Raw genomic sequence first — 72,089 nt, 5'->3', positions numbered from 1 at the left:
ACCACAAGCCAGTGCAACAACAGCCAACGCAACTCCATGTGAACTTACTACAATACCTTCAGAACCTATCTCTTGTTGGAACTATTGGAAATGAAACACAAGGGCATTATTGGAAAGACTCAACTTGAACGTGCAACACCCAAAAGCTAAGAGGCTAGGGATCTGAAACACAAAACAAAAAAGAAAGGAAAATAGAGAATGAGGAAGTTATGGATGAGTGGGACGTGGGACGTGGGAGAGCAAGGCAACAGTTGGCCTCAAGTTGGGAGTGGACTCACGCATGCGGGAGTGGAAAGGAGAGCAGATCGTGGTCTACTCAGAGACCAGCCAACCAGAAAATAGGATAAAAAGCCGCATGGAGTATAAAAAAGGGGGATTTTCTGTTTGGAGATTTATTCTTGTTTTTGCATATTTTTTCCTGGACTTTTATATAGGAAGCATTGTTTCTTAGTTGTAGTGGTTTTGGAAATTTTCTTTGGCAGCTTTGTTTTGCAGCTAGGAACCCTTCTATGAGTTTGAGTTTACTTGTTTTAATTTCTATTTTCTGAGAGAATGATGTTAGGCTAAGTTTTCATCTTGAGCTACAAGATATGGATTCTCTTGCTCTAAACTACTGATTAGAGTGATTCGGATACGATAAAAAAATCCATTTTATACTTTTGCAAGTCGATTTTGTTGAGACAAGTCAAAACCAGAAATTCTTATTCTTGTTCTACTGTTGACAGAAGGCACAGAAGAAACTTAGTAATATTTTCAAGGTTTTTCATGGTTGGTATTCATAATAAATTTATTTGCATTCTATAGATACTTAGGACTGGAAATCTGGTTTTAAATCTTCATTTTCCGATTGTTAATGCTTAGACTGGATTGGCAATTGAGTTATAGAGTTCGACCACTTAATCAGAGTTCGGAAAATGAGGAAACATTCTTGTAGCCCAAGTGTTTGACATTTTGTATCACTGGTTTTGATATTTCTGTAATCTCTACATTTCCTGCACCCATTTTACTAATACTCATATTTCTCATTTCTTTTAAATTTGACAAGCTATCAGAAAACCAATTCCACTTTATTCTTAAACTTTCTTTTATCCAAAAATAATTTTATAAAAAGATCATAACCATCCTTTCCTCAATACCCTCCACACCAATACATAAGCATTTATTCTCTTTTCTCTCCTTAGCTATGTAAAACCCCCTTTCTCTAACACGTTCATTGCACAAAATGCCTCTCATTATATGTTTACTCAGCATGAATATTGTTGTCCCTGTGGAAATGATCTTGGAACTCCTCCATGTACTACTTTGATAGATTCTGCATTTGAAAGACAGATTGAGAAAGCCATCAAGTTTTTGGCGATGTTGCCGGGGATAACTGGTGTTTATCAAAGCATTCTCATACTGCTAAGAAGACGTTTGTAGTGCTATGATCCTCTTCACAGATTGGGTGACAAATTTTTTTTTTTTTAATTTTTTTTTCTGTTTGTCTTACGTTTTCCTTTATTTTCTGCTCTTGTTTGTATGACTGATTAGACCATAGACCAAACTTCTCGGTTGGTTAGGACAGAATCACTAGCATCTTTTACCTCATCATCACTTTCTCTTGAATAATCGTCTAACACTAATAGCACCATGGCTGAAAATGAGAATCATGATAGGAAAGTAATAAATCAGAACAGGACACTTAGAGACTACTTACAACTCGTCAGAACTAGCACCCCATCATGCATGATCCAACATTTGAATGCAAATACCTTTAATTTAAAACCTGGAATGATTCCATTAATTCCACATTTTCATGGCATGGAATCCGAGAACTCTTACCTTCATATCAAATAATTTGAAGAGGTTTGTTCTACATTCATGGACCGGACATGCACTGAGGAGGTTATTAGACTAAAGTATTTTCCATTTTCCTTAAAAGATAAGGCTAAAACGTGGCTGAATTCATTAAGACCTAAAACAATAGGCACATGATAGAAAATGCAAACTGAATTTTTGAAGAAATCATTTCCAATACATAGGACAAATGCACTTAAAAGACAAATCATGATCTTTACCCAAAAAGATCCCGAAACTTTTTATCAAAGCTAGGAAAGGTTCAATGATCTTTTAAATGTTTATCCTCATCATGGTTATGAAAATTGGCGAGTGATAAGTTTTTTTTTTTATGAAAGTTTGACACCTAAAATGCGCCAATTTGTACAAACCATGTGTAATGGAGAATTTTTCGACAAAGAGCTTGAGGAAGCATTCGAATATTTTAATTACCTTGCTGAAAATGCTCAATCTTGGGACACAGCTGATGTGCATGATAGGTCTAGGTAAGTTGAGTCTGGTCATGAAAAATATATTTTAAATGAAGATGATGATTTGCGTACTAAATTAACCTTGTTGTTTAGAAAAATGGAAGCCATGGAATTGAAAAAAGTAAAAGAAATGAATGTTGTCCCTAAAAATTCTGATAAGTGTGGCATATATGAGGATCATGGGCATTCAACTAATGAATGTCCCACGATCCCCGCATTCAAATAAGTATTGTTGGACCAATTTAATGCTGTAAACATGATACATAAACTATATCCTGGTCCTTACTCTAATTCTTACAATCCAAGATGAAGAAACCACCCAAATGTTGGGTGGAGGAGTGACCAGCATGTAGCTCCAGCAACCTTGACTTCGGGACCCTCTCAACTCACAATTCAAGCACCTCCAATGCAAAAGGACTTGAGGAGACGATGCAGCAGCTGTCAAACACCTTGCAGCAGTTTATGCAAGGTCAAGCAACAATCAACAATCAAAACTCTCAAGCAATAAATGACATTCGGAGCACACTTACAAAGATGACTACGACTTGGAGATCCCAAGAAAAAGGAAAATTTCCTATACAACCTCAACCCAATCCACAAAGTTAGCCACTTCAAGTAGTAGTTGAGAGTTCAAATGCAAGGCAAGTGAAAGCAGTCACTACTTTGAGAAATGGTAGGATGGTGAACATTACAGCTCAAGGTTTAGACAAGGCTGGTAAGAGCACTCTCATTAGATTAGCTAAAGTTAAAGTACATTTTTTATGAATGTAAGATGAATTTAGCATTTAACTATTACATTCACATAAATTTCTACATTGAAATAGCCATTTTTTCATTATATGACAATAAAATAATATAAGATGAATTTAAGTTTGACTATTCACATCAAATCTCCACATTGGATTATCTATTTATTCATTATATAGTAATGAGTAATTAATAATTTTAAAATTTTTTTAATTTTTTTAATTATGAATTTATTTTATTTTATCATATTTTACTATTCATAATATTATATATTAATTAGTAATTGTATTCTAATTATATTTTTTCAATTGTCATTTAAAATGGAGAGAGAAATAATTAATATTAAAATGAGAGAGAAAGAAATAATATAAAAATGATTTGATGAATGAATAGTATGTTCCAAATTTGGAAATTAGTTTAGACTTTACTGTAGCTAATTCAATGTGAGCAATTTTATGACCTAATAGTTAAATTCTCATTGGATTTAGCTTTTAGCTAATCCAATGAGAATGCCCTAAGGTCTCTAAAACTATATAAAATGAGGCTGAAAAGAGTGAGGTTGAAAAAACTGAAATTGAAAATGAACTGAAAAGATTTCATGTCTTGTACCTGCTCATTTTCCTCAAGATTGGCTCCCCTGCACAAAGACAAACACCAATCTGAAATTTTAGAAATATTCAAACAAGTTAGGATTAATATCCCTTTGTTGGATGTTATTCAACAAATTTCCACATATGCTAAGTTTCTAAAATATTTATGTACTGTTAAAAGGAAATTAAATGTGCAAAAGAAAGCCTTTCTTATTGAGCAGGTCAGTACCATAATTCAGAACAATACCCCACCAAAATATAAAGACCTCGGTTCACCAACAATTGCTTGTGTTATAGGAAGCTCAAAAACTGGCCAAGCATTGTTAAATCAAGGTTCAAGTGTGAATTTACTGCCTTATAATGTATATGAGCAGCTTGGTTTAGGTGAATTAAAACCAACTCCTATCATTTTACAACTAGTGGACAGATCAATTAAAATGTCAAGAGAGGTTGTTGAGGATGTCTTAGTTCAAGTGGATAAATTTTTTTACCCCGTAGATTTTGTTGTGTTGGATGTTCACTGGACAACAAATTCTTCTTTTCAAGTACTTGTGATTCTTGGGAGACCTTTTCTTGCTACTTTAAATTAATAAACAGTAGGGGTGGTGTTTTAAAGCGGATTTTTGGGAATATGACCCTTGAACTAAACATTTTTAATATTTGTAGGCAACCTCAAGACTTGGAAGATGTACAAGAAGAAAATTTGTTGGAAAGCATCCTTGAGGAAAAGGCTTATTTGGCATATCAGCCCACTGACTTGCTATTTGAGTTAGAAAATATTTGTGATCTCATCATAGAGACGCCTCAATTGATGCTTCTCTTGTTTTTAATGCAAAAAATAAATTTGAGGCTAAATGGAGGCCTAAAATTGAGCAGCTCCCACCATTAATTGCAAGTTTGAAACTTTCAACAAATGAAATCCCAATACTAGAGCTGAAGCCATTGCCGAATGACCAGAAGTATGCATTTCTGGGTCCTGACAGCACCTTCATGTAGTGATTTCAGCCCAGCTCACTCATAACCAAAAAGGGAAACTAATGGTGGTCTTAAGGCAGCACAAAGGTGCTATTGTATGGACAATCACGAATATAAAAGGTATAAATCATCTTGTGTACACTCATAGGATTTATTTAGAAGAAAATACTAAAGTCTCTAGGGAGATGCAAATGAGACTAAATCCTACCATGAAAGAGATAGTAAAAACAGAGGTTTCGAAACTACTTGACATGGGAATTATCTACCCTATTACGAACAGCAAGTAGGTAAGTCTCATTCATGTAATTCAAAAAAATATGGGCTTACTATTGTGAAAAATGAGAAAAATGAACTAATTCCTATTAGGATTTCTACTAAGAAAGATCATTTTCCTTTGTCCTTTCTTGATCAAGTGTTAGAAAAAGTTACTGGCCATGATTTTTATTGCTTTCTTGATGGATTTTCTGGTTTCTAAATAGAAATAACACCTGAAGATCAGGAGAAAACAACTTGTACCTGCTCGTTTGGCACTTTTGCATTTAGAAGAATGTCTTTCGGACTATGTAATGTTCCAGCTACTTTCCAAAGATGTATGCTTAGTATTTTCAGCAACATGATTGAAAACAGTTTGGAAGTATTCATGGATGATTTTTCAATATTTGGTAGTTCTTTTGATGAATGTTTGACTAACTTACAAGTTATTTTAGCTAGGTGTAAATAGAAGCATTTGCTTCTCAATTGGGAAAAGTGTCATTTCATGGTTCAACAATGCATAGTTCTTGATCACATAGTTTCATCCCGAGGTATTGAGGTTGATAAAGTTAAGATTGAGTTTATCTCCAAGTTTCCTATACCCAAAATAGTAAAGGAAATCATATCATTTCTTGGGCATGTTGGGTTCTATAGGAGGTTCATTCAGAATTTTAGTTCTATCTCTAAGCCCTTGTGTGAGTTACTTATGCATGATGTTGCTTTTGAATGGACCTCTTCTTGTCAAAATGCTTTTGATAAGTTGAAAATTTTGCTCACTACAGCCCCTATCATGCAGCCCCCTATTTGGTCTATTCCTTTTGAGATAATATGTGATACTAGCGATGTAGCCATGGGAGCTGTTCTTGGACAGCGTAGAAATAAGTTCCCACATGTCATTTCTTATGCAAGTTGAACTCTAAATGGAGCCCAAAGAAATTATTCTACCACAGAAAAGGAACTGTTTGCTGTAGTTTTTGCATTAGACAAGTTCGAACTTATATTCTTGGTTCTCCTATGGTTATTTTCACTAACCATATAACTTTAAAATATTTATTGTCCAAGAAGGATGCTAAACCACGATTGATTCGATGGATTCTTCTTCTCCAAGAATTTGACCTTATCATCAAGGACAAAAAGGGTGCTGAAAACGTAGTTGCCGACCACTTGTCTTGACTTACATTTGCTAAAAATAAGCACATTGTCTCTATCCTTGACTCTTTTCCTAATGAACAATTAATGTCAGTTGAAAATTTATCTTGGTTTGCTGACATAGTTAATTTTTTGGTGACAGGATGATCCTTATTTGTTTAAATATTGTTTTGACCAAATCATAAAGAAATGTGTGCCTGATCATGAAATACAAGTTGTTCTTTCTTTTTGTCATACTAAGGCTTGTGGGGGACATTTTTCTGCACATAAAACTGTTGCAAAAATGTTACAAAGTGGGTTTTATTGGCAGCATATGTTTAGGGATGCGTGTAATTTTTACAAAACTTGTGAGTCATGTCAAAAATTAGGCACAGTCACTAAGAGAAACATGAAGCATTTACAACCCATTTTGGTCATTGAGATTTTTTATTGTTGGGGATTGATTTTATGGGATCATTTTCATCTTCTTTTGATTATTTGTATATCCTAGTGACTGTTGATTATGTTTCTAAGTGGGTTGAAGCCATCCCATGTAAAACAAATAACCATAAGGTAGTGCTTAAGTTCTTGAAAGAAAATATTTTTGCTAGATTTGGCATGCCTAGAGCTATCATTAGTGATAATGGAACCCATTTTTGCAACGAACCCCTTGTTGCCCTCATGAAAAAGTATGGTATACACCATAAGGTTTCCACTCCATATCACCCTCAAACAAATGGGAAAGCTGAATTAGCTAATAAGGAGCTTAAGCACATCTTAGAAAAAAAAATCAACCCCAACAGAAAAGATTGGTCTTTAAGGCTAACTGATGCACTTTGGGCTTATAGGACAGCTTTTAAAACCTCTCTTAACATGTCCCCTTATCGCTTGGTAAATGGAAAAGCATGTTATCTTCCCGTTGAGCTTGAACAAAAGGCATATTGGGCTGTTAAACAATTCAATTTTTCCATTGAATATGTTGGTTCTATGAGAAAGTTTCAGATTTCAGAATTGGATGAATTTAGGCGAGATGCATATGACAATTCTAAATTGTCAAAGGAGCACATGAAGGTCATACATGACAAGCACATCCAGAGAAAGAATTTTGAGCCCAATGAACAAGTCTTACTTTACAATTTTCGCCTCCATCTATTTACAGGCAAATTAAGATCGAGGTGGAGTGGTCCTTATTTAGTAAAGGTTGTGTTTCCATATGGAACTGTTAAGATTACTAATCCTCAAAATGGAAATACTTTCAAAGTCAATGGCCAACGACTTAAATATTTTTTGGCAAAACTTTCACATGAGGATACTTCCATATCTTTGGAAGATCCTACTTATTCTCATGATGCCTAGTTCATTTATGTTTTGCTTTAATTTTTTCTTTTCTTTTTCTGTTTTTGTTTATTTCACTTCTATGTTTTTTTCTTTTCTTTGTTTTCTTCTTTTCTTTTTCTTCAATCTATCTTTTCAGGTTCAACACTGTTTATTTCTTTTTCTTTTTTTTTTTCTGGTTTCATTTTTACTTTCATGATCCCTTCAGCCATCTCAGGTATTTTCCTTTGGTCCTATTTTCTTTCATGCCTTGTTTTATTCATGAGTTGCAGTGAGGACACTGCCCATTTTTAGTTGGGGGTAAGGAGAGTCTTCTACTACTTAGTCTCTCAGGATTTATAATTGTGGGATCTGAATTTTTTTTCTTTTTGCTGCCAAGTTACCGTTTTCACACTTCTCTACTTAAGATCAGATAGTTGCAGTCTTGGGCTACACTAATTCCCACTGGTATAGGTTTAAGTTCAACACAGGACCTTATGATAGTCTTAGCAACTCAAACTTAGGCAATATATTTCAAAGCTGTTGATTGATGACCTTAATAGACACAAGCATATACTTTTGTTGTTTGTTTGATGACAATCAATGGTTTCATCCAAGCAATAAACAAGAACTACAACGAACCATATCTTAATGGCCTAGGAAAAGTGAAAGAAATACTCCAAAAAAAAGGGGGCGGTAAAAATATTTGAGAAAAGGGACAGGCCAGAGATCAAGGAAAACAATTGGTGCAAGTGCATTGGAAAAGGTTGACTATCACCAGGATTCTTTAAAAAAAAAAAAAAAGGGTCTTCCAAAATGTGATAGCGTGAAAGCTGCCAATGTAATGGTTTTGAATTTGAGTAAAGACCTTTTGGTTTTTTCTTGAAAAAGTTGCTAGGCTGAAACTATTGTGAGAAATCTTGAAACCAACAAATGGCAATCAATCTATTCACACACTTGATGCACTCAAAGATCTGCGGCTTAAATACATTTCCCTTGTTTGAGTTCTTGAGAATTCTATAAACCTTTGTGTTGAGTTATAACATGACCTGACTGCACTCTAATGCTCAAGACCTCAATATAATTTGATCTTTTGTATAGACTTTTGAGTTAAGTGGCTCACTCTTGGATCCATCATTTTTTTATCGCATTACTTGCTAGAGACTATCAAGAAGCTAGTTGGGGGGTGTGATAAAGTGTAAAAAAACTACATGATTAAGCTGCTAAAGTGAATGGATTGTTTAACCAAAAAATAAATTAAGCACTTAACTATGTAGTAGTTTTCAGTACTTGACTCAATGTTAAATCCTGATGTTTTGCACTTAAAAGGATTTATGCAACTTTTATGCCCCATCAGAATTAATATCTCAATTTTACCCCTTCCATTGTGAACACTAATCCCATTTCATGTAGGGCATTTTTGGAAAAGGCCCACCAATTGGACTGGCAACCACAAGCAAGTGCAGCAGCAGCCAACGCAACTCCATGTGAACTTACTGTAATACCTTCAGAACCTATCTCTTGTTGGCACTATTGGAAAAGAAACACAAGGGCATTATTGGAAAGACTCAACTTGAACGTCCAGCTCCCAAAAGCTAAGAGGCTAGGGATTTGAAACACAAAACAAAAAAGAAAGGAAAAGAGAGAATGAGGAAATTACGGATGAGTGGGACATGGTAGAGCAAGGCTGCAGCTGGCCTCAAGTTGGGAGTGGACTCACGCACGCGGGAGTGGAAAGGAGAGCAGATCGTGGTCTACTCAGAGACCAGCCAACCAGAAAAGAGAATAAAAAGCCGCATGGAGTATAAAAAAGGGGGATTTTCTGTTTGGAGATTTATTCTTGTTTTTGCATATTTTTTCCCGGACTTTTGTATAGGAAGCATTGTTTCTTAGTTGTAGTGGTTCTGGAAATTTTCTTTGGCAGCTTTGTTTTGCAGCTAGGAACCCTTTTATGACTTTGAGTTTACTTCTTTTAATTTCTATTTTTTGAGAGAATGATGTTAGGCTAAGTTTTCATCTTGAGCTACAAGATATGGATTCTCTTGCTCTAAACTACTGATTAGAGTGATTCGGATACGATAAAAAAAATCCATTTCATAGTTTTGCAAGTCGATTTTGTTGAGACAAGTCAAAACCAGAAATTCTTATTCTTGTTCTACTGTTGACAGAAGGCACAGCAGAAACTTGGTAATATTTTCAAGGTTTTTCATGGTTGTTATTCATAGTAAATTTATTTGCATTCTATAAATACTTAGGACTAGAAATCTGGTTTTAAGTCTTCATTTTCCGATTGTTAATGCTTAGACTGGATTGACAATTGAGTTATAGAGTTCGACCACTTAATCAGAGTTTGGAAAATGAGGAAACATTCTTGTAGCCCAAGTGTTTGACATTTTGTATCACTGGTTTTGATATTTCTGCAATCTCTACATTTCCTGCACCCATTTTACTAATACTCATATTTCTCATTTCTTTTAAATTTGAAAAGTTATCAGAAAACCAATTCCACTTTATTCTTAAACTTTGTTTCATCCAAAAATCATTTTATAAAAAGATCATAACCATAATTTCCTCAATACCCTCCACACCAGTACATAAGCATTTATTCTTCTCTCTCCCCTTAGCTATGTTAAAACCCTTTTCTCTAACACGTTCATTGCACAAAATGCCTCTCATTATATGTTTGCTTAGCATGAATACTTTTGTTCCTATGGACATGACCTTGGAACTCCTCCATGTACTACTTTGATAGCTTCTGCACTTGGAAGACAGATTTAGAAAGCCATCAATGGTCATGCATGTATATGACATTTTGGCAAGTATAAATCATGGTTTATAGTATAACATTAAAGTTATCTCTCTAAAGAACTTTAAAAGTAAGTGAAACCAAAAACTAACAATAAAAAATATAAGCATGAAAAAATATGAAATTGTGCAAAAATGGAAATTTAAGAGAATTCTAATTATTATATAGCACTAACACCTTCCCAAATTTCACAAAGAACACTGCGTACCCAAAGTCACATTTTCTTTTTGAAATTCACCATTTAGTTAAGTTATGCATCATGGTTTACCCTAGGGACCATCCGCACACTCTAGATTCCTCCATCATACCATTGGTAACGACTGTACGTGTGACTTCGTAACTAGCTATGCCCAGCTCTGCGCCCGCCAGCAGAGAAGCAACAGAGTCAGCCCAAGAGTGTTACCTTCTCGCCCGAGCCTGTTGTCATCCGAAGACAACCCAAGGGACGTCACTAAGTTTTTCGCGCTCCCTTGTGACCAGAGGAGAGCCATCAACATAATGCCACATCTCGGCTTGGGCTCGTGATACACACACCTACAAAATTATTCTTAACACCAAAACTACCAATTTTATCAGATTTCAACATAAACACAATCAAAGTACAATTACTAAAATTTTAATAACATGTAACAGATATAATGCAAATATGCAAGAGATAATTAGTGATTTACATGACACAATATCAACTATTGATTAAAACAAAAAAAATAAAGTTTCACAGCAAGCCAATACTTATCATTACAACAACTACAATTTAATCCCAACGCTTCACAAGGCCCTTGGCCACAGATTCACAAAAGTATCCAATTACAATTTGTTCCCAACGCTTCACACCCATGGTCTCAGCTCTACATTTTCCAACCAAACTACACAACACAGATTCACAAATCTTCCAACAAAGAATATTTTAAAGCTTAGTTCGAGGACCACTTATAGCACGGAGGTAGAATGTCTCGATGCTCAAGGCATCTCGAGCTCTACTACTGGTTGTGGTCACTCCCGTCAGCGGGTGGTGTGGTGGTCCTAAGGGTGGCGGTGTGGGTGTCTAGAGCTGAGAGAGATGGAGAGACAAGTGTGTGTGTGTGTGTGTGTGTGTGTGTGTGTGTGTGTGTGTGTGTGTTTGTGTTAAAGACAAAGACACAAAGGCAAAGGAGGGATGGAGAGTGCAAAGACAGAGGGACAAAGAGTGACAGAGACACTGACAGATGGCACAAGAGGGTTGGAGGGTGGCGGAGACAGAGGGACAAGGAGTGGCAGAGATAGAGGTTGAGAGAGGGAGGAGCCCGCCTTGGTTGACATTGGATGGTGCGGCACAGCGGTCTATTGGCAGCTGCTAGGGCTTTTCAACCCACAAGCTTCGAGCTTTAGGACCGAAAGAGAGAGTGTGATACAAAGGGCAATGGTGGTTGTTTGTGGTGCAGTCATGATCGAGGGAAATGTGAGAGAAATCAGGAGAATCGAAGGGAGAAACCGAGAGGGTGGGGGTGGGAGCTTCTGCACAGTGGAGAGGTTGTCAGTGGCAGGGGGTTGCGACGGTGCACGACATCACGATGTGAGGCTACACGACCGATGGTGACGCTGGAAGATCACGGTGCATGCCTACAGCCAAGAGAGGAGAGAAACAGAGATGGGGGAAGAGGCGTTCGTTGCAAGTTTTTTTTTTTTTGGGGGGGAGAGGTGGTTTTGTAGTGGTGCCAGGATCTAGAGGACGACAACGTGCGGAGAATAAGCCAATGATGGAGGGCGACGACACAATCACTCCCTCTGTTGGGAATCAAGATATAGCGGGAGAGATGAGAGGCGTTGAGATGAAAGAAGACAAGGGAGAGAGAGAGAGAGAGAGAGAGAGAGGGAACAGGGAAGGCAAGGGGTGGTCAGACGGTGGCAGAGGAAGCGGGGTAGTTTTGACGCGTAACGTCCAGGTGGTGGCGGCCTAGGGATGGAGTGCGGGAGAATAAGGAAGGAGGAGAGAGAAAGAGAGAGAGAGAGAGAAGAAGAAGAAGAAGAAGAAGAAAAAGTTAGGATTTTAACCTTCAAGTGCTCAAAACGACATTGTATAGGGTATGGGGTTGGGCTTTTTGTTCTTGTTTGGTCTGGGCTTATACACAAGCCGAGGCTTCAACACACACCCAATAAAACATCAACAAAAGGGATTGAGCTTCATATATTTTTGTAATTATATGATGGGCCGCCAAGGTATGTAGTACTTATGAATGCATCTTCAAAACTCCGATAGGGTACCATCTTCTTTTTCTTTTTCTTTTTCTTTTTCTTTTTAAATCTTCAAAACTTCGATACAATTCATGATGGTGGCTACTTCACCCTTACTTGGTGTCTCAACTTCGCGATTTGTAGCCATGCATGCAGTTTAGTGGGGATATATACTTGCGATGATGTAATTGTATTTATCCCTCAATGCAGTCTAGAATACAATGATGAAGTTTAGTGGGCTCTATGGTTCGCGATTGTTGTTAGATGGTCAGTCATGCATCGATTTCTCAATCCTCACCTGATGGTATCATGGCAGCCGGCCGGTTGTGTCTTGGCGCCGCTTTTGTACTAGGTGGCTAGCGAGTTCGTGCATCTCATCATGTGGTTGAATGCAGCTTGGTGGCCAACTTTTGGGGCTGGATAGCCTGGATTTTCTATTTGATATGGTGGCTCACTCGATGGTGATGAGGTGGCTGGTTGTAATCAAGCTCTATGTGCTTGGAGGAGTACATGCGCGCTTCCCATGATAGAAATAACAACAAGAGATATTGTATACATATAGGTAATTGAAGGTTAGGATTAAGGCCATCATGTAGAATTTTCCGTTAATACAAAAGATTTGAGACTTTGTGTTATTTTTTAAGATTATTTTTGTGCTTGTTGGTGTTTGCAGGCCGACACCAGCCATGTTGTTAATATTTTTCCTAGCTAGAGATTATCAGTGTGATATTAATTTAGTATCATGTGTCCGCGGGACCGTTTGTGATGTATGTTGACCTGGAGGATGTTATCGGGGATTGCATTTGTGTTTATAATTTTTGGAAAAATGCTCGCAGTAATCCTCCTCGAAAATAAAAGATTGATCTTAATTCACTTATGATTTTATGATGATAATCTTTTTTTTTTTTTCTTTTTGATGATTTATACTTTCAGATCGCACTCACAACTATTGGTATATGCATAAATGAGAAAGGAAAAAGATGAAAATAAAAAGGCCAGGAAATCATCATGCATGCATGGTGGCAAATTAACATGATGAGTACGTATAATCTAGACCCAAAGGGCTATATATATATATATATATATATATATATATACACCTATTTCAAGAGGAAAAATCAACTTAAATTAATTAGTATAAAATTAACTACAGGCTAGGAATTAGCCTAAGGATAAGAGGAGGAGCAGAAAATTAAAGTGGAGACATTAATATGAGAACTAGATAGATGTCTAGAGTTTGTTTTGGAAATGACAAACCAGAAAATGCAACTTCTAATATTCGAACCTACCATCAATATTGGATAAATCTTTCTGGGCCAATCATTATTATCTTAAATATATATAGAGGGAAACAATAAGATGAGAGTATTTTTATAAAATGATATTATTTTTATAAGATGTTTTATAAAAATATCTTTTATTTAAAATATAATCATGTAAAATATTGTAAAAAAATATTATGTGTAAATCATTTTCAATACAGGACCTGAAAATTGGACCAAATTGGGGCCAGACATCTCTTTGAGTCAAAATTACTAGTCGTTATTCAGTTTGATTCAGCTATTAATTTGAATATATATATATATATATGTATGATTTCATTCAATTACAAATCATCATGAGAAAAGAAAAGGTTATATGAGATGAAAGAGAGATTCAAACCGACAAAAAAGATTACATTTTTATGAAGCTGTTTAATTAATGCATGCATGCGGTGTTTGCAGAGAAAGCATGGATGTGAATCTTTTTATAATTACGACCGTTGTTGAAAAGGCATCAATATTGCAGTCCAATAACGAAAAACTACTGTTCTCTTGCAAATCGCCCTTGCATGCCTATATATCCAAGAATCTTTCACTGCGCGCGGTAACCTATATATTAGCTAGCTAGTTTTTATGGGAAATACGTTGGATTCAATGGGATCCAGCTTCTGCCTATTTAGTATTTTGAGGTGAAAAAGTTTTTGAGCAGATCTCTCTCTCTCTCTCTCTCTCTGTGCGTGACGATAAAAGTTGCTTATTTTGGATGAGCTAGATAGTGACAAAAAAAATGAAGGACTATATATATAATAGGGTCTGTATGTCATCCTTTCCGAGAGGTTTATTATTGAGTCCATCATTACTGGCTATGGCCCAAAATTAATCTCAATCAGATCACCTTCCCCACTACCAAAAAGGGCATTCTCTTGACATCTTTCCCAATTTTATGATGGTGTCATCACCATTCCAGTACAGTTCCATGGAATCAAAGAGAAACAAAGTGCAACCAAATGAAATCTACAGAAGCGAAACTCTCTCTCTGATCTCGATCTCTCTCTCTCTCTCGTCACTTTATGTTCCTTGTTCAAGTAAATTCCATGATCTTCTTTCAATGAAATTCCGTAAGTGAGCACTGTAACAACCTTTGAAACTAGAGGGCTCGAATTAAATGAAATTAAAGAGGAGAAATAAAAGATTTTGAAGCATTAACACATGAGCTCACTTAGTTCAACTTCCTCCTCTCTTTTCCAGGGCAAATTCTATAATCAAAGCACTTGATGAATGTCTGCCTTAGTCTGTGGCGTCGACAAGTTTGAGTTCACTTCATTAACACCCATATTCTCAAGCTCCTCTGCTCGGTAAGTTGAATGAACACCATACAGCACATAGAACAAAGTTATGAATCCCGACCAAATTGCAAACCTTTTAAATGCGAGCATATTCAGTGTGGTCATGAGGAAGACGTTAAGGAAGACTGATATTGCCGCCGGCCATGGCATAAATGGAACCCACCATTCCGAGTGATCCTGGCGTTGATCACAAGCTGGTACCATGAAGTAGTGGAAGATGGCAGTGATGATGATCATGGATCCCCCAAATAAGGGAAGGTTCCACCATTGTTGCTTGAGCTTCCATGATATGGAGACGCCAAGAGCACAAGATGAGAGAAGGAAGAGGAACAAGAAGGTATGTGAAGCTGGGTTCTTGCCAATTATCACATATCTCCGGTATATGAGAGCGTTGGCCACAAGGTAGAACACCATGAGTGTGCCCAGGCTGACCATTCCAATGACTATCTGGAGTTCCGTGAATAGTGCAATTGTAGCCGTACAGATTCCTATATGATCATGATCAGGAGTGGATGAGAGTGAGACGATCATTTTAATGATGGGATTTTATTTAATGTACATTCATATATTTAAAATGTCAAAACAAGTTTTTAAATCGCAAGAAGAAAGCATTATATGTATGGTTTTCACTTTTCACCACTTGGAATGGGAAAAATAGGCAAATATATATACATGAGGAAGCATATATATATATATATATATATAGTGGAAAAATAAACAAATATATATAGAAGTTGTTCCATTATTGATCTGATATATATGCAGCTATTTAGGTGGCCAAAGGAAGTTGGATTTAGCTACAAAATTTGGAGGTGGGGTGTTTTCTTTAATTCTAACCTATCAATGAAAAGGTCTCCGGCCCGGATGTACTCGATCGTGTGAGTTTTATATCCCTTTTTTTGTGGTGTTAATGTTGCCCCCTTCATCAATATGGATAGACCAGCTTGAACAGGATTAATGGTAAGGAACAAGTATATGGTAAAAAAAAATTCTAAACATAAGTCTCACACTCTATACATTACTTAAAAACATATAATTTTAACATTTTGCCTTCATATTTCATTAAATATAAAATACGAGAATAAAAAAATAATTTAAAATTATATATTTTTAAATAGTGTGTAGGGTGTAAGGCTTCTGGGTAGAATTATTCTATCATAAAACTTAAGCGCTATCACCCAATCCAAAGTCTCAAACCCAACCCTAAAAATTAAGGAGCAGTACTGATCACTAAACAAATTACGAAAACATTTAGGGAAAGTATCATAAACAGATCATTGTTCTTGCGATATCTTGTTAATTACAAGGTAGACACAATTTGGATTGGTCCATTTTGGGTTTTCTTCATGCATTTGGAGATCTAGATTGATTATATATAATTTATAGGTTTATAAAGAAGCATATCATTAATATTCATGCAAAATTTTACCTACCCAGGATGAGAGTGGCATTCAATGGGGTGCCTGTTGAAGGATGAACCTTGGCCAACCATGACGGCACCAGACGGGCTCTTCCAATTACACAAAGGTACCTAGCTTGACCTAACATGGCAACCAGGAGAGAAGCAACAATTCCCAAGCTTGCGCCTGCCCCAACAACATTGCTCCCCCATTTCCACCCAATATTTTGGAAAGCGACAGAAAATGAAGCTTTATCTGGTATCTAAATTAAAACAATTGATGAAGATTTACCATATATAAATTAATTAGATTAATGTGCACTAAGAGGAGTACTTAAGCAATTAAACACATGCATGATGTTTTTGGTATATCAAATTTAGATTAGTAATTACCTTATCATATGGAATCATCATACACAAAGACAAGGCCATGAGGCAATATAGTGCAGAAACAATGAGAACTGAACCAACAATCCCCACAGGGAGGCTCTTTGAAGGGTTTTGGATCTCTTCTGCCATCGTTGAAACTGAGTCATATCCAATATAGCTGAAGTAAACAATGGCTGCTCCATCAAGAATACCTCTAACACCCTTCGGAGCTAGTCCTCCGGGGCTTACCAAGTTATTGGCACTCCCCTTGAAGAAGCCAGCAATTATTATAAATCCAAAGAAAACTATATGAAAGGCTGTCATAATAATGTTCAAGAGAGAGCTTTCCTTTGTACTGCAATATCAAAACAGACCTCCATCACTATTGAGATCCACTGAAACGATAAAAACCATTAATTTCCTGATTGTCCACTAAAATTAGGGAAAAAACTATTGAATCAATGGGAAATTAATATATATATTTAATATGTCGTCGAGAAATAAGCCAATATCAAAAAATAACCAAGCCATATGCCCACTAACCCACGTCAATGAAAGATTTAGCAAACAACGAATACTTTGTGCACCAAGATCAAGAAAAGCTTAGTAATTTTATATATATGGTAAGAAATCAAACCTATGGCATAGACAGAGAGTGAGAAGGAGAATAAGAGCGACAGCCGAGAAATCCAAGTTATCGTAACCTTCTACTAGGCCGTCCACTTTCACTCTCCATGAGTTTGGATCATTAGCTCCGACAACACAGGCTACATAGTCGGTAAAACTTCTTGCTACCGCAGCGTTGGATAATACATAATCCATTAGTATGGTTGCTCCAGCAAAGTAACCCACAAACTCTCCTACATATATATATATATAGTTTCAAAATAAAGTACTGAAAGAAGAGCTAATGAAGAAGAAAATGGAGTATGCCAAAAAGAGGAAAGACCCAGTACAGTGAAATGGAAAAGGAAAGGGTTGTGACAAAAAAAATATGCATACCAAAGGTCACTCTAAGATAGCTGAAGGCACCTCCGGCAACAGGAATTTGAACCGAGAATTCGGTATAACATAAGGAGGAAAGTAGGGCTGATATTCCAGCAATGATATATGATATGAAGATGGAAGGGCCAGAGTGTTGGTTGGCTGCAGAACCAGTTGTGACAAAGACTCCAGCACCAAGCATTCCACCAACACCAAGGGCTACCAAATCATACCACTTGAGCTTCCTCTTCATGTCTGCCCCAGACCTTTGCCTCACTTGGTTGAGCTCTTGGTCTGGGGTCCATGTGGCCAACATTCTGTTTCTGAGCCTGTGAGGTGTTTGAGAGAGGGAATAGAGATAACTGGAGAAACAAATACTTTTGGGTGCAGTTTGTATGGTGGCCATGTTTGTGAAAGAATGCAGTGTTTTGGCTTCCATGAGATGGGGTGAAGTGAAGGTTTTAAATATGCATTTGGGAGAGGATGTAATGCTTGATTCTTTTCCTCAAGGTTGATGAGAGAACGCAAGTGGGTCTCCCTAGCTTTATTGAGAGTACCTAGTTGTCCTTGTATGTGTTGAGAATGACAATAACACCCTCCTTTTTTCTCTTTCTCTCTCTCTCTCTCTTCTCACAAACAGCCTCCTTTTTCTCTTTCTCTCTCCCTCACAAACAGCCTTTGAGAACCCCAAGACCCTAAAGTTCTTCTGTTATAGAAGCATGCACAAAAAAGATAGGAAAAGGCCTAGCCATTTTGTAGTGAGTTTTGTAAGAGGAATCACTGTGCGAAGAAGGGACTTTGACCCATTCTTTTGGAATTTCACATCTAAACTTTGAAAAGAGGTGACAAGCATCCAACACTTTGTTAAAGCAACAAAAGATTTCTTCAAATTAGTCTCGAGAATAATTGAACGTGATTCCTCCACAGGAGCACATCGATCACAGTTCCAGCTAGCCATTATATTGGTAATGCACTGCTCCCATAAACTCCCAAAAGTTTTAGAGCAAAACACGTGTAGGGTTGCAACAAAGATGGATCGATATTTTGTTTCATAGTTTTACCAAATCTGATTCCAGATGATTTTGGACCAATCCAAGAAATGATAGTCAAGTTAATGGAACCATATCTTTAAAGCAGAATTTAAAAGTCCCGCTTTTAAGAAGCCAAACGAGTGGTTTTTGGGTACTCACCATAAGTTATATTAATGTACGGAAAAAGGGCGAAAATAATAAGAAACTGATCAGCTTGGAACTAATTTGAACATTTGTTTATCAGTTTATTAGTGAAATCTTGTCTGACATCTCATTTTTATGCAGCTTGTGCAACATATTCCCTCAAATCTATATAAACTAGATTAAGCTCCTGATGAAATGCAGCATTTGATCAATGTGCAATAGTACTCATGAGTAAAGCTAATTAATGTCTAGCAGTTCGCGTAAGAGCAATGCTAGCTATTATTTATATATCATTCTTTATGTTTATCATCTCGCGACATGACTACATTAAGGGTGCGTTTGGAACATAAAATCATCTCAACTCATCATTACAACTTTTTCAAATTTCAATATAAAATATAATAAACAATTCAACTTTTTCAAATCTCAAAATAATAATAATATTAAAAAATAATATTCTAATAATATTTTATCATCTCAACTCAACTCAAATCACTTCAACATCCAAACTCACCCTAAATGCATGGTTGGAAAGTTTTTATAATATTTCATTTTAATGATTTAGGTCTCATTTGGAAAGCAAAAAGAGATGAGATAAATTAATATAAAAGATTAAAATTAAATAAAATATTATTAAAATATTATTTTTTTAAATATTATTATTATTTTGAGATTTTAAAATTTTGAATTGTTTATTATATTATATGTGAAAATTTGATAAATCTATAATCATGAGATGCGATGAAATAAAATACTTTTACTATTCAAACGGAGCCTTAGGTCAAGTTTGAGGGGTGAGATGAGAATTTTATGTTTTGTTTTAGTGTTTAAAATATTATGTTTTAGTATTATTATTGTATTAGGATTTGAAAAAAGTTGAATTAAGATTTGAAAAAGTTGAATTGTTTATTATATTTTGTATGGAGATTTGAAAAATGTGTAATGATGAGATGAGATGAGAATTTTGTGTCTCATCCCACCTCCAAATCTGCCCATGTCACGTCATGAGGTCATGAGATATTGACATAATGATAAATAACATTTCTTTTCTACGTATTTGCAGCTTCTTTAACTTGCAGCATACTTAATTCTGAAAGACATGATCAACAAATTAAGCTCCTAGCTAGGAGGGCATGTCCACTTAGTTTCAAATCAAGACGACGGAGTAGTACTCGTGATAAGAATTAAGATTTATCTTTGCGTACTCGATTTGCATGCCACCAATTGACTGAAAAAGCAACAGAATGTATCAGTTAATGATTTCAGCAAGTCCTTTATATAATTTCTTACATACATATATGTACACATGATATATACAAGCTGGGTACTACTACTACTGCATCTAATGCTGTGCCTGCAGGGCCGGCGTCCAAGCATCATTATTTTTCGTTTTGTTTTGTTTTGTTTAATTTGTTCTGTATCTATGACAATTCATGAACTTGACACGCATGGGTACGCGTTATACTGGGTGTACGTATCCCAACATTAACTGTACATGGTCATGCGAGCGTGCGCCAGATGTAGACAAGCAGAAAAAATAGTAAAAAATATGCAGTTTTTTATCTTTAGTATAGAAGGTTCATAAATTTGCTACTTTTTCTAAATTTATATGATTGTTATTCTATCTAGAATCCAATTAGTTGACTGATCATGCAATAGGTTTTTATTTTTATATATATTTTAAGCATCTCGAATATATATTATTCACCTACGTCTCGAAGTTTGTAGAGATTTTTGGCTTGATATACTTGAATCTTGTACTCCTTTTTAGTCCATCATGAAACTCATCTCAGTACTGTATATTAAGTATCTAGCTATATATATCTTCTTGGTGGTTTCTATCCTTTTCATCAGATAAGTATAACTTCTGGCCGTTTCAACCTATCCCGGCCATTAATTAATTCACAGTTGATCTATTTCAAGCTTTTCAACAAAAGCATAATGCTTCTCATCTTTAAGTGGTAGGATTTATGTCACCACGTCCAATATGAGACATGAAAATGCTTTACAAGCTATACCCAGATCAGCTTTATCATGTAACTTTCGGTAAAAGGAAGAAAATGGATCGGAATCAGTCATAGCAGTTAACGGTTAGATAAAGCAGAAATTCATGTATTGAAACGCAGGTACTCATGTGAATTGAATGTACTCACTTTTTTTATCTCTCTAGCTAATTCATAGTTGCTTTTGGCTTATTTCATGCATGCCAAGCCAAAAGGCAGTACTGTTTCTTTGGTGTGAATTAAACCCAATTTGTTAGCTGCCATAAGGAAATTGAAAGGATACATGAAAGATAATAGCCTTACTTGATGCATTAACATGTTTGATGTCTTGACCTTTGATTTAAAAGCTGTATTGTCTCGAGAATATTTGGTGGAGATTGAGTGGTCCAACTTCCTTCACATCTCCACGCGCTGCAATGAAAAACTCAGAAAGTTTTGATTCCATTGGGCTATTTTCTGTCAATATCTACTAGGATTCGGATACATGCATTGTGGAGAAAAGTTATCCTTGCGCGCCACTTGGGGAAGTGTCTAGATAGATTATATAGAGCTAGGCTAGGTAAGCAATATTAGTGGTTATCGAGATGCTATTAATCATGCTTTCAAAGAGAAATCATGAGCTAGCTGGGGTCATGATCAAGCAGGTATTGGTTTGCATAAGATCAGTAGGGGATAATGATTTATGAATTAAGCCATGATTATTAAATTGCCACAGAACATGGTTGGGTTTCTTTTCATGATTCATGCGAAGTTTGTATCACTAGCTTTCATGTTCTACCTTATCATGTGTACATTACTAGGCCAGACTAGTACTACTGCTGCTCTTTAATTAGCAACTACCTGCAGGAAGAATAACTTCTTATGACCACTTAAATAAGTTCCTCTGAAGCAACAGACATGCCTCACTAGAAAAAACGAGGCATTTACCTATCGAGGGAATCAATAAAATAAGAAGAGAAAGCTAGCTGTTGATATTCTGAAGATCATGCACCATACACCTGAAACTTTAAACCTCTAAAGTAAGTGATCGATCTAATTTGCAGTTACTTGCGAATTATCAGTTTATGATGATCACTTTAATCAGGCAGCCAAAACATGCAAGAAGAGGCTAATGATCAAGATTAATAACGTTTGATACTGGAAAAAGGGGGAAATAGATTTGTCTAATATTATTTTCCCTGAAAACGAATAAATATATATATATATATATATATATATATATATATATATAATTGAGTACTGCAGGCTGACTTCAAAGACAATACTTTCTGCAACTTGCTTAGAATTTTCCTTTTTGGCTATATATAAATACACATTTCAATCTTCCAAGCTAGAAGTCCTCCAAGTTGCATGATCATTTCTCTCCAAAATAAAGAGTTTTGCGTCACTCATAGTGAGGGACAAGCTAGCAAGGATGATATGGAATGGGGCACATTTGGTTCCACAGATAGGATTATTAAAACAATGACATAGTAGTTAGCATATTCATATGATCATCATAACCATAATATATAATAAAATGAATTGAGATCTTGAGGGTTATTTTTCACGCATTAAGTTTGATTGGGTGATAAATTGCATTCAGGGGGGAATATTGGTTGGTCTCAGTTGAAGACCTTTGCTTTTGATATTCTGAAGTGGGTCATCCAAGTTTCCTTTGAACTCATTCCTCACCTCTCAGTAAGTGCCAGTACGGCATAATATGTCTTCTTATGCCGAAGGAACCTTCATAAGGTATAGTGTGATCATTTGTGAAAAGGTATTTGTTTTATATATAAAAAAGTGGAAAGAAAAAAAAAACAGAGAGAGAGAGAGAGAGAGAGAGAGAGAGAGTAGTAAGTGACTCATCACCTAGAACAGAATGCCCCTTTTGGGATTAAGAATCAACAAGGACTTTGGCTAATTTTAATCACAATGATATATAGTCCTGGCCTGTTGGACTTAATTTCCTAGAGGCCATTGGTAGTTTATATATGCAATTCGGTTGGTTTTTTCCTATACATGATACAATAATATTACATCACAAATTCTAATATTCTTAATTATATATTAATTATCCGATTAAGGGTGTCATCTAATTGATCAATGTCATTAATTAGCGTAAAACTTATATAATTTTTATTCAATGTTGTACATTAATTTTTATTCAAGACTTAAATACAAATAGTATGGTGTTTGATAAGTGCTATAACCACACATATTAATTTGAAGAAGTGTTATAGTTACAAAGAGAATATCCCACAAATTAAAGTAAACCCACAAATTGACATGATTCATATGATATGTCAGATTTATTTTATAATAAAAATATATTTACAATCTAATATACCACATCAAAACACGTCAACTTGTGGATTACTTTTGTGAGATCTCTTTGTGCCTAAAACATTTCTCATTTGGTAATAGTTTGAAAACATATCATATATACGGACATATGTTAGCTTCCAAAGTTAATGGGTAGTGTATGAACTAAATAAATTAAAAGTGAATTACATAAATGATTAAGAAACTCTCTATTGTAATCTTTTTGGTATGAGATAGATGTTAGTGCTTTCTATTTCAAGATTACAATCGCGCGTAGTCCTTGAAATCATTATAAAGGAAAATAGATTATCCCTCTCAAGTAATGTGAGATATATCGATCTTATCTCATTTACCACCTTGGCGGCAGGATTTAAGTGATCTCACACTTTTGGTTTGAAGTGACACTGAGACTATTTGTTAGAATTCAAGGATATTACAAAAGAACAGTACTTAGGGTTATGTTTGGATTCAAAAATAAGATTAGATAGTTTTAAAATGAAAATTGAAAAAAATATTATTAGAATATTATTTTTTTAATATTATTATTATTTTGAAATTTGAAAAAGTTGAATTGAGATTTGAAAATTTTGAATTGTTTATTATATTTTGTGTTAATTTGAAAAAGTTGTAATAATAAGTTGAAATAATATGAAACACTTTCTAAATCCAAACGGGACCTTAAGGTTAGAATTTGAGTCTCTTAATTAGAATCATTGTTTAAGGACACCATAACGCCCCAAACCCGGGTGGCTTGGAGAATTACTACCTGTCACTTAAAAACATATTTCCCAACACAACTAAAATAAATCTCCAAAAACTTTATTAGCAAAGCTCAATCTCATATATTCTAAATAACTACCTTGAAAACTCCACAAAGTCATTACCGCAGCAAAAATAAACTAAGGAGTCCACAATCTCCCAGTAGTCATAACAAACGTCTAAACTAATAATTTCATAAATCTTACAAAACCCAAGATATAATTAAATCTAAGAGACATTAAAACTAAAGGATATCAGAATTCATTCTTCTAACATACTCTCCTCAACTTAGTCATGCTCACCAATCTAATCTGGGTCCTCAGTTGGACTCTCCACATTATCTGAAAAATATTATGAAGATAGAGGGTGAGTTATCAACAACTCAGTAAGCAGAAGACATATGCTAGCGTGCAAACATGAGCATTTACAAAGTATAGCATGCAGAACAAAATATTTTCCAGAGTTATCTTGCAGTACAGAATATATTTTCAAAAGTAACAGAGCGATGGTTTTAAGACAAGTAAAAACCCATAGTACTTTGGCATAACATAACCTGAGCATCATCATCACATCAAAATATAGCATCTTACAGAGCAGAGACCATGTTTCAAACTTTTCTCTCTCAAGAAATGTACTAGATTATTAATCCTACTCACCATTTTCCTATACTCAATTCAAGTTATTACACAAATGAGATCAGAGCCAATTAGATGCATCATTGTATATGACTCAAATAAAGAGACTTCAACATTATTATTTAAAACTTGATATATAATAAGGATATCAATTAGGATTTGAGTGATTAGGAAAAGTACTGTATGTCATGATCATCATGTGGTGCTGAGAGCAAAGCTCTCCATTGACTGGCTAGGCACAAATATATTTCTTAGATATATAAGAGAATAAGTACATGATCATATACACATCATATAGCTACCCATGCAAGAACCTTTTCTTCTTCCGTCTGATCAATGCGCGTGGCCACTATCTGAAATCATTAGACTAAAATGATCATCATAAAGTAGTAGGCGTAAATTAAGCTTTCCATAGGTAGTCATGAGAAAGATGTTTCTAGAAAGGGCCCCATAAGCATTTTTAGCCAACCCCATGATCGCTTCCTGCAGCCCTGTAGCACTGTTATTGGGGATAGCTATTAAGACACCCCTCACATTGACTGTTGTTTTAATACTACACACACATACATCATGCATATCAATGAAAATGATATATAAGTTCACTACCTATTTATTATTTATAAGCAAAAGCCAAGTTTTAAGGTAGGAATTATTAAAATTGAAACAAAAAGTCCTCACAAGTACCAATTTTTTTTCCTTAAGTAATAATCACTATATGTAGTGTGATGTGATTCCAATGAGTATGAAGCTCATGGGCTTGAATAATTAGTCTTTTTTGTGATATATATATATATATATATATATATATTTATATATAAGTGTGTGTAGATCAGGGAGTACTGGGGTAATTTAATTATGAATGTACAGTTTCTTCTTTTTTTGTGGTCCAAACTCTGTAACATTATTTTATTAGAATATATATGAAGCTGAAGTGGCTATTGATATTTTCTCAATAATTACTAACCTATTTGCTCCAATAATTAGGTGAATTAATTATAGCATAGAAACATATATATATATATATATTTATAGTTTCTTCTTTTAGGGAAAACATTAAAGCAATGCCAGCATTTTGGTTCCCATGCATGCATGTAGAAATTATTAATTATAACTGACATAACATGCTACAATATTAATTACTTTAACATAATATCAAAATACCAGAAGTACGTAAGCAAGTGCACAAACCACAAAAAAGAAAAAAAAATGAAAATCTGAAATAAAAATGATATCCTCTTACGCAAGAAACCATTAACAATATATCAATCCAAAAAGGTAACGTCATTGGAATCAAATTTCAGGGCAAATAGGAGATAGCCCAGAAACAAAAAGTATACTAGCTAGCTAGAAGACACCAGAGAAGAACTTGTCAATAAGATAAATTAGGTCTTTGTCCCAGCTTGCAGCTAATTTGCTTTTTGTAATATGCATGCAGACAAGAGAGATCATAAAATTATTTTAAGATCAACCTAATATTATTCATGAATTATTAATCTTATAAGAATATGGTCTATCATTGCTGAGAAGAAACATTCATGCACTGATCCAGCTAGCTAGTATATATAGGATCGATCAGTGCATGCATGTACTTGTATTATCTAATTAATTAAGGAGCTGGATGGCATGGTGATAATATACTAGCTAGTATATATTGCCATGATCCTTGGGCAGCAAAATCTAATAATATCTATATATCGCAAGTACTGGATCACAAGTGGAAAGTGATGATCTCGATCTCAACTTTGATCCTTCTTTTGCTGCATGAAAAAAGAAAATCTATATGATTAATGGGTGTGGCTGTGTGTGTGTTTCATGATTTGTATCATCCATCAATAATAATTATTACAAGAAAATTGTTTATTTGTAACCAGTTATTTCTTACGAAAATGACTATTTCCTGTTAAAATGAGTCTGTTTTCGTTGTAAATAGTCATTATCGTCACAAATAATCCATCACAAATGCTCGTTTTTTTATAGTAAATGCAGGTTGATCTTCTTCACAAGATGTGTCAAATTAAAGTACTTCCAGGATTTGATATATAATATCGTACTCATGCGTGGAGATCACTTTTGGAAAAATCTATATATGTAAGAATATTGAATTTAAAAAGAAAAATGTTATAACAATATTTAAGCTCATGTACGTACGTACATTGTTGGTAGAAAAAGCTAATTACAAGTACCGCATATACTCGACCTATAAATTAACTGATATATATCAGATTCATAACAGAAAGCTACAAAAAGTCCAGCAATAATATTACCAATATTGATTTCTGATCATCATGTACTAATTGGAGATCAGCTAGCCCTTTTTTCCATTGTACTTGGCAATTTAATTAATTCATCTAGTTATATTATACTTAACCAAGATTTTTTTTACTTTCTGCATTTTTCCTTTCCATGAATGAAGTACTGGAGACTCAAACTCTCCAGTACTTTTATATATGAGAAATTCTATTTACAGTCCTGAGTGGGGGACTTGGTGTGCAACCTCATTAATGAATGAGACCGGGGTAAAAGGAGAAAAAACATCATTTTAAAAATGATATTATTGTAATTTTAAATTTTTTTTAAACATAACTATATGAACTTACATGAGCAGTCTCCATTTGAGAACTTTATGTAGACTAACTCTTTATATATATATTGGAGGGACATATCATGAGAATATTAGTGCTTTCGTTTCACATAAAAGCTGTTTTGATAGTTATATATTGAAGTGATCATGATCATTTAGGGAGTGCCGATTGCTGATTGCTCACACCTTCAGGCCAGGCATGGGGTTTTAATATCACATCTGCCACCATTAAAGTTGCCCTAGATTAAGAGTGGTGATTATGAAAGCTTATCGATATGTATAGGGTAGGGGGAGATCTAACTAGGAAGGAATTCTTAAACAGCCACCTTTTCGATGATGGAAAACGTTAATTAAATTAAATCACGGTTCCTGGAATCTCTTGGGTGAAACTTACGTAGCCATCATATATAGACACATGACCTACCATATTAATATATAATTTTCATATGAAAAATCCCACAACTAGGACAAAATTTAAAGAGACTTTTCCAAAAAGTTAACCATATTGATGTATATATATAGGACTATATTATATATATATATATATATATATATATATATGATCATTCAACTGATCATCTTGTAGTACTTGACTATTAATTCAGATCACATTGCTAAATTGAATTTTTTTTTTCCCCCCAAAAATAATATTTGTATATGATAAATTAATATGTCAAAGAATGAATATATAAAGGCACTGATGATAAGTGTGATGTCAATATCCACACATCGCTTCAAATTAACCAATTTCTAGTGTAATACGGGGAGAGGGATCCAGAGCTTGAAGTAATTTAATGAAGATACATGATTATAGCTTGTAATACTGACATCATGATCTAAATAGTCAACCCAAAACCTTAATTAAACAGCTTAATTACAAGACCTTTTCCAATAATGTCAATGAGGCGCCTCTCATCATGAAGATCATGGTTTCATAATATGCGTTTGGTATATTTTCACACTATGGTGTAGTACTACTAGAGATTCATTGAGAGCTGGCATTTTCTCAGTCTCATTAAGAAAAATTATATTTGCAAATCGGCATGGAATTAGGACACAGCTGACATGCGATTTGATTTACAATAAAAATTTAGGAGTCGTTTGGATTGAGAAACACTATCAACCCATCTCATCTTATATCATCTCATTTTATCATTACGAATAACTTTTCTAAATTCTCACACAAAATATAATAAATGATTTAATTTTTTCAAATTTCAAAATAATAATAATATCAAAAAATAATATTCTAACAATATTTGATTCAACTTTCATCTAAAATCATCTGAGCATCTCACCTCACTATCCAATTAAACAGCTCCTTAAACTTGCAAGTAGATGAGATCTCCTCCCTTGAATCCATCTCTCGTGTAGGCACGGTTAAATTCTAAACTCATGTTGGTCGAGGATAAGAAATTTAAAAAGAAAAAGAAAAACTTTACTATAGTTGAGCTAAGTGACCCATTAGCTAGCTAGGGTCCTAATTAAATTTAAGCTCTTTTTTTTTTTTTTTTTTTTTAATCTCTCAACATCTTTCACAAAGTGGATTATCCTGAGTACCACAGTAGTACTGTAATACATGAGTGTATGATAATAACCAATATTATCTTTCTCACGAATATAAAAATTTGATTGGCTATAATTTTCTGACATTATAAGAGTGGTACCATTTTAGTCAGAGTGTTAATCAAAAGGAAGTCATTGGAGGGGAATTTGGAAAGCCTTTGGAGGGGGTGGATCGAGGCGAATTTGTGACATCTTATTGCCACTAATGATACCTTTAGAGAAAGTAGATTTATATTTTTATATTTATATATATATAGAAAAATAAAAGATAAATAATTTTTTGTACAAAAGCAGGCTAATGTTTATCCTAATATTCCGATTTGGGAAAGGCTGTGATGGAGAACATCCCCCACCAAAGTGTTTTGAGGGGAAAATGGAGGAAAGGAGTGGTGAGGGAATGCATGGGTCGGTGGTGGTGGTGATGGTGGTGATGGTGGTTTCTCTCATCACAATTTATTTGTGGGAGGCCAATATTGATTTATTCCTAGGTTCTCCATCATGTGACACGTGGAAATATATATATGCGGATCATCATAATGTTTCTACTCTATAGTTTATGAGTGCTACAGCTATAAAAAAAAAAATTACACAAAAATAATCTTACAAACTGACGTGATTTCATGCGATCTGTCAAATCTGCTTTACAATAAAAACAACTTTATAATCTGACAAACCACATCAGTTTGTGAGATTATTTTTATATAATCACCTTATGGTTAGAATATTTCTCATAATCTTTTCCTCCCGGCCCCCATTAAATTTCATGTTGGGTTGCTAGGATGGATGTTGGGCATGGAAATTAGGTTTACACTTACATTTGAATGATATGATATATAGAACAGTTGATTGATTCAAAGTTTGCGTAAAAGTGAGTCCAAACTTCTGCTATTCTTCACAAAAAGGATACATGAGAATCAAATCTTCTTTGGTTTTTATATCATAATTTTGTAAAAATCAACTGTACTACATGATTTACCACTACAAGTGGGGCTTTTACAATGAGAAAAATCGTAATCTAGTCTACTTTTTGTAGATATGAATTTTGGTTAGAAATACTCGTAATTTGCAGTGAAATTATCATCGTTGCAAAAATTTTCATTGGAAATAGTACGTTATAACTAATATTAACACTTGAGAAATGTTTGATATATCAAAGAAATTATAAAAAAAACTAACTCTATATTGATTTTTATCCATAATAAACTGACCTTATATTATATTTAGTTTGATTGAACTTTTTCTCTAATTTCTTCAGTTTATCCTGGCTCTTAGAGTATCTGTGATGGGAATCGAAATTGAATTAACTTTTGTTGTTACCTTTGTGACATTCAGAATCCTGTTACCATGTATGTGTTCAATTCCAGACAAGGGACACGCAATGGTGAACCAAGATGGCTAATTCATGCACCAAGGCTTTCGATTCTCTATCATTCATGCACCAAGGCTCCCAGCATATACTCCAATAGAAACCTTACTGTCGAAATAGCCATATGAAATGACATTGTGACTGGAAATAATACAGGGAAACCATTTTTGGGGCAACCGTACCATTGTTTCATGTGTGTAGACCCTCCAAGTGGTTTAAGAATCATTTAGGTTTTTCATAGCTGAGTTCAACATGAACCAGAATTTAAGAAACTTAACAGATCAATGCAAAATCATGTATACCATATCACAAGTATATGCAGTTTGACCAGCATTTTTTGTAAACTTAGAAGAGAAAATAGCATTCCTTTAGCAAATCTGTCCCTTTTACTAAGATATCTATTAGATTGGTGGATTTACCACAAATGATGACTTTTATTTATGTAATTTAGCATGCATGGCATGTGGTAGTTGTCATTCGCACATTTATATCATAGATAAATCAGTTGTCTGAATCATTCAATTGCATCCATGTTTATACTTCACTGGCATAAGATTACAGTGGATTCCTATTTACATCTTTGTACAGAAGATATCGTGACCGAGTTTTACCAAGCGCAGCATACCTGAAAAGGTTGCAAAGGATGTCATTGCCTTATTCATCTGAACCATATTGGAGAAAGATGCAAGACAGTTCCACACATTACCATTTTCTACATACAGAAAAGGGATCATATTTCTCACTTACCATTGAGGCACAAATGGAGCCATCCAAATGACATCACCAGCTTGAATTGGATACCTATTAATGAAAAATTAACAGAAGATGCAATTAGAAAGATTCAGGCCTAGTTTGTTTTCATGAACAATCTCATCTCAACTAATCATTACAACTTTCCCAAACTCCTAAAACAAATACAAAAAACAATTCAACTTTTTCAAATCTCAAAACAAAAATTATATTAAAAAATTATATTATAATAATATTTTATTCAACTTTCATCTCATCTCATCTCATCTGTGTAATCAAACGAGGCCTTAATGAGTAACCGTGGATGGTAGAACTCAAAAGAATAGATAGAATGCAGACATTAACAAATTTCTTTGACTGAATACTTCCTCTTATTCCTTCTCATTCATTAAGTAGCCAAAAATAGATTACACCAAATCAGCCATTCGAAATCTAACTTCCTATTCTATAGGGATTCAAATCTTGGATAAGATATGTTTCTCATACTCATCTACTCAATCTAAATATTCAACTTCCAAATCATATAAATCCTATACAGCTATACAAATATATCTAACCCGAAATACATAGATAAAACATAGGAATTAATTCAAACGAGTATAATCATCAATAAACGTCACAAAATATTTATAACGATCATGAGATTCTATCGGGGCAATACCCCACACATCACTATGAATAACATCAAAGGCACGAGTGGCATGAGATCCTTTTGAAGAAAAAGGCAAAACTTTACTTTTAACTAACTTGCATGTATCACAATCAAAATTTAATTGATCAAGAGAATAGAAATCTTTATTGCCTATTAAACCAGAAGATGACAACTTATGAAGTTTGTGAGAATTGGGATGGCCCAAGAGCCTATGTCAATCCTTCACACTCAAAGTACCAACATTACGAGAAAACGAATATAAAGACTTTGATTCAACAGATTTTGAATCTAAACATAAAGGAAACAGCCGACCCTTCTTTAGGACCCCTCGCGATCATCTTCCCAGTCACCTGATCCTGTACAAGACAACCAGAAGAAGTGAATGACACTCTACAATTGTTGTCAACTAATTGTCCGATAGAAATCAGATTGGTATTTAATGAAGACGACACCAAAACATTATTTAAGAAATGAAAAATGTCACCTACGACAATGATAGGTAGGGAACTACCATCTGCCATGTGAATTTTAAGTGGACCAACATACTATGAGACATTAACAAGAGAGTAAGAGATACTTGTCATATGGTTGGTGGCACCGGAATCAAAATACCAAGGTTTAGAGGCAAATTTGGTTTTACCTGAAATACCAAAAGCAGAAAGAGCTGAGATGATCATTTGTTGGACCATTTCTGGTGTAATAGAAGTGGAATTTTAAGAAGTGGAAGCTGGAACATGAGAGGAAGTGGCCAAGGTAGAACTGTCAGCTCTAGTAGCCTCAGCAACAACTGAATAGGCAGTTGCTTGGCAACGTGGAGGAGGTATTGGGCAATCCTTGATAATATGTCCTTGCTTCTTGCAATAGTTGCAAGTTTTCTTAAAACAATTTGCAACGAGATGCCCATAACCTTTGCAACTATAGCATTGAGTAGTGCTCAAATCCCTCCCTTTGGTTTTTCCTTGAGCCGCATATGCCACAAGAGTTGGAGTAGCTTGTTCCATGGCTGTTTGAGTCATCAGTCTTTGCTCCTCTCGAAATATCTCTCCCAAACACATATCAAGTGGAGGCACAGGATCACGGTTCATCAGATTAGCACGAATAAATTCAAATTCAGGCCTTAGTTTCATAAGAAATTGTGCCCGCATACTTGCTTCATGAACAGCTTGAATATCGGCCAAACTTGTTGCTAGAATTGAAGTGTATACAATATCTATATACTCAGCCCACAAGTTACAAAAACTAGAATAAAACTCCTCCACACAGAAAGCTCCTTGAGAGAAATTCGACATCTCTAGTTCGAGTTGAAATCTCCTAGCTACATTATTCTGAGTATACAGCCGCTTGAGATGATTCCACATATCACGAGCATTCTTGAATGAGCGTAAATTCAAGTTAATCTGGGGATCAACAGATCCAAGAATCCAAGACATGACTCGGGCATCCTTGCTTTCCCAAGAAGTCCGCTGATCTTTGTCCTCTGGTGCCACACTACTCCCATCAATATGACCCCAAAGTTCATTTCCTTTCACCAATGGTTGAAATTGAAAAGACCACACAGCATAATTCTTTCCATTGAATCGAACCAGAAGAGAATCTCTAATTTCATAAGACAAGAAACCCTAGCCGCAACCCTTGAGACTAGAGAAAAAAACCTTAGCCGCAATTCTGGAAAAAAAATTTAAAAAAAAAAAAAAACAACAACAACAACTAGCCGAGATCTTAGAATCAGAAAAAGTTCTAGGGGTGGGCAGCAGGGCCCCGCTCCCCGATCGCCCCGCCCCCGCATGGGCTGTGCGGGGTAGCCCGCCCGCCCATGCGGGGCGGGGGGCGGATTAACCCCAGCGGGGGCCCCGCCCCCGCCCCGCACTCCTCCAATTTTTAATGTAAAAATTTTTAATATTTATATAAGTAATTTATATAAATATATTGTATATAAATACATGCAATTTGTTAAAAACTTGAATTTAACTTCAAGTTAATGGATTACCTTGGCCTCCTAGGCCAACCATTATATAGGAGGACAAGACAATACAATAGTGATAGCTAAGCAATGTGGGACTAACATTAAGTCCCACATTGCTTAGCTATCACTATTGTATTACCTTGGCCTCCTATATAATGGTTGGCCTAGGAGGTCAAGACAATTCAAAATATAACTCTAATGAGTTTATATTTTTTTAATGTATAAATTTCAATTTATACTTTAAATTCTATTATAATTTGAGTCTAAAAATATTTTTAGACTAAAAAAAAAAATTTAGACAATGGGTTGAGCGAAGGGCGGGGCGGGGTGCAGTTTCTAACCCCCCCCCCCGGGTAGCGGGGCGGGGTATGAAACCCCTCCACCCCCGCATGGTGCGGGGCGGGGAGGGGGTGCCCCCGCCCCGCACCATGCAGGTAGCACCCCTAAGAAAAACCTAAAATTCTTGACCTTTCTCTGATACCATAACAAATTTCTTTGACTGAATACTTCCTCCTATTCCTTCTCATTCATTAAGTAGACAAAAATAGATTACACCAAATCAGCCATTCGAAATCTGACTTTCTATCCTATAGGGATTCAAATCTTGGATAAGATTTGTTTCTCATACTTATCTACTCAATCTAAATATTCAACTTACAAATCATATAAATCCTATACAGCTGTACAAATATATCTATACCCGAAATACATAGATAAAACATAGGAATTAATTCAAATAAATATAATCCACTAATAGACATAAGTAATAACTCTAATCAAGACGTAAAATATAGCAACAAGCAAACCCAATAACAGTCATAGACTGGCAATACAACAGCCCTTAAAAATTTAGGAACTCGTTAGACAGGGTAAAAAATCAAAAGTGCAGGTGAGACTCAAACAAACAATCTGAGAAGATATTTCTGTGAAGATTCTGTTTGCCATCACCAGCATGGCACTATTAATTTTCTAATGAATCACCCATACATGCAACAACGAAATAAAGTCTCCCATTAAAACTATAACATCAAAACAATGAGCATGACACTCCTTGCATACGCTGACACCACCCGGTTCAATGCAAGCAGAATTGGCACTACATGATACTCCAATATAAGGTATAAAGATAAGGGAGGCATCCTAATGAATCATATGTGGAAACGTAAATATCGTAATCCGACATACAATGCAATTCATCTTGACTATATCAACATCTGGTATACAATATTATCATCAAATAGTTGTTATCTGTTAAGAGTGTTATATATGGCATCTTCAGGAAAAATATACAGATCCTAACACAGTCTCAGCTCTTGGGAGGCTCTTACCAGTTATCACCCAAGCGATAAATGCCCTGTCCCTCTAAAAGCAACAAACCATGCTGATTGTAATGAAACTCCTGTAAAAGCAAACAGGCCAAGCACATAATTTTCTGAATGCCCAAAACTTTAACAAGAAAGCATCCTAAAGAAGCTGGACACGAACATAACTACCAAAACTATAATTCACTTCAATACGCACCCTTAAAATTTTATTTAAAAAAAGGATCTGAATATTCGTCTCTTAAGCTTCATTAAATTTGTTTCTTTTACTGCATCACCAAACTTCAGCTTAAAATAATCTTCGCCCCTAATGGATTGCACTAAGGGGAAACTAACACTTGCACTCAAGCATTTCCGAAAACTCTCTCCCCCACTCACACACAAGCGAACACACACAAAACATAAAACTTTGACATCTATAAAATCTCATCTCCCCACTGCTACTTGTCGGCTCACCACCCTGCTCCGCCACCCCACAGAAAAATGCCACCCAGCAGTGTCATGCTGCCCATTACAGAAAGAAATCAAGAATTCATAAGACCTCAATCTTGGTCCACCATTCATATTGTTGTCCTGGGTAACAAAACTGATGCAGAACAAGATGCCAGTCTTAACCTTACAAGCACTCAAGCAACATATGGTGGATAGCAAATAAAAAAAAAAAGGAACAGATACAAGCACTCAAGCCTCATACATCACTAATGCATAGGTGTCACTCTTGTATATGTCTCGCGTACTGGGCTATGCCTATCAATCTCATCAATAAGATTTTTGTTTACCAATAAAAAAAACTATCGAACATGTTAACGTAAAACACATTCTGTTGGCATATTCAATGTCAAAATTTTTCCAATCGAATTTTAATTAGGTTGGATAAATTCTAATTTGAATTCAGAACAGAAATTGCAAAAATTAAGAGGTCGCTAGACCTTGCTAGAGCCCTGTGAGACCCTGACAGTCTAACTAAAAATCCAGCAAGTTTGCCAGACCCCTTATTGAGTAAACTCATGCTTTTTAGTTTGCTAGATGAGCATGAGACTCAAAATCGAGCAAACTTGTCAGAATTCAATTTTTTAAACGTTTCTGAATCCTGTTTTAACTCTATTTTCAGTCGTACCTATATATACATCCTTATACGCTATATATATATATATATATATTTTTTTGGCTTTGTGGGCATTGCTTCCATATATCCTTGAGACCTTTTACAGAGACAAAACACTTTGAGATTGAGGTGTCGTTTGTTTTCACAGTTCATCTTAACTCATCTTATCTCATCTCATCTAATCATTACAATTTTTCCAAATTTCCACACAAAATAAAATAAACAATTCAACTTTTTCAAATTCCAAAACAAAAATAATATTAAAAAAATATATTCTAACAATATTTTATTCAATTTTTTAACTTTAATCTCAACTCATCTCATCTCATCTGCGAAAACAAATGAGGCCGAGTGTCTTCAAACCAAATAGTGTTCTCTCCTTATAACAGACCACCAATATATAGAAATTCCATTTAAAACGGGCTCCACCAGCAAGAAAGAGAAGAATACCTTCACATTAAGAAATTCTCCAGGTTGAAAATCCATAATCTGCAGGCAAAGGTGTATAAATGTTACGTTTCTAAAAAGTCCCAAGCCACATCCAATAAAACCATGATTGGCCTGAGCTTACATGGATATTGAAGTCATATGCGAGCGATGTGGGAAGAAGCTTCCTAAGTTCAAACACCTGATATCCGGTAAGAAAAAGTTACACCCAAAATTTATAACGTTGATCAAACCTATCATCTTAAGTACCAGCCTTTAGAAAGTAAAATAATAACAAAAAGATTCCAGAAATCATGGTTAGAATATAAATTAGATTAATAAATCAACTCAAACTTTCAGAAAAATTGGTGATTTGTCATGTTATTAGAACCAGAGATCCAGAATTTGAACCATGACTCCACATTTTATTCCCGTTTCAATTAAAATATTCCATTTGATGGGTCCACTTATTAAGGGGGAATCTAGCCCACACATGAAGCCACATTAAAATATAAATTAAATAATAGAATGCACCTATTTCCATCAACTCAAGCTTTTGGGACAATGGTGATTTAACAATCATCTTATACAATGATCTTGTACAATAGAGTTTTTGTTGTAATGTAGAAATGCAAGGAGCAAGAAAAGAGTAGAAGATATGGATATGGTTGAGACTAGTTCCTTGTCAATATGCATCAAGGAATTGCTCCAACAAAACCAATAACAGCTTTGCAATAAGTACTTTTTTTAGTCAACAGAAAATACTGGTATACAGAAAAACAGAGACTTCCAATCTTTCTAGAATATTAACTGCTTATAACAAAATGCAAAGCTTACTTCTCCTGGAGTTTCAAGGAGTGGCTGCTTTTCTGTTGAACTGATGGTTGGCTCAGCGACATAATTTTCCAGAGATGCATACCTAATGGCAAATATGAAATTTGATAATTAAACACAAATATAGTTTATGGAAATGATGTTTCAACAACAGAGCAACATTAACTGATAAAAAAAAAGGGTTCTTAGTAGTATCTATGCCATGTAAGTGTACTTTAGAGCAAACTCATATGCCCTTAAGATAAAACATCTGGATGAATGACAAAGTATAGAGTCAATTATAAGACATGGACGCATACCTTCGCTCAAAGACCACAAGTGTAGCAGATGCATCACACTTAACTGAATGTTGAAAACTAGGAGGCAGATAAGCATATGAATCCACCTACATCTCAAATAGAAGTGAAATTAGAATTTCTTACAGTCTTAATCAATGATCCTCAATAGTCTCACTGCATGCCTCGTGCAAAAGCAGATATGATTAAAAAAAAAAAAAACATAAAAAGCAAACACTTTCATTCAAATCATATTTGTATATTGAGAAGCCCGATAAAAAAAATTAGTTTGGTGTATTACTATGGTCAAATAAAAAATTTAAGTTGCAGATATTTACCAAATTTAAGCGAAGAAGTGAACGAAAGCATATTATGCATATGCCACAAAGATTATAGAGGCACTTATTTCCCAAACTAGTTAAAGATTTTTTTTTATTTATAAGTAGAATTCCCAAACTAGTTAAAGAATTTAATGGTGATGAATAAGATATATATGTGTGATAAGTTTGTACTAGGTAAGTCCGGATATGGAAGAGTTTTCTGCCTTTATTTTTTATCGGTAATTATTGGACTTGCCTTTGGTGGGGAGGTGTTTTCATGTGGTCCGACAACCACATTCAGTCAAGCTTGGACAGATTTCTTGTTTATTCTTCTTGGTTCTTTTCAAGAGTGTTTCCAAAAAAGAATGCATAGGGTTTATTCAAATCCTATCATTTTGGATTGTGGGGGTATTCATAGGGGTCGTAGGTATTTCTAGTTTGAAAATATGTGGTTAAAAACTGAAGGTTTTGTGGATATTTTTTTTTTTTTGATAAGTAAAAATAAGACTTTATTAAATCACCAAAGTAACACGATACAAAGAAAATGCCCTGTTTATGTAGGCATATTGGAAACTAGGAATTCGTGAAAGTCCATGCCATTAAAGTCTACAGCTATGGTCCAAGTACAAAGAGTTCTAAAAAATAACAATATAAGCTCCTCCACAGATCTCTCTGTCTTCAAAAGTCCTCTCATTTCGTTCCTGCCATAGACACCGCATAATACAGATAGGGATCATCTTCCATACTGCTTTAATCTGTTTCACCCCACGGATAGAATTCCAGCAAGCCAATACATCCAAAACTGTTTCCGGCATCACCCACGCCATATCCATCCTTATAAACACCGAGTCCCAAATAGCCTTAGCTACCTCACAGTGTAAAAGTAAATGATTTACCGACTCACCCCCACTTTTACACATACAACACCAATCTACAATAATTATCCTCCTCTTTCTTAGATTATCCGTAGTGAGGATCTTCCCCAAAGACGCTGTCCACACAAAGAAAGAGGCTTTGGGAGGAGCCTTATGACGCCAAAGCTTTCTCCAAGGAAACTGTACCTCTGGTTCTTGTGTGAGAACCTTATAAAAAGAGCGAGCTGAGAATACCCCTTTTCCTGCAGGATGCCACCACAACTCATCTTCCTGCTGGATATTCGGTCTAACAGAATATAAGAGGCTATAGAATTCTGCAAAACTTTCCATCTCCCAGTCCTGTGCCGCCCGGTTGAAATTAATGTTCCAGTGAATGTTTCTACCTGATACTGAGACTTCCATAACCTCCGCCACTGTGGCCTCTTTGTTACTTGCAATCAAGAAAAGAGACGGGAACAGATCGAGTAAAACACTGGTATTACACCATGCATCCTTCCAAAATCTGATCTTGGCACCTGTCCCCAAGTGCAATCTAGTGTAACGCTGGAAAACCTCCCATCCTCTTCTAATGTATTTCCATAACCCCTTACCCGCTGTTCCTCTAACTTCTCTGGAACACCACCCCTCCCCTAGATCACCATATTTGCTTGCAATCACAGTCTTCCATAAGGCCTCTGGTTCCTTGGTATACCTCCACAACCATTTGCCTAGTAAAGCCCGATTAAAAACTCTCAAATTTCTGACACCCAAACCGCCATTGGAGATAGGCCGACATACCATCTCCCACTTAACTAAGTGGAATCTAAACTCATCTCCCAAGCCCCCCCACAAAAAGTCTCTCTGTAACTTCTCAAGTCTACCCGCCACACTTGCCGGTATAGGGAATAAGGATAAAAAGTAAGTAGGGAGGTTGGAAAGTGTGCTTTTGATTAAAGTAGTCCGACCCCCTTTCGACAAATACATTCTCTTCCACCCTGCTAATCTCTTCTCTACTTTTTCAATCACTGTATCCCATATCAAACGAGATTTCGGAGCTATACCCAACGGCAATCCCAAGTAAGTCATAGGTAAAGACGCAATTTTACACCCCATAATGCCCGTCAAAGCCCTTATATCTTGAACTTCTCCAATCGGTACCAACTCGGATTTATCATAATTCACCTTCAAGCCAGATACTGCTTCAAAACACAGCAGCAAAACCTTCACCACCCTCAACTGAGCGTGATCAGCCTCGCACATGATAAGCGTATCATCTGCAAACAACAAGTGTGAAACAATTGTAATCCCCCTACTCGGTGCTCCAATCTGGAATCCACTGATGGAACCATTAGACACTAAGGCTGAGATCATCCTACTCAGTGCCTCCATAACAATGACAAAAAGTAAAGGAGATAACGGATCCCCCTGTCTCAAACCACGAGAGCTTGGGAAGAAACCCGCTGGGCTACCATTAATCAACACCGAGAACCGTACCGTAGAAATACACCATCTGATCCATGACCTCCACCTCTCACCAAAACCACACCTACCCAGTAAATAAAGGAGGAACTCCCAATTAACATGATCGTACGCCTTTTCCATATCTAATTTGCACATAATCCCTGCTTTGCCCATCTTCAATCTACTATCGAAGCATTCATTAGCGATAAGAGCCGCATCAAGAATCTGTCTACCCTTAATAAAAGCATTCTGTGGTTTGGAGACAATCTTCCCCAATATCCCACTTAATCGATTTGCCAGCACTTTTGCAATGATCTTATAAACACCATTCACTAAGCTTATAGGCCGAAAATCTGTGATCTCAATGGCCCCTACCTTTTTAGGGATTAGTGCAAGAAAAGTAGTGTTAAGACTTTTCTCAAACTTTCTTAACAAGAAAAACTCTTGAAATACCTTCAAAAGGTCCACTTTGATCACCTCCCAACACTCTTGAAAAAAACCCATAGAGAAACCATCCGGTCCGGGGGCCTTATCTTTCGCCATCTTTCTTACCACTTCAAATACCTCTTCCTCTTCAAAAGCCCTCTCCAATCTGGTAACATCCCCTGATTCAATAGTGTCAAAAGCCAAACCATCTAACGTAGGCCTCCAACCCACCTCTTCCGTGAGAAGCTTTTTAAAGAAAACAACCACATGGTCTTGGACAACCTCTTCTTCTCTATTCTCGACCCCTTCAATTCTCAGCACTTCAATGTTATTATTTCTTCTATGTGAGTTTGCAATTCTATGGAAAAACTTCGTACTTCTGTCCCCTTCCTTCAACCAAAGAACTCTTGATTTTTGGCGCCATGAGATTTCTTCCTGTAAAATTAACCTCTCAAGATCAGCAACTAATAAAGCTTTTTGAGCTTGTTCCTCTTCATTAAATGACCTCCCTTCTTGTAGCCTTTCAAAATACTGAATTTCCATCAACTTGGCATTTTTGTTCTCCTCCACATTTCCAAAAGCTTGTTTATTCCACTCCTTTAAATCCCTTTTTAAGGCTTTCAGTTTGTTTGCAAAAATAAAACTGGGTGTTCCTTCAAATTGATACAAAGTCCACCATCTTTTAACCCTTTCCACAAATCCTTCTGACTTCAACCACATATTTTCAAACTTAAAATACCTTCTGCTGTTACGAACACCTCCACAATCCAGTAGAATAGGCCAATGATCCGAAGTTATACGACTCAAACGCTTTTGCCATACGTCCGGAAAATGGCTTTCAAACTCAGGGGAAATCAGAAAACGATCCAAGCGGGACCACGTCTGATTATTTGACCAAGTAGCTGGGCCCCCGGCTAATGGGAGATCTACCAAGTTTAAATCAAAGATAAACTCAGAGAACTCCAGGCTTGCTGGTCTCAATCTTCTATTTCCCAGACTTTCACTCTGGAAGCGCACCACATTAAAATCCCCCCCAATACACCAAGGGAGGTCCCACCAACTTTGTACCCCTGCAAGTTCATCCCATAATAAACTTCTATCAGCATCTAAGTTAGGCCCATACACTCCTGCAAATGCCCATAAAAAATCATCTGATACACTTTTAAAAGAACAAGCTACCATATATCTCCCTATGTACTCCTCCACCTTCTCTACTACCCTTCTATCCCACATTATCACTACTCCTCCCGAAGCCCCTGATGAGGCCAAATATACCCAATCCACATAAATATTACTCCACAAACTCCGAATAATCCTCCTATTAATCAACTTCAACTTTGTCTCTTGTAAACATACTATGTCCGCTTTCCATTCGCGAAGTAGACGACGAATCCGAAGACGCTTCTCTACCTCGTTTAAACCTCGGACATTACAAGATAAAATCTTAGGCTTCATTGTAGAACATTCAGCCCCTTCCCATTGGCCTTATTCCTACTAGAACTTGCTTCCGAGTTCATCGACCACATTAATCTTTTTAATTCCCGACTCTTCTTTGTGCTCCCCCTCTTTTCTTGATGATGGCCAGCTTCCATAGCCGTTAACAAGGCTATAAACTGCTCCTCATACCCAACACACTCAATTCCAACAACATGTTGAATTTCTTTAGCTTTATGTATAACCCAATCTGATGCTTGATCTGGAAAATAATAATTTAATGGGGTAGGATTCCCCATCTTATTATTCTGATTCTGAAATTCGCTTCCCATAGAAAAATCCTCCAATCCACAAGGGATGAAAAGTTCATCTTCTACAGAATGCATGAAGTCATCTGAGTCTTCTTCAACCTCAGCCAACTCGAGGTTCTCTACTGATCTCCCCGAGCCTGTCACTGGACCCATCGAAACTGCCTCCCTCATCCTCGAGGTTTGCTTCTCCAGCGCCAAATCTACGCCTAACTGTGGGTGAGCACAGGACTCCGGCAAGACCACACCGGCGACCCCCACTATCTCCGTCGGCGTCGTCTGTGGCCCCTCAACCTCCATCGGCGCCGTCTGTTTGCTTTCCGGCACGAACCCTAGTCCGTGAAGCTCGCTAGATCCTCTCGGGCTAGAACTCGGTTTCGCGAGTTCTGTTGGCCCGGATCCTGACCCGTTTAATTGGGTCTTGAATGCCGACCCGTCTGTATGGGCCTTGGACTGGGTTTCGAAGTTCTGGGCCTTAACCTTCGACGGCCCAGCCCCCAAGGTTTCTTGTTGCTTCGCCCAACGCCACACATTCCAGCCTTTAGCATATTTTCCTTTCTGTTGAATCTTCTCCCGTGTGAACCTCAGCCCATTTTCCTTCAGTTTCTCGGCACCTTCACTTTCCTTTAATGATCCGACAAATGCTACTATAGTAGCCATATCCTTCTGCAATGCGTGTAGCTGCCCCTGCATCTCCAACAACTTCCTTTGCATTTCCCATGACTGACACTCGACAGAGGCCCTGCCATGGGCATGGTTCACCATACCTTCACGCAGCCAACTTCCCTTACCTCTGTCCAAAACTTTCTCACCAGCCATCTTCGCACCAGCCTTCTTCGCACCAGCAACTCTCGGTATCGACTTGGTAAGGACATCCTTATACGATCGCTCATAGTGTTTCAGTTTCCCTCTTCCCTCTCTCGGGTTGCCTCCTCCATGCAGACCACCTTCATTGGTTTTTTCTTTCCCTTTCACTATCAAAGCCTCCCTCATCTTCCTCCATCCCCACCCATTTTCTCCTTCTGGAATACATAACATATTTCTTCTTCCCCCCTGACTATACTCTGATATTTCAACATATCTTTCATTCCTATTTTCACAACGTTGAGCAATAAAACTACAATACCCCTCACGTGTTGCCGAGTAAACCTCATTTTTTCTGCTCAAGCTCTCCTCTAACACCTTCCCAAGCCAATGAATAGAGGAGAAGCCCAGCAACACCGAGTTTTCTGTCTTCCAGCTTCTCTCAGTAATTCTCAGAACACCACCTCCACTTAATGCTAAAGTGAAGCATTTGGACTCAATAACTAGTTCAATAACTAGTTTTGTGGATATGGTGAGACAATGGTGGTCTTCTTACCAATTTATTGGTACCCTGAGTTCTATATTGGCCAATAAGCTTAAAGCTTTAAAGAATGATATGAAGAAGTGGAATGTGGAGGTTTTTGGGAATGTCTATAGTCAAAGGAAGCATCTCTTTGAGGAGTTGCATAGGTTAGATGGGAGGGCCGAGATTGGAGTTTTATCGAAGGAGGAGATGAGAAGAAAAAATTCAGCGACAGCTGATCCTGAAAAGGTGATTTTGTTGGAGGAGATTTCATGGAGGAAGAAATCTCAAGCTGTGGTTGAATGAAAGTGATCAGTGCACAAAGTATTTTCATCAGGTAGCCAATTCTCATCATAGGAAGAATGCTATTGAGATGCTCCACTCAAATAGTGGTGTTATTGATGATCAAGCTGATATTAAGAACCTTGTGGTTCATTATTATGAAACAATTTCATCGGAACAGCACTTGTGGAAGCCAAAACTTGATGGACTATTTTTTGAGTCTATTCATATTCCAAGTGCAAATTGGTTGGAGAGACCGTTTGAGGAGGAGGAGGAGGTGCACCTTGTGGTTAAAGGGATGGCAAGAGACAAAGACCCTAGGCCAGATGGTTTCTCTATGGCATTTTTTCAGGAATGTTAGGATCTTTTAAAGAGAGACATTATGGGCGTTTTTCATGAGTTCTTTGCTTATAAAAAGTTTGAGAAATGTCTCAATACGACTTTCCTAGCACTCATTTCAAGAAGGGTGGGGGCGACGGATGTCAAGGATTTTTGTCCTATTAGCCTTATAAATGAGGTATCTCCAAAGTACTTGTTAACCATATGAGTATGGTTATGGAGAAGATAATTTCAAAACCTCAAAATGCTTTTTTTAGGGGTGCTAACCCCCTCGGGAGTGGGGTCGACCCCTTCCCGCAGCCCGAGGGTGGGGCCAGACCCCTCATCCGTCCGCCACCCACAGCTGTCCCAGCCGAAAAAACATAAGATAAAATTCAAACAAAGTTCCAAAACCATCCCAACAACAAAAAAAGTTACAAAACCATTTCAAATCCACAACAAATTCACATAAAAAAACAAAACTAGCAAAAAGAGAAAACCAAAACAAATTACATATGCCAAAGACTCGGATAAGAGGAAAGAAAAAAAACTAAACATCGTCCGATTCTCACCGCGGCGGCATTTGAGAGAGAGAGAGAGAGAGAGAGAGAACTATTTGGGGGGCCCTAAACTTAAACACCCCCCCCCCCCCCCAAAAAAAAAACCCCAAAAACAAAAAGGATGCCATTTGGGCGTTAGTTTGAAAAAAAATGATTTCGTTACCATCGTTTTGGTAACGAATTTTTTTTATAGATAAATACCCCGCCCTTGTTTCCCCTGTAGGGCGGGGGCCCCTTCCCATGCCACCCAGGTGGGGCAGGGGCAGTGGACAGCAGGGTGGCGAAGCCCCGCTGCCCAACCCTACTTTTTTTTTAAGAGGCATCAAATCTTTGATTCAGTTCTTATTGCAAATGAATGTTTGGAGAATAGATTGAGAATGGGAATGCCAGGTATTTACTGTAAGTTTTTCTTTTATTGGCACCGAGTGTCTGGGAACACATCCCGACTAATCTCGGGGGTGCACAAGCCCCGCAAGTGCACCTTGGGTAATTTAAGGAAAAAATCTCCTAGTCTGATGGCCCCTAAAGACTGTTTGCACCCAAGGGGATTTGAACCTTAGACCTAGGAGGAGCATACCCCCAAGCCCAAGGCCTTTACCACTTAAGTCAACTCCTAGGGCTTTTTAACATAAGTTGGATATGGAAAAAAGCCTTTGACCATGTAAATTAGGATTTTCTTTTCTATTTACTTTAGAGATGTGGTTTTGGGAAAAGATGACGTATGTGGATAAAACATTGTGTAACTACAATTCGGTTCTCTGTTTTGGTTAATGGATCCCCTGCTGGTTTTTTTGACAGCTCACGTGGCTTGAGACAAGGGTCCAGGTCTCCCCTTTTCTTTTTCTAATTGTTATGGATGCGCTTAGTCGTATGTTGGAAGCTACGGTTGGCTTCGGTTTTCTATCAGATTCTCAATGGGAAGCATTAACAACGGTTTTATTAATGTTTCCCATCTTCTTTCGCAAATGACACTTTATTTTGTGATATGGACCCAGACCACATTCATACAATGAAGGCTCTATTGATTTGCTTTGAGGTTGTTTCCAGTCTTAAGGTGAACCTTGGGAGGTCCGAGATGGTGCTGGTGGGTGATGTTTGGAATATTAGAAGGTTGGCAAGTATTTTGGGCTGTAAGGTTGCCTCATTTCCAATGAAATACTTGAGCCTTCCACTTGAGGCCTCCTTCAAGGCTAAGGCTATATGGGATGGGGTTGTGGAGAAAATAAAGAGGAGATTGGCTGGATGGAAAAGGTTATACCTGTCAAAAGGGGGAAGAACCACTCTTATTAATAGTTCCCTATCTAACCTTCCCACATTTTTTTTTTATCACTTTTTCCATTGCCAACAAGTGTGGCTAATCGAATTGAGCAGATTTTCTGAGCCTTCTTGTGGGGAGGAATTGGAGAGGAGACTAAGGCCTCGTTTGTTTTGGGAAAACTTTTCATCTCATCTCATCTCATCTCATCTCATCTAATCATTACAACTTTCCCAACTTCCAATACAAAATAAAATAAACAATTCAACTTTTTCAAATCCCAAAATAAAAATAATATTAAAAAATATACTCTAACAATATTTTATTTAACTTTTTAACTTTAATCTCATCTCATCTCATCTCCGAAAACAAACGAGGCCTAAGTTTCACTTGGTCAAGTGGAATAAGGTATGTACACCAATTTCTAGTGGAGGGTTGGGAATTCGTAATTTGAGGATTTTTAATAAGGCACTTCTTGGGAAGTGGTTATGAAGGTATCATCAAGAAGGGAAGTCTTTATAGAAGACTATTATTTAGTTGAAGTATGGGAGTTTGCGAGAGGGTTGGTGTTCTAATGAAGTGAGAAGTGTGTATCTAATCAAGTGAGAAGTGTGTATGGTATTGGTTTGTGGAAGAATATTAGAAATGGATGGGAGGATTTTGTTCAGTTTATTTGTTTCAAGGTTGGTGATGATGCGAGGGTCGGCCTTTGACATGACTTATGGTGTAGTGACTCAACCCTTAAGACCACGTTTCCCTCTCGATTTAGGTTGGCTCTTAATCAGGAGGCTTCAGAGTCTGAGTTGCTGGATTGTTCTAGTGGATCCCCTTTGCGGAATGTTCATTTCAGTAGAGCTGTTTACGATTGGGAAATTGGAACTATTTCTGATTTTTACAGTTTATTGTATTCCTTGCATTGTGGTAATTATGAGGTGGACAGGATGTTGTGGATGAAGACGGAATTGGAAGTTTCCCATATGGTCATTGTATAAGGCTTTGTCAAGCCAAAATCATATTTCATTCCCTTGGAAGCCTATCTGGAAAAGTAAGATGCCACCTAAGATTGCTTTCTATGGATGGACATCATCTCTTGGAAAAGTTTTAACATTGGATAATTTGAGAAAGAGGGGTCTTGTCGTAATGGATTGGTGTTGTATGTGTAAGAAGAGTGGGGAATCAGTAGATCATCTTTCACTTCATTGTGAGGTGGCAAGAATGTTATGGATGATCTTTTAAAGAGCGGGTAATGCCCAAGAGGGTGGTTGATTTGTTTGCATGTTGGCAAAGATATAGGGTCAATTCACATATTGAGGATGTATGGAGAATGATTCATCTATATATCATGTGGTGCTTATGAATTGAAAGGATTGGTCGAAGCTTTGAAAACAAGGAGCATTCACTGGATAAGTTAAGAAGTTTTTCTTCCCTACTTTATTCCTTTGGGCATCCTCTTGTGTGATACCCTATATAATATGGATAAGGATAGGTGGTGTATGGGATCCCACATTGTTTGGGAATGAGCAGTTCTTGCTCTTTATAAGGTCCCAATAGGGCTCCAATTGTATCATTGACTAGTCATTTTAGAGTATAGGTCATGTGGTTTGGGCCTTCCATTGGGGTATTACAAATTGTATCAAAGCCTATCTCAACCAGAAATGTAGGACTTGAGCCATGCCACCTACAATAGACAGGCCCGACGAGGACGTCGGGAATTTAAGGGGGGTAGATTGTGATAACCCATATGATATGGATAAGAGTAGGTGGTGTATGGGATCCCACATTATTTGGAAAGGAAAAATTCTTGCTCTTTATAAGATTCTAATGGGGCTCCAATTATATCATTGACTAGTCCTTTTAGAGTATAGCTAGGCCATGTGGTTTAGGTCTTCCATTGGGACATTACAAATAGTATCAGAGCTTATTTCAACTAGAAATATGAGACTTGAGTCATGCCACCTACAATAGACAGGCCCGACGAGGACGTTGGGAATTTAAGAAAGGTAGATTGTAATACCCCATATGATATGGATAAGGGTGAGTAGTGTATGGGATCCCACATTGTTTGGGAATGAGAAGTTTTTGCTCTTTATAAGGTTCCAATGGGACTCCAATTGTATCATTGACTAGACCTTTTGAAGTATATGTCATGTGGTTTAGGTCTTCCATTGGGGCGTTACATCTTGTGTACTTAATGGAGAATTTCTTCTTTTTTTATAAATAAGAAGGTATTCTATTGATATAAAAATAGGCATAGCTCAAGTACATAGGAAGTATACATGTGATTACACCTAGTTAGAAACCAAAAACGGTTACAAGGAACTCATGGAAACTGAGACCATTTGAGTTTATAACAATGGCCCATATAAATAAAATCTTCCAGAAAAAACTCTTAGAACTCTTCGAAGGAGCACTCACGATCCTTGAAATTTCGGTCATTTCTTTCACTCCAGATGCACCAAAGTAGACAAATGGGAGCCATCTTCCACATAGTTGTAAACTGTGGTATCCACATGATCCCTCTCCAACTAGCTAGTAGATCAACCACCCTCCCCTGCATAACACATGCTAATCCCACTTTGCTGAAAGAGTAATTCCATATGGACCCTTTCAAACTCACAATGTAGAAGTAAATGATCCACTGTTTCACCACTATTCTGCACATACAACACCAGTCAATGAGGATAAGCCCACATTTCCTTTGATTGTCAATGGTCAGAATCTTTCCTAGGGATGTCGTCCAAACAAAAAAAAAAAAACCCTTCGGAGGTGCTTTACTCCGCCAAATGCTCTTCCAAGGTAATCGATTACTAGCTTGAGTAGTAAAAGCCTCATAGAAAGGGGGTACAGTGATGGGCACCAACATGAACCTAATCTTAAAGATCTTTTACAAGTTTCAGGTAGGTCAATTACAAGATCAAGAGTTAAGAAGATCAAGGAAGCAATGCAAGGATTGGTGCAATCCACTTGGGATGAAGCTAGCAAAAGCCCAACACATAAGATAGGCTTTAAAGAAGAAGAACCAGTTTTGATCTACTTGATACAAGCTGTGGAAGACATAACTTAGAGTTATTGTTTGGGCCTGTTGTTATTGAAGGCTTACAGTTTGTTTAAATCATTTAAAGGATTTATTTTATTAGTTATAAGAATTAGTCTAGAATAATCATGCTTAAGGATGCTTGGCCCACATATGTTTTATTTTGTTGAACTAGGGTTTCAAGAAGTTACTGTAGCCGCGGCACTATTCATTTAAGGGTATTTTTGGAAGAAATAACTTCATTTTGGCTAGGATTTTAATTAAGTTTTGGTTTAAATACCCTTTGTAACCTCATTTTAATTAGTTTATGAAATTTGATATTTTTATTCATTATGAGTTAAGTTTATCTCATCTTGTTCTTGATAAACTTTTGAACTTATCAAAGGCAAATCACAACCTTTGTGGCGTTCTTCCTTATAATTTAGGTTCTTGAGACAAGTTCTTCAATGGGTCTTGAAATGAGTTCCTCAACAGGTCTAAATTTTCCATTGCCCTGATTTTGACTTTCTTGGGTGAGTTTTCAAATTAATTATGGGTTCAAGAGATTTCATTCCCACGGGTTCATATCAATTTTCCTTTGCTGGAAGGTAGCCACACCAACTTATCCACCACTATATCAATAGGTCCAAAGGTGTATAGCAAGTTAAAGAACTCAACAAGGACGCCTACTTCCCAATCACAAGCCTCCCTAATGAAACTGACATTCCACTGCTGTGAACCATTAGTAATTTCCCACAAGCCAGCCACCAAAGCATCTTGTTCCCGTGCAATCCTGAAAATAGAGGGATAAGCATCCTTAAGAGCCATATCTCCAACCCAAACATCATGCCAAAAACTAATTATATTGCCATCCCCCATACACAGCCTAGTGTGGCTAGAGAAAGACCTCCAACCTTTCCGAATATGCTTTCATAGCCCCACTCCATATACCCCCCTGACTTCATTAGAGCACCAACCCCTCCTTACACTCCCATACTTAAGCCCAGTTTGGGTAGCGAGAAGTTTTGAGAAGTGTTGTAAACAGTTGTGAGTAAAGATTGGAGTGAGTTTATGAGTCTCATTGAGAGTATTTTGAGTTGTTTGGATGTATAAAGTATGTTGAGTTGTTGACTTTTGGATAGGTAGTTAAAAAAAGTGTGGGTCCAATCAATGATTGATTTTTTTTAATGATGATTTTATTTATATATAATAGTAATAAATATTTTAGTGATTTTATTTTTATATATAATAGTGATAAATATTATAGTGATTTTTTTTTTCTTTCCTCATTTCTCTCCTCTGGCCCGATTCTCCTTCAACCCAGCCTAGCGCCGCCGTGTGCCGCCCAGCCTCACTGCCACCAACGGCGACTCCCCCTCACACCGGCGACCAAGCCAACCACAACCGATCTCCCCCACACGCAGCTCTCTCTCTCCTCTACAGTAACCCAACCGAAATGGGTTTCACCCATTTCTCTCCAATTGCGCCGCAGTACACTGCCACCCAACCTCACCGCCACCACCGGCAAATCCCCCTCACGCCGGCGACCAAGCCAGCCACCACTGATCTCCCCCACGCGCAGCTCTCTCTCCCCTGCGGTAACCCAACCGAAATGGATTGGTTTCACCCATTTTTGTCCACTTGCGCCACCGTACGCGGCCACCCAGGCCACCGCACCTCCACCACCTCACACCAGCGACCACCTCTCACAGACCTAGCCACCACGAACCTCCCTCTCCCTTTCCCTCTCTGTCGCACACTGGCATTCGCACACGAGCAGTGAACTCTCGGCTCATAGTGAAACACAGTGGCTAGAGACTTTTGAAAACTACTTCAAATTGTGTTTGGCATGTGGAGTCTCCTCATCCGTACGAAAATATTTGGAAAGTGTTAATTACCCAAACACAGCCTTAGTATCAATCACCACCTTCCATAATTCTTCCCTCTCATAATTATATCTCCGCAGCCATTTTCCAAGAAGAGCCTTGAAGACCCTCAAATTGCTAACCCTCAAATGACTTTCTTGTATCTCTTTCTAGCTCCTTTTTATGTAACTAGGTGTATGTTGATTGTATACCTCCTGTGTACTTGGGCTATGCCTATTTACCTCTATTAATAAATTGTTATTTTACTTATCAAAAAAAAGGTTTGTACTAGGTAAATAAATGAAAAAAAAAATTATAAGTAAATAAATATTAACGATCCATTAAAATAGGAATATCTGCACAAACAAGTTATATAACCATCATAAGCAATCAAAACTAGCTCTGAAAAACATATATAAACTCCGATATTGATGAAGTTGTCTTACTATCAGTTTGTCGCTAGCACCAGAAGCATTAGTGACAGTTACAGCACCCTGAACCACAAATATGAACCTAGTGGGATATACGCATATAAATGTCAGAAAATAAATAAATTACATATTATAACCTGTTTGTCTAATGGTCCACATGAGATGAATGGGAGGGACAAAAAAAAAAGTAAATACACATACCTCTCAACATCAAATGGAGGGAGTGCTGATCTTGACTTTTCTGCAAAGGAAAGAATAAACCATGGGAAGACTCAATGTCAACCACATAACAAAGAAGCAAACCCAGAAGCTGACTTTATGGCACGATGCAATGCAAGAAAGGTGGCTGCGATCAGAGAATGTCCCTAAGCTTGCCATGAATGCCAGGCTTTGACCACTAGGAGATTTATTTTAACAACAATCACCTCCTATCCTCAGGAAATATACTGGAATAAATAGGGTGCGGTTGTAATAAAACAAAACCATGAATACAATACAAAGCACTTACTAGAGCATAGTAGAATAAGTATTTTCGATACATAATGCAATTGTATTAAAAGCGCAAAGGAGGACAACTGAAGTACACAGGACGTGTACAAAAGGAACTACCCAAATAGCAACAAGAAGAAAAAGACACAAAGGGCTTGTCTGGGAAACATGAGAATTCCCAAAATTCTCAAAATTGCTCATAACTTCATTCCCAAACGTCACTCAAATACAACACACTCTTCAATTACAAATTTTCAAATTTTTCATCTAATCATTACCTAATCATTACTCAAACACAAAAATCAATAGAACTTTTACAAACTTCAAATATTAAAAAATTACAATCAAACAATTTTTTAACTTTATCTATTCACTTTTACAAACTCCAATACAATGCTTATTTTAAAATATATTTTTATTCAACTTTTTTTCTCTTCTTTCCCAAAACTCAATAAACATCTTCACTACCATTCAAAAAATTATGAGATACTTTAACCTATTGGAACACAATCCTTCCCACATGCTATAATATTTAGCTTCCACTACAAGTCCCCAACCCGCACACGTTTGGATAACTAAATCCGCTTTTACCCTGTGAGACAATGTTTTATCGTTTCAAAACACAACCCCAAATGAATTTCACCTCAAATGTTGGCCCCAACAGAAGACTCAAATACTTCATGGGAAGAGATGACACCCTATGGCCAAGGACCCATACCAACCTAAAAAATTTATTTACTACTCCAAGAGGTACTAAATTCTTACTTGGCCAAATTGATTCAGTTCTGATACAGCCTCAAACCATAGGAATAAACAACACTCTAGATATGATCGTAGATAGCCTCACCAAAGATTAAATATCATTAGTGTACAGGTGACAACATTTAATTCAATGTCTCCAAGAGTAATGGGAATAAAGGATCCCCTTGTCGCAATCCTAAAGAGCTGCAAAAGGAACATGATGGAGTACTGTTTCCAGTTTTGATAAATGCAGAACCACACTATCCACTCATGACACCTCTCTCTAAAACCACATATCCTGAGTAAATACAAGAAGCCCCAATTCATGTCCTTTTCCAAGCTGAATCACACGCGCTCTATAAACAATTTTCTCCAGCACTAGATTCTCCAAATGTTTGTGAAACAACTGCAGGTTGAGCCACCAATTATACACGGGTCATGACTTGCTCAACATACAGATAGATGTTAGCAAAGAGTTCCAAGTCTTTCGTAAAACAAGCAGATGTGCCAACTAGGGCATGATAACTGATGAGTTACAAATGATCCAGCTTCAAAATCCCACCAGATGCACAAAAACAATACGGCCTACACAAAAACTCTAAAGAACATAAATTTACTGCCACTTTATATAAAATTGAACATTAATCGAACCTTGCATTTTTGCTAGGTACATTACAAAGTTTGAGCCCATGGCCGGTGTAATTAAGTATGCTCCCAATGTATCAGTCCTGTCAAAGAAATATAAATTACAGCCCCAGTAGATGAGACATTATTCCAATGATAAATTGAAATGCAAAGTCTAAAGTACCACTCGGGTAAAGGACTGAATACGTGACTTTCAGGTGCTATTAATGCATGATCCTTTCTATAAACGCTGCGTGTGAAACCTGGCAAGTCTGGCCATAGGAACCCAAAAAAAAAAAATAAGGTCACTATATATCTCTCAAGTATCTGTTATATTTATTACAAGTTTAAACATTAGAGGGGCATAGTAGAATAGAAATTTGAGAAATTAAAATTGTAGCTTCAAAAAAATCTTGACAACTGAATAATTGCACAAGACTAAGTTCTGGTATATAGCTAAGTATCAACCTTCCTAGAGTTATTCACCAGTTTCTCAGCCAACAAAAACCACCATTGAGAAAGTCTCTAAGGAAATTAAAGATGGCATCATTTTATTCTACTAACATTATATTTGAAACAAACTACACACATAAAAAGAGAGTTTTTCTTATAGCTTCACTTGGCAATTAGATAAGCTTCCGGTTTTCATTCTCTGAAAAAATCCTTTCATTTTTTCTTCTTTCCAACGTATCCCATTAGGGGTGTAAATAAGTCAGATTCGAACAAGTAGCGGGTGGTCAAGCCTTGTTCTTTTTTTTTTTTATTTGAACACGAGTCAAACTCAAGCTTTCCATTGAGTTGTATTTTATGTTCACGAGCAGCCTATGGGCAAATTCGAGCTTGTTCACACTTCTTCTCTAATTTAAATAAAACAGATTATTTACATTGCATTTTATAACTTTATTTACAAATTTTGACAAACAAACATTGACCTTTTTAAAGTTTATACATAGATATGTCAATGATTATATTTATAATGATTTAAGTAAGGAATATGTGTGCATAAGCCCAATGTCACAGGTTCGATTCCCCTTGGGACCTAACTACGATTTAAGTGGGAGGCTATGGTAGTGGGTTGTTGTGCTAATCTCCCCGGGAGTTTAAGTTCCATGGGTGAGTCCTAAGGGCCCTGCCCTGGGGTGGTTCCCCTGTCATAAAAAGAAATTCGGAATATGATTTCCTCTAATCTCTATAAATATTTAGAACATTTTCATTATAAATATAGAGATAATCGTATAAAATAATAAATACGAAGTTTAAGAGTTTACTCGAGCTTTTACGAGTCGAGCCAAGTTTTATACAAGTTGTATCGTTTAATAATCGATCTTAATATTGTTTTCACGAATGACTCATTTAGTAAACGAATCGAACCGAATACGAGCTTGACGGAGCAGATCTCAACCAGCTTTTCGAGTGAGTAGTCTTGTTTATTTACAGCCCTATATCCCATTGATTTTGCAAAAGTCTAATATGTCTTGACTAATCAAACAAGTTTTATCATGAGTTTCCATTTTCACTAAAATTGATAAAGAAAAAGGACACTTTCAATGACCAAAACTCCTGCTCTAAAAGTTATGGTTCACAAATATTTATCACACAACACTTTCTTAACAAAAGTCTACACTCGCCTTTACTGATACTAATTCATGGCTGAGTTGCTTTATCAATTTTATTAGTTGTACAACGTTACAACAGTAAAGCACAAATTTAAGTTTAAAGGGCTTACACGATTTAGAAAATCACATTCACATTCAAAACAGGGAAAATTTATAATATATCATCGTTACCAACATCTTTTGTCAAAGGCCCGCATCAAGATTATTTTGCGTAGTTTTTCAACTTCTTATTATTGAATACGGAAATAGAACCAACTCGCAATATCAGTATATTTTCTTCATTTCTTGCTTTAATCCCGAGTAGGAAATAAAATTGATAAAAAGAGTGTTGAAAAACAGAGAAAAAAATTTGTCGCAAATAAAATATGGTTGTTTTATTCTTCATTATTTGCTTCATTTCCTAAGTTTTATTCAAAATCTGTTTTCATTTGTATAAGTTTAAAAAAAAAAAAAAACTTTCAACAGCATACAGTTAAAAAGAACCTTTATACTCACTCCGCAGAGCAAAACCACTTCAATTAACCGGAACAAGTTCTGCAAAACACACAAACTTCTCTAATACTGACCTCGAAGGTAAGGAGGAGAAAGTGTAGGATTGGTGACCTTCCAGTACAGAGTATTAGAGTCTGTATCAGAGTTAACAACAGAATAAGGAGACGAGCAAAACCCTTCTTCACTCGCAGCAACTTTGAGCAAACCTGAAAAATCCCAACTATTTCGCTCAATACTCACGTCTGTAAACAGAGAAAACTGAGCGGGATAAAAATAAAAGATTTTCTCAGCAACAAAAAGGTTTACAGGGAGTTGCTTACTGAAAGTGATGAGAAGAAGTGGGAAAGCCGAGGAAGTCTTCATTGTGAGATTTCAGGGATGGGGGGAGATGTGTGGAGGGTTGTACTTTTGGTGATGGCTTTTGTTACTCTGCGTTTCTTGTATTTTTCTCCTCTCGATGTATTGTCGCGCTTCGTTCGTGTGTGTGCAAACAGCGGGGAGAAGAAAGACGACAAATGCTGACTAGGTGGGCACTAGAAACTCACTCGGGTTTGCGCCAGTTTTATACTGAGTTGGGGAAATGTTTTGGCCGTGACGTCTGTCTCCTTCTCTGCACGTGCACAATAAGCTAAAAGACAGTGACTCGTATACTCGGGTTGGAGTCCGGTAGAAACCGGATTTGTAAAATCCGAACGGATATCCAGCTGTCTTATCCGGTTTTGTCCCGGATGAATATCCTTCTGCTATAGACATCTGGATTTCCACATTATCTAAAATAATAACAGGATATCTGGATTTTTTTTTTTAAAAATGTTGTGGACAACCGGGATGCGTCCTCGCCGCGGCCTGGCATCCGAACAAAAAGACTTCGTTTTGTTTTTTGCCTTTCTCATTTCCAAGAGGTCCTCGTGGGTTCGTGCTTATTCATTTTCATTTCCTTTCTCCTCACTTTCGATTTGCCTTCTTCTTCAAAGATCCCTAAATTTCTTCTTCTCCAAGCCTCACATGAAACCTCTCTTCTCTTCTCCGAAAGAAATTAGGGGTTAGGGTTTGTGAGATTTTTTCTCCATCACATTTCTCTTTGCCAAAAGAAACCAGGGTTTGTGTTTCTCTTCGTCTTCTCCATGAAAACACAGAGCCATTGATTAGGGTTTGTGTTTCTCTTTGTCTTCTCCATGAAGCTGTGTTTACAGAGTCATACGTACGAATCCACAAAGCTACTGGTTTAAAATCCCCTTCCCACAAAGTCCCAAAGCCCTAACCCGAAGCCTTAACCCTAACCCGAAGCCTTAACCCAAAACCCTAACCAAACACACTCCATACCCTCACTGCCAGTGACACAATCATGGGAGTGAACAAATGAGCTAAAACAGAGTTTGACTCCCAGGTAAGGTTATATTCTCCAGTTTTTTATATCTGCAATTTGATATTGTAGTTTGCTATTTCTTTATTGTTGTAATTGTTTATGAATTTCGTGGGTATGGATATTTTGCAAGTGGTTGTTGGAGATTGGTGGTGTTGTTTTAAATTTAAATTTATAATTAGAGGTTGCTGGTGTTATTGTTGTGTTGGTTTCTATATTAGCTCGACTCATTAATTAGGTTGATGGTGTTGGTTTATGAATTTCGTGGGTATGGATGGTTGTTGGTGGTATTGTTTAAATTTAATTTTATAATTAGATATTGATGGTGTTATTGGTGGTGTTGTTTTAAATTTAAATTTATAATTAGAGGTTATTGGTGTTATTGATGGGGTTATTGTCACTATCATGCGAAACTTCTTCAACATTTCTGCACTGTGTACTCCTACAACCAATCTGTGCTCGTGCACAGTTTGCTTATTGTCTATGTTTCTATCATTTTTGTATATGCACCATGATCAAACCATTAATACTAATAAGAGTTATAAATAAAAATTGTAAATTATATTTAGATATGGTTTTGTGAGTACTTTGCAAATTTAATTCAATATGATTTATTAAATAGTATTTAGTTTTATTAATCACCAATAGATAGGCTTAGAGGATAGTCCTCCTCTTTCTTTTTATAAGCAATTACTTGTAAATTATAGACTCATGGATGGCATATTCATAAGGTTGGCTAGATGTGCACACATTCATATGGCCAGAGTGTGAATGTGTAGACATTCATATTATATCAATCTGATACAGTTCATCAGAATTAGTCATGTAGTTTTTTGGATTTCGCATGTAACAATTTATAAAGCATCATGTTAGAATATCATCATCATTATCATCATCATCATCAATGTCTTCTTCATCATTTTCAAAACGTACTTTGGGACAAGCACACTACTTCTGTAAGGTCGATGCCACATTGAGATATTCAAGTACTAGAAGAAATCCAGGACGACCCTTCTTAGGGTGTCCAAAGTACAATACAGAGGTAACTACATTATTTGTAGTTCTAACATTTGTAAATTATAGTGATGAATATGTTATACATCTAATTTTTTTTATATGTATAAAATGATTAGGGATTACCATACTGTAAATTTTTCAAGTAGCAGATGGCAATGAAGAAATTGATTTCCAACTTCAAGAAAGAAACAATGAACTGTTAAGGAGAAGGAGCTCGAGAAGATGATGGACGATGTGGAAAAGACAAAGACTGAGCTCTGTAAAAGAGTGGATGAAATCGAGAAGAGAGAGCTGGTGGTATCCAATAGAGAGAAAGAGCTTTTGGAACAACAAATTGAAATGAGGCGTGGACACTTACTACTTCGGATGTATTGGAGTTTTTTATTTGTAGTTGCATTTTACTTTGCAGTATTTAAGTAATTGGTGCCTACTGTGTTATGCTTATTGGACTGTGTACTTGATGTAAATATATTCAGTTCAACAGTTCTTCTACTGCCTACTGTGTTATTTCTTAGCAAGAAATATGTCAGGAGATGCTTATTGGTTTGATCATGCTTATTAGAATGAATTCAGTTCAAATACTTGTGTGAGATTTAGTTGAGGCATTTTTCTTCTTTTTATGTTCCTTTTGGAAGCCAAGAGTGAGTTGTCTAACTCTGTGTATTGCATATAACTTTTGAAAACGGGTTGAATTTTGGATCTGGATGAAGAAGAATGCCCAAAGACTGCACACATCAAATAAACAATATAGATCATAAAGATTGCCCAGAATAATGGAATAAGCCTGGGGCTTGAGAAATGAGAATAGAATGGTACATGGGAAAACACCATAAAAGCAACCAAATGCAAATGCCATAAAATTTATTGCTGCCATACAACACGAATACAAGGAAAACCCCCTCCATGCATGTGCCAAGAAAGAAGGAAAATAAAACTGAACTTCCGTTCTCATAGACATGCAAATCTCTCTGTTACAAGGGTAGACAGTAACTAAAATAATATTATGCTACAGCTGCTTTAGCATCTATTACAAGGGTACTTTGTTTGGCTCCAACCTCGGCAAAAACATGGGTTCTTGTAGATTTGGATTGATTGGAAACAGATTGCACTGACCATGTTGTGCCATCAATTGATCCAGAAGCATCAGAGCTACCATGGCTTCTACCATCGGGACAGCTGCATCACCATCCCCAACAAACCAACCAAACAAACTGTGTAAGGGAACATTTCCTCCCAAATAAATCCATGATTAAACAAATCAACAAAGGATATGAATTAAGGATATGATATGCTTCTTAATTTTTCAGATTCAAATCAACAAAGGATGGAAAAATACAAATATTCAAACATTACGTAATTGACTAAGTTATATTATTCACAGTAACATGAGATCGCTTCCATCTCATTAGCAATTAGACTCGACACGAGCAAAAGGGCATATGTGTAAGGCATTGATTTTAGCAAAAGTTAACTTGCTTGCAAGCAGCCTTTCAGGCACAAACCTTTAAACGTGTAAACTCTTCATGAATAGCTGGATCTAGTAGTAACCTCCTAGCCTGTCAAATGAACCAACATATGAAAATTGTGGATTTAATTAGTTAACAATTCTCAAAAAAAAAAAAAGAAGAAAAAAAAAAGAAAGAAAGAAAGAAAAAGCATGTCTCTATTTCCAAATAAACACAATGAAACATTATATTAGCCTCATCAGGTATGAACTTTTTCAATTCTTCCTACAAGATAGAGATTTCCAGACTCAAGAAATCAAAAGAATATAAACAATCATGTATATTGCGATGAGTAAAGAAATAAAAAAGGCAAGAATATATTGATATTGTCATTGACATTTCACGAACACAATAATAATAGTTAGGTAATCACATAGAGCATCCAGCACTTCAATGGGACTTTTAGAAATAGTGGCAAGTAGTCATCCAAGATCAAGAATGTGTGTTCAAACATTGTTACCATAAACAAGAAAATGTCTCATATGTTTCAGAGATGACAAAAATATAGCTTTAGGTACAGAAAATGCCTGCTTGCAGACCTAAGCAAGCAACTAAAGAACTCCTAGGAATGACTAACTCAAAATTTCCAAATTCTATATTTTTCTATACAATTTTCAGATTCAAATCACTGACTTAGATTCCACCATCAATCTATCCACAATTACCATAGTGCCGAGTATAGAAGAGAAAAAACTTGAATAGTTTTTAAATACTTAAGTTTTAGGCTTTTATATTAATCTTCCCTCATGGACTCAAACCATTTTATATTAGAATCTTTTTGCATGTCATCAATTTAAGAAAAAAGAAAGAAAAAAGAATATCCTAATCAGTTGATATGGTGAGTTCTAATCATCAACTGCAAGAATCTTACTTGGAAAGATTGGCCAAGGTGATGAATAAAATTCGACCTACAAACCAGGGTAATACCTTATGGGACAACACAAGGATCATGACAACCTGCTGCAAGCTATTAGTTCCATCTTTTTTTTTTTTGTCTCTAGCCACTGTATATTGTTTCTTCTGCACAATGGTCATAAAAAATATCAATCTAAACCATTAATCTAAAAAGAGGATAAAATGAAATGCCAGGCAGGATGTAAGTATTCAAAAAGTAGCCTTGTACAAATAACACCAACCTATTAACAGCTCACCCAGAATCTCAAAGAATTATTCTAGTTCTGACTGGAAGGGTCATAAACACAAGAAATCTAAAAGTTCAGCAACTTTCGAAATATGTAATAAAATAATAAAATGTTCATATTGAGACCTAGTTGTACGTGACATAAGCTCAATCATGTAACCACCTACTTCATCCCAGCCAAATGATCATATTGATCATGTAAAAATGTCTCAATATAAATGGATGTCAGAATGCTCTTTAACATAAAGTCCAATACATTCATTACATAAAAGTGCATTAAAAGAGTAGAAACACAATATACAATATACAATACACAATACTAAAAAGCTATATATTTTCTCAAAGTCCATCGGCCGTGATCCATCCAATCTAATTTGCATCTGTAAACAATAAAACGTGTATATTAATGTCTTATTTGTAACCATGAACATTAATATATATAAAAAAAAAAAGTTGGGATATACTAACACTTTCTTGACTTTAAATCACTGTTCCTTGAATTTGGGTTCCACCAATGTCAAAAACTGTGTTTTCTAGATTGTTCTGGTAAAAAATACTTGTAAGAACCAGCTAATTTTAACTCATTAGATTTCAGGAAGGCTTATGTACTTATACAAAATACTTGTAAGAACCAACCAATTTTAACTATATTAGAATCTGCCCGTTGTTCCCCCGCATCATAACTACTGTTGATCAACGTGTATCGCCGTTTGATATCCTTCCTCCATTGATCTAAAAAGTAACTATCTGGCAAAGATGTAATCTCGTTACATCCGAATACGGCCAAAATATGCCTACACAATATCCCTCTCATCTAGAATAATCCACAAGAACACTTTGCAGCTGAATTTTCTTCAATAAAGTCCACAGAATATGTAACTTGCTTAGTGAACTCTGCCAAATGAACTTCATCATTTACCAAATATGTTTGTATTGCACCAATGCTCTTATGTAACTTTGGATTTATATCGATCATGCCGGTAACTTACTGTTGTACTTCCTTGAATTTAGAATTTGTGTACAACTCTTGAAACCTCTTCTCAATTAGAAATATAGATATGCAGGGGGTTGTGACACTAAATGAGTGGAAGTTCGCGGCATTTTCATTCTCAGTCTTTTTTCTCAATGTGTTATCAAACTGGTCAACAAACTCTTTCAGGTTCGTATTAGCATTAACATACCCATCAAAAAAGGCATTCATGCTCTCGCTCCGCTGCGTTGTACTCATTCCAGCCCAAAAATAGTCTTTCAAGAATGCTGGAACCCAATGCTCACGATCAGCGTATAGACTTTGTAACCACGTATATTCATGCAAATTGTGCGTGGTAATTAACTGAACCCAACTTGTCTCAAACTCATCAATACTTTGGTTGTCATTATATACATTTCATCAATACATTTTTCATTCCAGTTTTGTAGGAACCATAGGAGCCAAGCTTTTCCGGCACTTTCTTCAGTATATGCCACAAACAAAATCTATGTCGGGTATTTGGGAAAACAATACTAATTGCATTTTTCATCGCTTTATCTTGGTAGTGATAATAGCTTTAGGAGCTATACCATCCATATACTGCAACCAAGTCTGGAATAACCACACAAATGTCTCAGTATCCTCACTGGAAATTAAGTCTGCTTCCAAGAGGATTGGCTGTCTATGGTGGTTTACACCAACAAATTGTGCAAACGGCATCCCATATCTATTGGTCAGGTATGTGGTGTCGAATGTGACCACATTACCGAAATATTTGTAGGCTGCTCTACTACGGGAGCCTGCCTAGAAAACATTTTTTAGCCTCCCTTCATCATCTAAATACATCAACGCAAAGAACCCAGAATTTTTGTACTGCATCCTACAAAAATACTCTCGAAGTGCACCAGCACCACCTGCGCCAAGTAGTAAATGTCTTGCCTTGTTGATATAATTACGACAATCCTTTTCCAGAAACTGGAGGTTCTCGTACCCGTCCGCGTCAACAACAAGAGATCCAAAGCTCTTGTTCATTCGAACACCAGCCATATCATTTGTATCTAGAACTCTTTTTACGACGTCACTCACTTCTTTATTACATTGAAAGAAATGTGATTTCTTTGGACTAAGACTATGGTTATGGATATTATGAACCGTAGTCAACCGAAGTTTTCCATAAGATTTTAAGGCATTAATCTTTAACTTACATTCCGTTTTTCCTGTCAGACGTGAGTTGGCGACATTGAAAGTTCTATTACGGGCCTTCCCACTGCGCGCACAAGCAAGGGTGACATACCTAACAGTATCATCTTCTTCCCTCTCAATCCTTTTTGTCATCACTCCAAACCTGCACTTCTTACCATACTCCTTATAATAATTCACTAAATCTTGAAGAGAATCAAACTCCATCCCCGACTTTGGCTCCTCAATCATATCATCACAATCAATTTCAACATTCTGAGATGTCTCGGCACTGCAATCCTTGGTTTCCTATGTATTTGGTCTATCTTTTTAATTTCTTCAAGTGTAGAGGATGTACATGGCGCTTCAGTTTCCCCACTACCAGGTCTATTAGGGTCTGGACCCAACTAGTATGCATATACTGGAGCTTGTATTGATGAGAGGAGTTTGAGAAAATGGGTAACCAGCATTTGACAGAAATCTCGGTGACCACGTAGACACTTGTCCATTTGAGCTATATGGTGTTAGCGTAGATGGATGTTCTTTCTCGTTTCTCATACTGAGAGGCAACCAAACACAAATCCTGAAAATTAGAAAAGAACAGTATGTAAGTGCATGGAATAAGATTGATATGCACAAAATTAGTTGTGGTGTCATAAACCTATAAGATTAGAAGGTAAAAAAAAGGGGGCATAAATTATACAAAAAAAAAAAAAAAGGCTCTGTAAAATATGTTGGTAAAAGAATAGGTGAATGTTTCATTCAATGGAATCCATTTAGTTTTATAAACTATAAGAATTTCCATCTCACAAATAATGTGAAATCTCATTTATCATATTTTAAAATATAATTATAACAGTATAAAGAAATAAGTCTGATTCATTTTAAAAGAACCAGCACTTAAGATCATTACAAATTGCACGATCTTACTTATCATGGCTAAAGTAAGATTGATAACAAGCATGGGTTCACGGTGTCAGAGTGTTTTGTATCACATAAAACACAAGAAGATCATCATCCAAGTTGCCAACTTAACTTGGGATTGCCCATTAAACGATGAGAAGCAATAACCCAAGTAAATGAGGTTTTTGTTTTTGCAACTCTGATCCAGTTTTTCTTCCATCATTCATAGGAGTACCAGACAACACACAAGACTTGCCCAATATCAAACGACCTCCATCATCCACCAAAGGCTAAGGCCACCAGGCCACCAGGCCAAAACCAACTACACCCCCCATCTTGCCCTTCCCCTTCCCTTCCCTGTTAATGTAAATCATGTCTGCCTATGAGCCCTTACCTCACCTCTTAACTACTTACCAGGACCCTAAATATGTTTATCTCATTTATTCATCCAAGTATGAAGGTAACAGAGTGTTTATTGAAGTTTGTACACATCCAGAAGTATTGATGACTTTTTAATTGCAAGAAATTATACCATTTTTCAAGTGCTGATAAATTTTTTCTTCTATGTGGTTGGATCTGAAAAGAAAAATTTTCTTTTCTTATTCCATATACCAAACTTCTGCTACTCTAATAATTTTATAAACCTAAGAGAAATAATTAAAATTGAAGTAAAGTTGACCAAAACATTAAATGGAGAAAAACATTTGCAACAAATTGTTGGGACAACATCTTTCCTCTTTTTGTTCCAGATCGGCCAAACCACATTAAAGAAAAAAAAAAGAAAATCTGAATCTTCGGCTACCTTCATAGACAAATTTTTCTCAGCACTTTAATCACAGAACCAATCGCTCTCTCCACCACGACGATGGACTAGTAGCTCGCAGATGGATGAAAATGGAGACCCATTTCTGATTTCCCGCTTTCTTCGTTTTTTTTTTTTTTTAATTTTAAAAAAGCCACGTCAGGCGGGGACGCAACCCCAGTTGCCCCCAGAAGAACTGTTTTTTAATCCGATCATCTATTGAACTTATTTTATGGGCTTTCATCGAGATATTCTGAGAATGAAATAATGGTTTCTTTCAGATTTATGATACTACATCGGTTAGTTTTTAGACTTAATTTTCCTTGCGGGTGTACATCCTAGCAAACGTTGCATGCCTATCCCGATTTACAGGCCACAGATGGTAAAACAATGGAGCTTCGATCGACAAAGAAAGATGGGACTGACAGGTAGATAAGGGGTAAAAAGTTAGATATGCGAGGAAATAGAAGCCAACAGACTAGAGTTTGCCACCGGGAGAGAGAAAATAAGGTACAATAGTCCAATGACCTAGGGGTGGGCAGCAGGGCCTTGCCCCCGCTGCCCAGCCCAGCATCTAGGGCCCCTAGCGAGGGTGGGTGGCGGGGAGGACCCAACTGTGCCCCGCCCCCGCTTATATTTCTATATATATATTATATACATATATAAACATAAATATATATTTATATTTTACAAATTATGTATATATAAATATATATTATAATTTGTTAGATTTGTTTACAAAATATGGATTAGCAAATTTAAAAACTACATAGTTAAAAAATTAATACACTACAATTTACACAAAATATGCACTAGCAAATTTAAAAATTACATAGTTTTTAAATTATAGTCATATTTACAAAATTGAAATTTATAATTTGGGTCTAAAAATATATTTTTAATTACTTTTGCAGTTAGAAATAATTTTTAAATCAAATAAAATGTAGCACCCCGGGGCAGAGTGCGGGGAAGGGGTGCCCTCACCCCATTGGGGGCGGGTAGCACCCTTACAATGACCTATCTAATTTAAACAGAAGTAGGAAATAGAATTTTGAAGTCACAACGTCGTATACAATTAACTCAAAATTATATTCTAAAAAACCTATCTAATTATTTGATTTTCAATCACATTCTATAAGGTATAAACAGTAGCGGCCAACGTAACTGCACAAGCAGCCATGGCAATTCCACAAATAAAAAATATGAATATAAAACATAGATTTTATTCAATGTGATTTGATAGAAACAATTCTTCCCAAATACATCTATGAGATAAAACCTAATTACTTAATGAGAAAACTTAGAGACCAATCCGAGCTGGTTTGCTCAATAACCACCCCTCCAATAACAGTCTGGCACGTAAGTATTTTATTTTAATTACCAGGCATTTGCCTACACCAGAACAGAATAGACCAACAAATCGTGCTTCCCTGTCTTCGTATTCCAACCCAAACCCACCCCCACCCCGACCCCCACCCCACTCTTAAGAAATGCTCAAAGTTCTTTTGTTCTAAGAAATAGTCAAATTCAGGATATAATATCCATCAACCTTTAAAGAAAAAGAAAAAGAAAAGAAAATAACCATTCGTCAGTTGTCTCTCATTTTGTAAGCTACCCTGCGATCAACTTGGACATGATATCTAACCAAAACGTCAAAATTTTCATAAACGAAAAAGGCACCCAAGAGGTTCAAGATCAGAGGCCAAGTTTAATTCTTTTTTCCTCCCTGGAGGTATTTAGAATCAGAATAAATTATTTTTTTGACAAAAAAAAAGTGAGCTTCATCTCTAATCCTTATATTCAATGGATTCTGATCTTTATATTCAATGGATTTCGACTTCTGGATCAATGGCAGAGAGCACGACAAGCACGTAGTGGGAGATGACAAAATCTAGTTTTGGTGGGTGATGAACACCTAATGGGCGACGGCAACCATGGTGGGCGACGGCAAGATCTTGAAGATGGTGACAACAACTGTGGGGTCTCCGTTTGGTGGCGACGACGGCAAAATCTCAGTGCACGGTCAATGGCGGCAACGAGTTGTTGTGCAGTGGTGAAGGGTTTCAGTGGGGAAAGGATTTCGATAAAGAGAAGATCTGGATGCAGAGCAATTCGGTTTTAATCACCTGTATTGTTGTGTATTATTCTCATTCACCACTTTCTTACGTATCTTATGTTTATTGGAGGACTTTCTCTACAAACAGCAAGACTATCTAGAAACATTTCACTTATTTTATTTAAGTAATTAGTGAGGACGTCACATGTAATCCATGAGCGCAGTCCCCCATTCCCAATAAGAGAAGCACATGGATACAAGATAAATTTAAGTTGGTGAATGGTAGATGCACTTGCATTCCATGACATAAATATGTAATCCGTAACTGCTAACATATATAAAAACATATTGAAATAGTTTGTGGATAATAATGAAATAGTTTAAATTAATATATTTTATTAAATTTCAAAAAATTAGAGAAAAATATATTGTTTTTATGTTTTGTTTGAAAGTTTAAAAAATTTGTAATAATTATAAAATAATTAGACAAAAAAATTTAAAATTTAAAATTTAAAAGTATTTTGTATTTTAGTGATGTTTGAAAATGAAATTTTGAGAAATTTTGAGATTGAGATGAGATGAGTCATCTTATATCTCTTGACACAAATACGGGTGCGTTTGAATGTTGAACTGAGTTGAGTTGAGATGATAAAATATTATTAGAATATTATTGTTTATTATTATTATTTTAAAATTTGAAAAAATTGAATTGTTTATTATATTTTGTATTGAAATTTGAAAAAGTTGTAATGATGAGTTGAAATGAGTTTAACTTCCAAACAAAAAAAATCTATATTTTGCACATTAATAACTCCATATGAAAACGTGTATGAGTATCAGCGGTTGACTTAGATATTTCATCTCATATTTCTTTACACAAATAGAGAGCATTGCCAAAATAATACATTTTTGGTTACTTCAAAAATTAGCAGGAATATGTAAACTGAAAATAAAAATCTTAGTTACTTCAAAGAAAATTAGTATAAAATATTATAAAACTGGAAATTAACTCATTATCATGCAATTGGAATCTATCTACCATCCCTAACTCTATTTTAATTAGAAGAATGTACTTCGATTGATGTAACTTATTGATATGCCTTAATAAATCCAACACCATAATACCAACAATAAGAAATTAGTTTTCATTAACCCTTTAGTTTTGAAATTATAAAAACTCAAGATTATGAGATTTATGAAAATGATATTAACGTTTAGAAATTGCTGGATCAAAAATTTGCTCCCTCTTAATTATTGTTCAAAGTGACCGCAGGTCGCTACTTATCTAAAAAAAAAAAGAAATGATTCTTAGCTTCTCTTCCCCAACTAGGTATTCTCCAAAAATTATATTCTTTATCTCCACATCACTTACTACACATGATTTTTTTTTTTTTGCTAAATGTGTGGTGTATAGATGATAAGTAAAATAACTCAATTAGTTTATGAGGAATAAAAACGAAAATAAATAAATAAATAAATATGGTGTGTGAAGTAATGAGTAGTAAAGCTCGGTAATCTCTATCTTTGTTGCTATTTTTTATCGTTTGGAAATCTGAATTTACTTTTAATTAGAAGAATATACTTCGATTTATATAACTTATTGCTATGCCTTATAAATCCAACACCATAATACCAACAATAAGAAATTAGTTTTCATTAACCCTTTAGTTTTAAAATTATAAAAAACACTACAAGGGGAATCACCTTTTCCGGCAATTCATTTTCACTGGGAAAACCAATAAAATCGCCGCCTATCATCATTTTCCAGCCCAGCGATTTAATACTATCCCTAAAAGAAGGAAAATTGCCGGAAATATAATTTCCCAGCGATTTTTTGAAATCGCCGCAATTGGCTAAATAGTATTGAAATAACAATTGCGGCGATAAAAATGCACCGGTATAGATCAATACCATCAATTTAAAAATCGCTGCAATTGAGTTTTTGGTTTTGTGAACTCAGTTGCAGCGATCATAACATCGCTGGTAATTCAGCAATTACGGCGAATTATAGTTGTCTCGAAAAATAAAACAAATCGCTACTAATGTTGGGAAAACTTTTTGCGGCGAATAATATTTGCCGCAAATAACCTAAAATGCCGGTAAAGAGTATTTCATGCGATATATGATCGTCAGAAATAAGTTTAATGTATAAAAAAAAATTTCATGAGAATTTTAATCGCCAGAAAAGATATTTCACAAAAACAAAAAAAAAAACAAAAAGGAAATTGCCAAATCCACAAAATTAATCCTGATACTATACCCAAGCTAAGGAGCACATGCTTTGTCAGACTTCAACATTTGGATTTTGGACAGATAAGAGAACAAGAATACAAACCATAACCACTCAGTTAAATCTCCCTGGTCGACAAAGTGCAGGGTCTAATACATCTGAGCGATTACTTGCTCCAAGAACGATTACGGCTGAGTTACTATCAAACCCATCCATCTCCTGAAATAAAATTAAACACACACTGATTGACATCAGTGACTAAGATTAGGGGTGTTCATCCGGGTTCCGACCCAGGAATCCGGGTATACCCGGACCGGAATCCGGGTTTCAAACCCGGGCCGGAATCCGGATGGGATTGATCCGGGTCAGGCCCGGGCCGGAACCAGGGTTGATCTGGGTTTTTGAAACCCGGAAATCCGGGTTCCGGATTGTACCCGTTTTTTTTTTTTTTTTTAAAGTAAAAGCCATTATTTTATTAATTTTTTTATTCTAAGAAGTCAAGTTCATGAAACACATAATTATATTTGTGTTCTAAAAATACCAAATGCATGTGAAACAAAAAAAAAAAAAAATCCAATATTCATCTATGCATGCATAACAGATTCATAATAATGCAATCCACTACATATTACACTCATGGTATTTATAAATTACACTAATGGTATTTATAAATTACACTAATGGTATTTATAAATTACATTATCAAACACAAAATTACAATAAATGAGTTACAAAATTAGCAGCACGGTCTTCCTATCAGTGATTTAATCTCACACCAAATAATAGTCCATTGTCAATTCCTGCAACCAAGAAATCAAAAAGCACATTAACTAGTTTTGCATATTATATTCAAATAGAATATTAAAAAAGAGTAAAGAAAATGAATATAAAAATTTATGGTTTTAAGTATAAAGATTGCAGCACCTCAAAATGGTTTTGAAATTAATGACGATACATCAAAATAATGTCAAGAAATGCACCCAAACAGTCCTAGCTAGTTAAAGGGCAGTCAGCGAAAAGATGCATATCAGATTCAATATCACCCAAAACAGTCCATTGTATGCTTGCAAATGCATGTGCTAGTGTTTGGCAATAATGTTTTATAAGTTCAATTGATTGGGTGCAGCAATAATGTTTGGCAAGAATCAAATATTTTGAGTTGTACTCAATATTTTTTAATGAATAAAAGTATGTAACTAGATTTAAAAAATAAAAAACTTCAACTAACAAATGCATAATTCAAGCAAATGCATATAATAAATGCATATAATAATAAAATTTATTCTTTATTTCAAGATAAAATTTCCTAAGACTAGTTTTTCTTCTTATATTTATTTAATTTTTCAATTTAGAAGGCAATTAGTTATGATTATCCACCATTGCCAGCTTCAATTGGGTTACTTTCTTCATCACTTAATTCATGCCAGTTTTTCAAGCAGTAAGGGTTCAGTAACAAAAGAAATATTTCATTCCATCTACCTTGTAGTAATTTTTTTTTATAAGTAAAGTAAATGAATCGAATAATCGTGTTCCCTTCCCAAGGTTACTACATGAAAACCAGACCATTTCACTAGAAAAAAATGCTTTCCATCTACCAGCTTGTAGTCATCATGCTTCGCAAAGAACATTTTCCACAAAAATGAGCGGAAACCCACCCTTTGACTTGGTCGAATACACAAAAGTGAACTTTCAGATAAGCTTGTTTGGGTAAGCAAAATTAAAATGCATTTTAGGCCAAGTAATATTGAGATTAGAAAAAGAAGCATGAGCTAAACATCATTATTAGGCCACCAATCATCTATAAAAAGCATTTGCTTTTCTCTGAAATAGTCAAGCAAAACAAGTCTATAAAACCCTATTCACCACCAATCACATCTAACAAAATAATAACAACAAAGAATCTAAGCTAAACAAAAATCTAACAAAGTGTTTATGGTAAGTTTAGGCAATAGATGTCCATTTCAGGATCAAAGTGTTTATGGTAAGTTTAGGCAAAGACAGTAAACAAAATCTTGGCAAGACAGTAAACAATCAGTAATTGGAAGCTTGGGTCAGGTAAATCTCTGGCCCCTGTTTTGCTATATATCTCTCTGTTCCTATCAATTTATTTTATTGTCATGAGGGGATGGGGGTAGTTCTTGTATTAAATATGCGCATGCATGAGTTTCTTTATTTTATTGTCATGACTCATGATGCTCATATACTTGCTTTCAATTGGTCTTTATTATTTATAATAGCCATATCTCAACATTCTCTCATTTGGTTGTAGAACCTTTCATATGCATGTTAGAATATTATCATACAAATTGTGAGTTATTTTTAAATTAGAAACTTGGTTGGGGATTGAATAATAATACATGTGCTTGGCTAATACATGGTTAAAATAGAATCGTGTAAGGGATGATGATGTGCAAAAGTGCCTATTGGTCGATGGAAGTGGAAGCAGGAAACTCGGTACTTATGATTTATTTATATATTCAAAGTTTTGTGTTTTGTGGTGATTTGGACAAAAGTGCCTGATGCATGCATGTCCATTAATATGAGAAAGCAGAGCCAATAAAGACTAACCCCAAGTCTATCTCGTGTCTATATTTCATTTGATCCCAGTTTTTTAGTAAGTAAGATTATCCTAAAGACTAACCCCAAAATAAAGGCTAACCCCAAAGCATTTCCAGAAACACCATCGTCAAAAACCTTGAAAGCAACAACATAGAAACCCAAAATGTTCATCACTATAAAAATATAATTATCAGTACTGAGTTCCATTGAATTACAAGCATAAAGCGCGCAACTTTGGCCAACTGCAACATGTATGTTCAACTATTACCCACAATCCAAGCACACAAATGAATTCTCATTTTTCTAAGGCATATAACCCCTTCACCATAAATGCGTTGCTCTTATTTTACACTCCACCCAGAAACACAACTGATTTTTTAAAAAAAAATCTAGAAAAATTAGAGCTTAACGAAACTAGAGTGCCGATTCTTATCAATAAAGCACAGATCGGTTTTGAAAACATCTAAATACCTCAAAAAGATTTTTTTTTTTTTTTTTTGAAAAAGAGCAGCAGCTTACCCACGATTCACTCCCAAAGTCTTCCTGGCTCAAGCCTTCTGATATAGTGTCAGAAACTCCAGCGAGAGAAAATGCCTCAGAAACTCGAAGGCTATGGCTTTGGAGAGAGAGACAAAGAGAGAGAGAGAGCTAAGGTTTCAGTTTCGGTTTGGACTTTGGGCGAGAGAGAGAGAGAGATCGAGAGCTAGGGTTTCACAGAGAGACATCAAGAGGTTTCGGTTTGGGCTTTGGGCGAGAGAGAGAGAGATCGAGATCGAGAGCTAGGGTTTCACAGAGACATCAAGAGGTTTCGGTTTGGACTCTGGGTTTCGATTGGAGAACGAGAAGATGGAGAGAACGAGAGTTTCGATTGGGGCAGTGTTTGGACGAGAGAGTGAAAAACGAATGGAAAGCGGCGGGGTGAATAAAATGGAATCCGGGTACCGGGTTTGAAATCCGGTATCCGGGTTTCAAACCCTACCCGGACCGGACAGGTCCGGGTTTTGGCAATCCGGGTTCCGGCCCGTATTTGATCCGGTTCGGAACCCGGAATCGAAATCCGGTTTTCCGGGTTCCGGACCGGGCCGGGAAAAAACCCGGCCCGGATGAACAGTCTTAACTAAGATAAAATGTTCAAGAAACTGG

At 36.2% G+C, this 72,089-nt stretch overlaps 2 protein-coding genes, 1 long non-coding RNA gene and 1 other non-coding gene across 5 annotated transcripts; 1 reads left to right on the top strand and 3 right to left on the bottom strand.

Annotated features, from left to right (window-relative positions):
* Nucleotides 1-2,028: 2,028 nt before the first annotated feature.
* On the bottom strand, nucleotides 2,029-2,135 carry LOC118347829. The gene has a single exon (XR_004800976.1). It is a non-coding gene; the product is annotated as a small nucleolar RNA R71 (small nucleolar RNA).
* Nucleotides 2,136-14,752: 12,617 nt separating this feature from the next.
* On the bottom strand, nucleotides 14,753-18,128 carry LOC109003370 (cationic amino acid transporter 6, chloroplastic-like). Its single transcript, XM_018981485.2, has 5 exons — nucleotides 17,708-18,128; nucleotides 17,343-17,565; nucleotides 16,730-17,060; nucleotides 16,371-16,599; nucleotides 14,753-15,425 (listed from the first exon to the last, which is right to left on the bottom strand). The coding sequence occupies exons 1-5, from the start codon at nucleotides 18,126-18,128 to the stop codon at nucleotides 14,854-14,856; spliced, it is 1,776 nt and encodes a 591-aa protein (XP_018837030.1). The 3' UTR covers nucleotides 14,753-14,853.
* Nucleotides 18,129-30,479: 12,351 nt separating this feature from the next.
* Nucleotides 30,480-55,739, bottom strand: LOC109019866 ((S)-ureidoglycine aminohydrolase). 2 transcript variants are annotated; one of them, XM_035687549.1, is made up of 13 exons: nucleotides 55,542-55,739; nucleotides 55,296-55,427; nucleotides 53,298-53,385; nucleotides 53,141-53,217; nucleotides 51,461-51,500; nucleotides 51,275-51,341; nucleotides 37,430-37,515; nucleotides 37,134-37,215; nucleotides 36,442-36,498; nucleotides 36,321-36,359; nucleotides 34,772-34,842; nucleotides 30,826-30,879; nucleotides 30,480-30,703 (listed from the first exon to the last, which is right to left on the bottom strand). In XM_035687549.1, the coding sequence occupies exons 1-13, from the start codon at nucleotides 55,582-55,584 to the stop codon at nucleotides 30,634-30,636; spliced, it is 906 nt and encodes a 301-aa protein (XP_035543442.1). In that variant the 5' UTR covers nucleotides 55,585-55,739; the 3' UTR covers nucleotides 30,480-30,633. The 2 variants fall into 2 exon arrangements, with proteins under 2 accessions (XP_035543442.1, XP_035543443.1); XM_035687550.1 differs by lacking the exon at nucleotides 30,480-30,703 and adding an exon at nucleotides 31,793-31,836 and having other exon boundaries at nucleotides 30,820-30,879.
* A 9,861-nt stretch (nucleotides 55,740-65,600) lies between these two features.
* LOC108984988 lies at nucleotides 65,601-66,299 on the top strand. The gene is made up of 2 exons (XR_001995113.2): nucleotides 65,601-65,833; nucleotides 65,957-66,299. It is a non-coding gene; the product is annotated as an uncharacterized LOC108984988 (long non-coding RNA).
* Nucleotides 66,300-72,089: the final 5,790 nt, after the last annotated feature.

Source organism: Juglans regia, chromosome 2 (genome assembly GCF_001411555.2).
Source record: "Juglans regia cultivar Chandler chromosome 2, Walnut 2.0, whole genome shotgun sequence".
In the NCBI taxonomy this organism is placed as follows: domain Eukaryota; kingdom Viridiplantae; phylum Streptophyta; class Magnoliopsida; order Fagales; family Juglandaceae; genus Juglans; species Juglans regia.
The sequence above is the reverse complement of the archived record's forward strand: the minus strand, read 5'-3'. Positions and strand labels throughout refer to the sequence as shown.

Bases quoted from the DNA above. Each gene is read 5' to 3' on its own strand.
- LOC109003370 (XM_018981485.2), bottom strand. From the start codon at position 18,128: ATGGAAGCCAAAACACTGCATTCTTTCACAAACATGGCCACCATACAA. The intron at 17,061-17,342 runs GTTTGATTTCTT...TTGATATTGCAG, and splicing joins ACTCTCTGTCTATGCCATAG to TACAAAGGAAAGCTCTCTCT. The intron at 15,426-16,370 runs GTAGGTAAAATT...ATGATCATATAG, and splicing joins GAATGCCACTCTCATCCTGG to GAATCTGTACGGCTACAATT.
- LOC109019866 (XM_035687549.1), bottom strand. From the start codon at position 55,584: ATGAAGACTTCCTCGGCTTTCCCACTTCTTCTCATCACTTTCA. The intron at 36,360-36,441 runs GTAAGCTCAGGC...CTTTGCCTGCAG, and splicing joins CATATGACTTCAATATCCAT to ATTATGGATTTTCAACCTGG. The intron at 30,880-34,771 runs GTAAGAGCCTCC...TTTCATTAATAG, and splicing joins TATCGCTTGGGTGATAACTG to GTATCCAATTCAAGCTGGTG.